The sequence below is a fragment of the Oncorhynchus nerka genome, linkage group LG9a, assembly GCF_034236695.1.
Source record: "Oncorhynchus nerka isolate Pitt River linkage group LG9a, Oner_Uvic_2.0, whole genome shotgun sequence".
NCBI lineage: Eukaryota > Metazoa > Chordata > Actinopteri > Salmoniformes > Salmonidae > Oncorhynchus > Oncorhynchus nerka.
This window is the reverse complement of record NC_088404.1, coordinates 48,331,736-48,396,001: the sequence shown is the minus strand read 5'-3', so window position 1 is coordinate 48,396,001 and position 64,266 is coordinate 48,331,736. Positions and strand designations below refer to the sequence as shown.

Below are 64,266 nucleotides of genomic sequence, written 5' to 3'. Positions count from 1 at the left end.
AATGACCTGCTTACTGCTATTGCATTGCTATAACTGAGACAACACATAGCAACGTATTTTCACAGTAAAACATGTTAGGGCTCATACAGGATATCTCTCACACACACACTCACTTAAATCATCCACAACACTGTCAAAACAGGATACATCCTAGCCACAGGTGATAGCCGTCAGTTCAGCCACAACATCCCATGACTGCAAGAACGCACACACATACACACACTCACTGCGAGGACACACAGAGTTGCCAAGACAAGAACGCACACCATACACACACTCACTGCGAGGACACACAGACTTGCCAAGACAGGAACGCACACACATACACACATTCCCTGGGGATGGGCTCCAAAGACAAAGAACTCTTCCAACTGCCAATGGGACGCCGACACCAGTCTGGAGGGAACTGCCAATCGACTACCAGCAACCTACCAGAGGCCTGATCTACCAGAATCTAACTACGTCATACCCATGCATAAAATGAACTGCACACAATGTATCGGGGCTCTTTTCTGAAGGTTCCCTATGAGCTAGACGAACGAGAGTCCGTGCAGCACGCTTTGCCAGATATCTCTACTCTATAAAATAAACTGCCTTTACTATACCTGATCCACCCTGTCCAGTGTTTCAACTTGGTCTCATGTATCGATTCATCATCAATAGCTAAATATATTTGGCTAGCAACAAGGCGGGAAAGCATAGCTAACTGATTTGCTGTATGGGTTAACTAGCTATCTAACTAGCTATCGAGAGAGGGGCATTAATAAGCAAGTGACTAAGAAGGGGAGATGAGGACAATAAGTTGGCCAAATCTAGCTAGCCTAGTTAACTACTGCTGGTGACTAGCTAGTCATTGGTGTGTGCGCATGTAGCCTAGTGGTTAGAGCATTGGACTAGTAACCGGAAGGTTGCAAGTTCAAATCCCCGAGCTGACAAGGTACAAATCTGTCGTTCTGCCCCTGAACAGGCAGTTAACCCACTGTTCCTAGGCCGTCATTGAAAATAAGAATTTGTTCTTAACTGACTTGCCTAGTTAAATAAAGGTCAAATTAAAATTAAATGAGCACAAAAAGCTAATTTCTCTCAAATTGTGTGCACAAATTTGCTTATATCCCTGTTAGTCAGCGTTTCTCCTTTGCTAAAATAATACATCCACCTGACAGGTGTGGCATATCATGAAGCTGATTAAACAGCATGATCATTACACAGGTGCACCTTGTGCTGAGGACAATAAAAGGCCACTAAAATGTGCAGTTTTGCCACACACTGATGTCTCAAGAATTTATGCCCACCCCTCCTGAAGAAGCTGGTGTAACATAGTCAGGTTTGTTGGTCTCCTTGCTCGCACACGCTCTTTCAGTCCAGAAACCAAGCTGTAACTTCCTGACTGATGTCTTGAGATGTTGCATCAATATATCCACATAATTTTCCATCCTCATGATGCCATCTATTTTGTGAAGTGCACCAGTCCCTCCTGCAGCAATGCACCCCCACAACACGATGCTGCCACCCCCGTGCTTTACAGTTGGGATGGTGTTCTTCGGCTTGCAAGCCTCCCACTTTTTCCTCCAAACATAACGATGGTTATTATGGCCAAACAGTTCTATTTTTGTTTCATCAGACCAGAGGACATTTCTCCATGTGTAGTCTGGATTTTTTATGGAGGGTTTGGAGCAGTGGCTTCTTCCTTGCTGAGTGGCCATTCAGGTTATGTCGATATAGGACTCGTTTTACTGTGGATACTTTTGTACCCGTTTCCTCCAGCATCTTCGAAAGGTCCTTTGCTGTTGTTCTGGGATTGATTTGCACTTTTCGCTCCAAAGTACGTTCATCTCTAGGAGACGGAATGCATCTCCTTCCTGAGCAGTTTGACGGCTGCGTGGTCCTGTAGGGGGTGGGTCCCAAAGAGCCCCCCCCCATTATTGATTAAGGGCACCTTAAGATTCATATGTTTTGCTGCAGGCCTTATAATAAGAAACTGTTGCTATGTGTCTAGAAACTCTGCACAATCTATCTCTATTAGTCTTTGTGGTTAAGCCCTGGCTGTTGCGAGAGTGTGCTTGCAGGCTAGGTCTGAGTCCGATCAAAACTAGATAAAGAGAAGTAACCACTGTCTGGTGTTTATACAGTGGGGAGAACAAGTATTTGATAACCTGCAAAATCGGCAGTGTTTCCTATTTACAACGCATGTAGAGGTCTGTCATTTTTATCTTAGGTACACTTCAACTGTGAGAGACGGAATCTAAAACAAAAATCCAGAAAATCAGATTGTATGATTTTTAAGTAATTAATTTGCATTTTATTGCATGACAAGTAGTTGATCACCTACCAACCAGTAAGAATTCCGGCTCTCACAGACCTGTTAGTTTTTCTTTAAGAAGCCCTCCTTGTTTTCCACTCATTACCTGTATTAACTGCACCTGTTTGAACTCGTTACCTGTATAAAAGACACCTGTCCACACACTCAATCAAACAGACTCCAACCTCTCCACAATGGCCAAGACCAGGGGGCTGGGTAAGGACATCAGGGATAAAATTGTAGACCTGCACAAGGCTGGGATGGGCTACAGGACAATAGGCAAGCAGCTTGGTGAGAAGGCAACAACTGTTGGTGCAATTATTAGAAAATGGAAGAAGTTCAAGACGGTCAATCACCCTCGTTCTGGGGCTCCATGCAAGATCTCACCTCGTGGGGCATCAATGATCATGAGGAAGGTGAGCGATCAGCCCAGAACTACACGGTAGGACCTGGTCAATGACCTGAAGAGAGCTGGGACCACAGTCCCAAAGAAAACCATTAGTAACACACTACGCCGTCATGGATTAAAATCCTGCAGCGCACGCAAGGTCCCCCTGCTCAAGCCAACGCATGTCCAGTCCCGTCTGAAGTTTGCCAATGACCATCTGGATGATCCAGAGGAGGAATGGGAGAAGGTCATGTGGTTTGATGAGACAAAAACATTGAGCTTTTTGGTCTAAACTCCACTCGCCGTGTTTGGAGGAAGAAGAAGGATGAGTACAACCCCAAGAACACCATCCCAACCGTGATGCATGGAGGTGGAAACATCATTCTTTGGGGGATGCTTTTCTGCAAAGGGGACAGGACGACTGCACCGTATTGAGGGGAGGATGGATGGGGCCATGTATCGCGAGATCTTGGCCAACAACCTCATTCCCTCAGTAAGAGCATTGAAGATGGGTCGGGGCTGGGTCTTCCAGCATGACAACGACCTGAAACACACAGCCAGGGCAACTAAGGAGTGGATCCGTAAGAAGCATCTCAAGGTCCTGGAGTGGCCTAGCCAGTCTTACAGTTAACTAGTCCAACGCAATAACGACCTGCCTCTCTCTCGTTGCACTCCACAAGGAGACTGCCTGTTATGCGAATGCAGTAAGCCAAGGTAAGTTGCTAGCTAGCATTAAACTTATTTTATAAAAAACAATCAATCATAACCACTAGTTAACTTCACATGGTTGATGATATTACTAGATATTATCTAGCGTGTCCTGCGTTTCATATAATCTGACTAAGCGGTAGTAGGCAGAAGCAGGTGTGTAAACATTCATTCAAACAGCACTTTCGTGCGTTTTGCCAGCAGCTCTTCGTTATGAGTCAAGCATTGTAACTTCCCTCTGGGCAGGTGCCTGGGAGCCTTGCACTGGGCACACACCGAGCAGGAGGAAACATAAACCCTCACGTCCTTGGCCAAGGTGGACCACCAGTACTTCCCACTAAGGCAACGCACCGTCTGACCGATGACAGGATGACCAGAGGACGGTGACGTGTGGGCCCAATAGATCAATTGGTCGGAACATACAGGCACCCAGCTGGACACTGAGGGGGAGTGTGCCCTGTGCGTAACACCTGCTCGATGTCCGCGTCCAGCTCCCACACCACCGGTGTCACGAAGCAAGAGGCCGGAAGTATGGGAGAGTGATCCATGGACCGCTCCTCTGTGTCATACATTCGGGACAGTGTGTCTGCCTTAGCGTTCTGGGAACCTGGTCTGTAGGACAGAGTGAAAACAAAACGGGTAAAGAACATGGCCCACCTTGCCTGGCGAGAGTTCAGTCTTCTCCCCGCCCGGATGTACTCCAGATTGCGGTGGTCAGTCCAGATGGGAAAAGGGTGTTTAGCCCCCTCAAGCCAATGTCTCCACGCCTTCAGAGCCTTGACAACAGCCAACAGCTCCCGGTCCCCCACATCATAGTTTCGTTCCGCCGGGCTGAGCTTCTTCAAAAAGAAAGCACAGGGGAGGAGCTTTGGTGGCGTGTCCGAGCACTGAGAGAGCTCGGCTCCTATCCCAGCCTCGGACGTGTCCACCTCCACTATGGACGCCAAAGAGGGATCCGGATGAGCCAGCATGGGAGCCCTGTTAAACAGAGCCTTCAGGTGACCAAAAGCCCTGTCCGCCTCAGCCGACCACTGCAGTTGCACCGGTCCTCCCTTCAGCAGTGAGGTAATGGGAGCTGCTACCGGACCAAAACCCCAGATACATTTCCGGTTGTAGTTTGCAAACCCCAGAAACCGCTGCACTTCCTTTACCGTGGTGGGAGTCGGCCAATTACGCACGGCTGAAATGCAGTCACTCTCCATCTCCTTTCCATCGTAGCCGCACCGATGGAAACCCCCACACACCTCCCTGAGCACTCTCGTGACCACCCCTTGAGAGCACTCTGTTGCTACGAAATACTGGGGTCATGACAGGCCAACCAGGGTAAGCCCAGCACAACTGGAAACGCAGGAGAATCAATAAGGAAGAGTGGTGCTGGGGGATGGAACTGACATGTCCCGATCCGGACGTCCGCGGGCAGTCAGCAGGTTGTCCAGCTGGATGGACATGTCCACCAGCTGTTCTAATGTGAGGGTGGTGTCTCGGCAGGCGAAATCCCGACGGACATCCTCTCGCGGACTGCACCTGTAGTGATTGATCAGGGCCCTGTCGTTCAATCCCGCGCTGGCAGCCAGGGTCCGGAAGTCCAAGGCGAAATCCTGCGCTCTCCTCTTCCCCTGCCTCAGGTGGAACTTACGTCAACCCGCACAATTTTAATGGCATCAGACCGAGGCTCTGCATCTGTCCTAGTGCTCCTAGACCATTGTGCTGCTTTTGATACCATCGATCACCATTCTTTTGGAGAGATCAGGAACCCAAAATGGTCTGCAGTTCTGGCCTGGTTTAGATCTTATCTGTCGGAAAGATATCAGTTTGTCTCTGTGGATGGTTTGTCCTCTGACAAATCAACTGTAAATTTCGGTGTTCAAGGTTCTGTTTTAGGACCACTATGTTCTCACTATATATTTGAGCTCTTGTTGATGTCATTCGGAAACATCATTTTAACTTTCACTATTATGCAGACGATATACAGCTGTACATTTCGATGAAACATGGTAAAGCCTCAAAATTACTTTTAAACTCAGACAAAACAGAGATGCTAGTTCTAGGTCCCAAGAAACAAAGAGATCTTCTGTTGGATCTGTCTCAAATTAAATTGTGAAGGACCTCGGCGTTACTCTGGACCCTGATCTCTCTTTTGATGAACATATCAAGAATGTTTAAAAGGACAGCTTTTTTCCATCTATGTAACATTGCACAAAATCGGAAACATTCTGTCCAAAAATGATGCAGAAAAGTTAATCCATTCTTTGGTCACTTCTAGATTGCTCTGCATTCCGGCTATCCAGATAAAGCACTAAATAAACTTCAGTTAGTGCTAAACACGGCTGCTAGAATCTTGACTAGAACCCCAAAATGTGATCATATTACTCCAGTGCTAGCCTCTCTACACTGGCTTCCTGTTAAGGTTAGGACTGATGTCAAGGTTTTATTGCTAACCTACAAAGTATTAAATGGGCTTGCTCCTACCTATCTTTCCGATTTGGGCCTGCCGTACATACCTACACGTACGCTACGGTCACAAGACGCAGACCTCCTTACAGTCCCTAGAATCTCTAAGCAAACAGCTGGAGGCAGGGCTTTCTCCTATAGAGCTACATTTTTATGGAACGGTCTGCCTATCCATGTGAGAGACGCAGACTCGGTCTCAACCTTTAAGTCTTTATTGAAGACTCATCTCTTCAGTAGGTCCAATGATTGAGTGTAGTCTGGCCAGGGGTGTGAAGGTGAACGGAAAGGCACTGAAGGGACGAACCGCCCTTGCTGTCTCTGCCTGGTTGAACCAGACCTGTGGAGGTCTTGGCTGATTTCTTTTGATTTTTCATTGATGTCAAGGAAAGAGGCACTGAGTTTGAAGGTAGGCCTTGAAATACATCCACAGGTACACCTCCAATTGACTCAAATGATCAGAAGCTTCTAAAGCCATGACATAATTTTCTGGAATTTTCCCATTTGTTTAAAAGGTAGTCAACTTAGTGTATGTAAACTTCTGACCCACTGGAACTGTGATACAGTGAATTATAAGTGAAATAATCTGTAAACAATTGTTGGAAAAATTACTTTTGTGATGCACAATGTAGATGTCCTAACCGACTTGACAAAACTAGTTTATTAACAAGATATTTGTGGAGTGGTTGAAAAATGAGTTTTAATGACTCCAACCTAAGTGTATGTAATCTGTCGACTTCAACTGTAGTTTACCAGTTTGCAAGCAAATCTGCTTCAGAAAGCTCACAAGTCTAGTAGATCTCCACCATCAAAGACAACAAATTAAACAAATGTTCTATCATTCTCGTCCTCCCTTTTATAATCAAGTTGAGCTGTATTCTATGGAAAACCCCTACTGCAATAACTGCACAAGTTGCTTCATTTGGAAGCTTTCAAGTGTGTTTACTTCTCAACCGCCCTCAAATCGCGTCTCCTTACCCTGAAGCGATTGGCTGTGGTTAAAGTAACACAAAAATGCAAGCTCAAAAGTTTGCAAAGCGATAAGTTTTATTTTTTTATGAACTTACCAAAGCGATCAGCAGAAGCTCAAACATGCAACAAACAAAATATGCAATGATCTGATAACTACCGGTGACTGACAAGACACCTGTTAATGTAGGTCAAAGTTCACTTTTGGTTCGGTCTCTTACCAAAGTTCAGCATCGAGTGAGTCTCACGTAGCAGTGTAGCTCGCTTCAACAGGAAGCTGTACACTAGAGCCCTGCACAGGCATTCATTTTAAGTCAGAGCTCTAGCCATGACCGAGACGTTCAGGCCCTTACCTACCTCCGGCCCAATTGCTTCTGCCAAATATAAGGCTCGGCCCTGCTCTAAATAACTTCAGTTAGTAAATCCATTAGCTGCTCCTCTCGGTCGGTCACTCGCTCCTGCACGTTGCTCACTCTGTCCATACACTTCTCATTCTCTGGGCAGCAGGCAACCATAGGCCCCACCCGACTAGGTTACTACTTTAGGTGGTGCTGTAGTTTTACAGGATCTTGACAGAGTGGAGAGATTAGGAGAAAAACTTGCGGAAAATAAATCAAAATGGAGACTGGCATCACGCAAACATTTTTATTAAAAGGACTGACATAAAATAACTTTACAGAAATTATAGACGAGTTACATGAATCTAATCTTAAATAATTGTTCACAATGGAGTTTAGAGTGCAGAAGTCAACGTTCAACAACTTTTGTTTTTATTGCTTCAAAGAGGTCACCAAATCCCTAGACACACATTTCAACTTTGCTTCTCGTGTTCACGCCCCCCACTCCCAATTAATTCCCTCCCTCAAACGCGGATAAAACTCAAGTGATACACAACATGGAGGAAAACAAAAAATAAAGTGTTCTGAAAACAATCTCCAATAAACAAACGAAAAACAGCCACAAAAAAATGGCTCCAGATCAGCTCCAGTCTGGTTCTTTATCATGACCAAAACATTAATCTGATTCTGATTCAAACCCAAATCTGCAAGTTCTGCATATGCTCCCCTCTCACTCGCCCATGGGTGTTCCCATCTTCCACCACCATCTTTTGACCTGAGTGTTCAGTATTGCAGTAATCTCCTCCCCATTCCAAACGGCGTGTTCTGATTCAGAATGAGGAATTCCGGAACCTCATCAAGAGAACTGGATCTGCTGCACTCCAGGAATCTGGAGGAACGAGAGCAGAACTTACATGTAGAGATCTGTATTTCTCACTTCTTTATGGTTAGCTGCAAGCCATGGGTTACCCAGATGTTTCTTCTATTACATATTCATTAATCGTGATTTAACATTTTCCGGGGTGCACAAATTGTGCATGGGTGTGTACTTTTGTGGTGGTGGTGAGTCAGATGGCCCCTGTGCACATGGGTGTGTCCCCAGAGAGGTGCGGGACGGGACGCCTGTGCCACTGCAACCAGCGCCCCGACTGATGGTGCAACTCATCACTCTCACGTGTTTGGTCTTTAATGAGTACTAGCAGCGTGCATGGAGACTCAGGAGAAACCTTACCTGTTGGTACGAGGTGGTGTAAACCATGACATTCTGTTGTTGTCCATCAGCAGTTATTATTCCAGCAGGCAACTGGCTCGCTGTAAGAGGAAACAGATCAATTGAAGTATGGTAGCAACTGAAAGGGAAGAGTTTGGAGATTAGGGGAAAATTATTAGACCAAAGATGAGGACGACAGTTAACCTGACAACGGAATCCAAAACATTACTGTTGATTTGATATGCATTTTACATTTACTGTACTTTGCCGCATTTATTGAAAACAAAATCAGAAAATACTCTGGATAAATTCAGTAACATGATGAGAATATTCCTGGAAAATGTGGGGTAGGTGTAACATTTGACAAAAAAATGGCAAGGGTTTGAGTGAGAGGACTAACTGGTGTCTCCAAGTGGCTACACACCTCTCCAACATATGCACAGTTCGTTCCTAAGTCATTTCAACGCACTTGTATGACTCACTTGTAGTTTATTTGTTTGGAACATAACCCTAAATCCCCGCCATCACACAATTACTGTTGTTTACACAATCCAAAAACGTCCGATTATAAATCGCCAGCTGGGCATAATTTGAAAGCTTGTTATACTGTAAACATGGCTAGCTAAGTTATAAAATCTGACCTTACAGTATTAGGCTTTCACAAGGGTATTCAGTGAAACAGATCGTAATTTTGGTGCGCATAGCAAGGAGTCATGAGTGCATAGAGGTGCGTGTTCTGCAGCGAATTGTCTTAGGCTCATTCTATTCAGAACAACCCAGGGTATGACGCCATGTCATCTTGTAACTGTACATCAAGCATCGTGATCATAAACGTTGACACTGTATATGACATGAGATTTATGATATGGAAATGTGATGGGCAAATTTGGACTCACAGGTTTTTGGCTTGGTTCTATGACATCAAAGCGGTATTTATTAGAATCCTCAATGTGTTATCTTTCAACATACATCGAGCCCTCTTCATTTACAGCATTTGTCACTCAGAAAACAACAAAACATTTGCAAACGTTGCCCAATTAGTGGGAGGGATGGGGGCAACTTCTTGTTACGTGCAGTGCTCAAGTTCAGAGCGGTTGTCAGTCAAAACCCATACAGCACAGTGCTTGAACTCTGATGTCATTTATAGCACAGATAGCTTGCTGGTCCATGTTCTTACTATCTGTATTTGGGCAGTAAAGAGAGAGTGTCGGTTTCAGAAGATTTTCAATTAATTAATTACTTTTAGCAACATTTAAGTGCTTTATAATGGTGTGTACTTTTTTTGACAGTTCTTCAGAAGATTTTCATGTGTTGCGACGAGGGCCCACGAGGAGGATATGCGCGACGGGGGCGATTTACAATTAAACATTAACACATGAACCAGAGTCACCCTTCCTGCCCTTGAGTGGGTTACCAGAGTCACCGGAATGTGCTTCATTATATGACGGGCCATAAAGGACATCAGGGACCATTCCTTAAGTGCTAAACCTCAGCTGAATCTGTTAATGAATGGTGTGGCGGTTGAACAAGTTGAGGAGACTAAATTACTTGGCGTTACCTTAGATTGTAAACTGTCATGGTCAAAACATAGATTAAACGGTTGCAAAGATGGGGAGAGGTCTAGCCGTAATAAAGAGATGCTCTGCTTTTTTGACACCACACTCCAAAAAGCAAGGTCTGCAGGCTCTAGTTTTGCCTAATCTTAATTATTGTCCAGTCATGTGGTCCTATGCTGCAAAGAACGACCTAGTTAAGCTGCAGCTGGCCTAGAATGGAGCGGCACGTTTTGCTCTTAATTGTAATCAGAGGGCTGATATAAATACTTTGCATGCCAGTCTCTCTTAGCTAAGAATTGAGGGGAGACTGTTTCTTATAAAAAATAAGTGATGCAGTCAATGTGTTGAAAATCCCAAATTGTTTGCATTGTCAACTTTCACACAGCTCTGACACACACTTATCCCACCAGACATGCCACCAAGGGTCTTTTCATAGTCCCCAAATCCAGAACAAATTCAAGAAAACATACAGTATTATATAGAGCCCTTATTGCATGGAACTTCCTTCCATCTCATATTGCTCAAATAAACTGTAAACCTGGTTTCAAAAATCAGATAAAGCAACACCTCGTGGCACAACGCCTCTCCCCTATTGGACCTAGATAGTTTGTGTGTATGCATTGATATGTAGGTAACGTGTGCCTTTTTAAAAATGTATGTAGTTCTTTTCTTGTCTAATGATGTTCTGTATTATGTTTCATGTATTGTGTGGACCCCAGGAAGAGTAGCTGCTGCTTTTACAACAGCTAACAGGGATCCTAATAAAATACCAAATCTCATCTGTTTCCCCCCCCATTTCTTTCCGACCCCGAGTGCCACCTGCAGTCAAAAATATATCTCTGTGAACAAAGAGCAAAAAAGGGTGCTAACGCCAGAACATAAGAGTTCCTTATCAATGTATTAAACAGAAAAACTCACGTTTTGGTATGAACCATTTGGTTTTTCCCATGTTATTAAAAGTATAATATGCATTTTTACTATAAACATATAATGTATGCAACTTATTCAAGTCATGTTTAGAATTATGAATAGCCTATTTCCTTTTAAGATAGAAATTGTCCTCTGAACAGAAGGAAAAAAAACCTGAACTCTTATGAGGAAATCTCAGCTTTATCTCATATGAACATTAAACACGTTGAGTTCTCTGAATCAACGGGTCGTTCCTAATGTCACACTGTCCGGCCATTAGAGCCCGCCTTCTGTCAGTCTCCCTATAAATGAGAGGACTTACTAAACATATAATAGAATAAAGGAGAATCAAGTTGTGTCATTGGCCTACACACAATACCGCATAATGTCAAAGTGGAATTCTGTTGTTTTTTTAATGTTTACAAAATTGAAAAGCTGAAATGTCTTGAGTCAATAAGTATTCTTCCCCTTTGTTATGGCAAGCCTAAAAAAGTTCAGGAGTAGACATTTCCTTAACAAGTCTCATAATAAGTTGCATGGACTACCTCGTCTCTGTACCCCGCACATACAAGTATCCGTCCCTCAGTCGAGCAGTGAATTTCAAACACAGATTCAACCACATAGACCAGGGAGGTTTTCCAATGCCTCGCAAAGGGCACCTATTGGTAGATGGGTACAAATAAAAAAGCAGACATCGCATATCACTTTGAGCATGGTGAAGTTATTCATTGAAATTTGGAGGGTGTATCAATACACCCAGTCACTACAAAGACACAGGCGTCCTTCCTAACTTAGTTGCTGAAGAGGATGGAAACCTCTCAGGGATTTCACCATGAGGCCAATGATGACTTTAAAACAGTTAATTCTCTCTTATTACAGTCATTAAACTAAGGATGGATCAACAACATTGTAGTTACTCCACAATACTAACCTAAATGACAGATGGAAAAGGAAGCCTGTACAGAACACAAATATTCCAAAACATACATCCTGCTTGCAATAAAGCACTAAAGTAAAACTGAAAATAACCTGTCAAAGAAATTAACTTCATGTGTTGAATACAAAGCACTGTTAGGGGCAAATCCAACAAAACATCACTGAGTACCACTCTTCATATTTTCAACATGATGCAGCCACCACCATGCTTATGTTTTATCATTCTTTCATAAAAAGAAACGTAGAGCTACACACAGGCAAAATCCAAGAGGAAAACCTGGTTTAATCTGCTTTCCAACAGACACTAGGAGACAAATTCACCTTTCAGCAGGACCATAACCTAAAACACAATAGGTTTCTGGTTTAGGCCCCGGGCCACTAATCTCTAGGTTACTGCCTAATAATCTATTGTCCTAGGGAGACCAGGATGAAAGGCCTATCTCTTATCTGTTGATCTTCAGGGGAGGATTATGACTGGGTCCAGGGGGGAAGAACTGCAGTAAATAAGGCCATGAAAGTCAACTGGACCATAAACTAGCTGATGACCCTGTCACATAAATAACAAAGGAGTACATTTATACATACAGCACTTCTCATCCTTTCATCTAGGCCTAATCATTGCGCTTTTAACAGAGTGCTGGAGGAAGATAACGACAGTTGATACTTTCTATGAGGATTGAGGCCCCACTTACCGAAGCTGTCATCCGTGAGTTCTTCTCCGAGTCCCTCCGTTACAGATACGCCTCCGATTCCCTTCTCCCCTTTCATCGCCTATAGATACACATTAAGAACGTGTTAGTATTTAACATTGAGCTGTATTTCCACAGCATCAACCGTGTGATATGTTAAAGGGGAATGGAAACACTGATTTACAACGCCAGCTGTAAACCGTCATATTGGCATTGTTGCGTAAATGGCAGGAGAGCATTTTGGAACTCCCCAAAATGGCTGAATTTACAGAGTAGCTCCAAGTCTGCGAATTAGTTTATTACAGAGAATTAAATAATTGTTAGTTAGGGAGCCAATAAACCTACTGAAACCGTTCATGTTTGAGCAAATCGTTGCCCCAGATCAAAGAGTCTATTCTCGTAGCAATAACAACACAGATATGCCGCCTGAAACACCTCAGCTAGAGGGTTGGAGTAGGCAAACACAAACTGGTGTGAGTGCGGATGCTGCCAGGTAATGGCTAGAGTATGAGTGTGTGTGTTGTAGAGATGGTGGTGATACAGCACAAAATCCCAGCGGATGGTGCCTGGCTCCTGTCAGTCTGTCTGGATGACGATGTAGTTGTTGAACGCGTCACTAATCCTTACGAAGGACTTCCTGGCTGAAGAGGTTACTCGTCCAGTCAGCAGTCGATATGCCAGTTAAATAATTTGTGAAATTTTGCTTGATTATCAATTGTTTAAGGTTATTATCAGTAGTGGGTAGGTGTCCAATATATGTAGTATTCGTTATAGTATTCTATAACGCTGTTTATCATCAGCGCTGTTTGGCGAGTAGGTAACACATTTACCTTTAGATTAGACGACCAGAGTTCGAATCGTAGACATCATGATTCATGAAATCTCATTCTAACCAATAATGGGGCGTGCTCATTATAAATACATTGTGATTTAGTTTAAGGTATCAGACTAACTTTTCTTATGATTTTGTTTGCAGAGCATACAGGCTGGCAGCTTATCGCCAGTTCACCCTATGGAGGGACACAAGGGAGAATAGCCAGAAGCAAAGGCATTGATTAAAATTAATTTAGTAAATCTAGCCTAAGACATATACCTAATGCCTGGGTCTTATGTAAAAAAATAGTATGAGTTAGCTTGTCCACTGTAACAACAGGTTCAAGTGTAACCAGATAAACTTGCTTTGAAGATAAAACTACTTTCAATGCGCACTAACCCGGTGTCCCTGTCGCTAGAGTAGTGACTTCAACTAGTTTTGGCTGCCTTCTATTGGAAAGGAATGGTACCTACACTGGAAACTAGTAGGCAGAGTCAAAGTAGACTTCAATAATATATGCCATTTAGCAGACACCTTTATCCAAAGCAAACTGGGTACATGGTAGTGGAAACAGATCACAATTTTGATATCATGGATGGTCAGTCCTTGCATCTATAACTCTGTCTATGAATTTGAGAGGGCTTACATTTCTCCGGCCCTATCCCTCAGCTTTTTACCAAAAGAAGAGCAGGGGGCCTCTGTTGTTGTTTCTACAGCTGAATGCCACATTAAGAAGTTAAAATGTAGATTAAATACACACCAAAATATGCTACAGATACTATAAAAATGTCCCATCACTCAGACAGTGAATACACAGCATCCAGCACAGCAAACAATCAATTGTATTTTTACAAAAGCTCCTTTTACATCAAAATAATAACCAGAGTGGTTAGAGGGTGCAACAGTTCAACACTTCAGAAGCAAATGTCAGTTGGCTTTTCATAGCTGAGCATTCATAGGTTGAGAGAGTCGAAACAGCAGAACTGGGACAAGGTAGGTAGCACATCCATTGAAAAGAGTTTAAAAAAAAACATAAGCGGGAAAACTATTCCACTCGGATTCCCTTTATGGATGGGTGTATCTTTGAATTGGCTGTTGAATGGCCTGCTCCTTCTCCATTTTCGGAACACCATCCCGCTTCCCCAAAGTGATTGATAGTATATCTTGGCTCACACTGAGATGATTGTGATTCTGAGCTCTCAGGTCCATACAGCGAGTTATGGTCTTCACTGATCTCACTCTCCGTCAGCTCCATCTGTGGCATATAGGGGCAGGACTCGATTGTATACTGATGGTTCTGAGCGCAATCTAGCTGGGCCCAGAGCTCTTTAGTGATGGTCCCGCTGGACTTCTTCTCCACCGCAGCACAGGAACACTCTGGCACCAGGTGGTCAGTTTGGCATGCTGCACTAACTGTACCTTCCTGTTGGAAGAAAACAATTAAGGCATCTATTAGGCTAGTTAAATAGAATTACTGCATATACTTGAAATAAACAATAGCCTTAGAAATAACACAGATTTGCAAGTACCACCTCTGCCTCCTGCACAGGCTCCTCTAGGATGAAAACATTTCAGGGATGAAGATGTCATCCTGAAAACAAACAAAATGTTTTGTTAAGACAACTGAACCCAAATATATCAGTTGGCATTAACAAGCTACCTGTCCTGTGTGCCTTGTCAACACACACACACAATAGAGGGACATTTATTTTTCAGCAAACATTAGCTATGTCAACTTCAGTCTCGCTAAATGAGGTGGAGCTAACAAAAGATTACAAAAATAAATCTGTCAACAAAATGTATTACAGTACTTGACTATCTGAGATGGAAGCTTGCTACAGTAACTAACGTTACCTAATATCAGGGGTACACAGATAAACTGTGTTGCAATTTTAGTTGCAGTTGAGTTGCTTGCTAACGTTATTTGTTGGGGGGGTGTTACACAAAACACTTCAGATGCAATTAGCTTGTTACCTTCATCTCGTGTCAAACGCTAGCCTGGCCCTTCATCGTGAAGTCTCCCTCCGAAGTGCTGTCTGCAGATCCTGCAAGCTCGAGCTGGCACGTCCTTCCTCTTCAGGACATGGAGCCACTTCTTCAAAAGTTGTAGGTCCTTGGGCAGCCGATGGAAGTTTAGAGGGATTTTTTGGAGCCAATTCATACAGCCGGGGGCTGTTTGAATTGCCACTTGTTGTCGCCATCTTCATTGTCAACGCCTATCCTCACTCACTCTCTTCGATTCACTCCGTGCGCAAATTCAATACCACAGACAATTTGCTGATTCCTGCCAGTGACGCACTGGCGTCAGTCGTTTCTATGGCAATTTAAAATGGTGCTGATCATTGCTCAAATAAACCTGGTCGACCATCAAAACACTAAATATAGAGATGTTTTCATGTTAAATGCACGTTTAGTATTAGTGGATTGAATATATATATATATATATATCTCTTTGCTTAGATCTACTCCTGAAGTGTTTGCATTCCCCTTTAATGGCCAGGTAAGGGAAGAACACAGCAACATCAAGCCCTTTGTGTTTGAGTCAAGGCCATACATAGAGACTTCCTGAGAACTCGAGAACGCACCAGTCCACAGGCAAATGTCTTAGGTCGAGAAATTGCACGCACGCACACCCAGGCTCTCTCTCCCATCTCACTCTCACCTCTCTGAACTTCTGAAGGTAGAGTTTCAGGGGCTCCACGTACATGTCGAAGCCCAGGGTGGACATGGCAAACAGGATGTCCTCGCCGTTGATGGTCTTCCTCTTCTCCTGGTGGCAGCGCTCACTGGCCTCCGACGTGATGAAGCTGATGAACTCGCTGACACACTCCTGCACACACTCCTTGGCATCTTTTGCTATCTGGACAGAATGAATAGGAAAAGGTGGATGTGTCAAAATGCTGCCTAAAAAGGTTGATTTTGTGGCAATTACATTCAGGGCCGGTTTCCTGGACACAGATTAACAAGCAGTGATGGGGGGGGGGGGGGGGTGATATGATATTTTGGGATGATATTTCAATATTTGAATATATATTTCTTATTTTCCAGCATTAGCTTGAGCTAGTCAGCACAAACATTATGATATTTGTCATCCTATAGCTTCTCTTTTTAAGTGATCCAACATGTTTTCAGCACTTGTATTATCAAAACTCGTTTTCTCAATCTCTCTCGTCTCTCTGCAGCTGACATATAATGACCAATATGTGTGGAACATCAAATTGCAATAAATATCAACTCAGCAAAAAAAGAAACATCCTCACTGTCAAGTGAGTATATTAGGAGGGGGTCCAAATCAAAAGTACTGCATTGCATCTCCTCCTCCTTCTTGCTGTGAGATGTTACCCCACTCTTCCACCAAAGCACCTGCAAGTTCCCGGACATTTCTGGGGGGAATAGCCCTAGCCCTCTCCCTCTGATTCAACAGGTCCCAAACGTGCTCAATGGGATTGATACGGGCTTTTCGCTGGCCATGGTAGAACACTGACATTCCTGTCTTGCAGGAAATCACGCACAGAACGAGCAGCATGGCTGGTGGCATTGTCATGCTGGAGGGGCATGTCAGGATGAGCCTGCAGGAAGGGCGAGGGAGGATGTTACGGATACAGTTATCCTGTGTGTGTGTGTATCCTGTGTGTGTTTCTTTTCTCTCCTTCTCCCCTCACAGGTGAAAACCATCACTCCCCAATCAGTCAACAATCAAAAGACACACCTCCTCCTATTTCCTACCCTATCACAGTTCCTTCCCCATGGTTTAAAAACCCCATCATTTGTTTGCTCTATAGCTCAATCTCTAGCGCAATCTCTCTGTAAATGCCATGTCTGTAGGTCTCTGTGTTTCACTCTCGCTTTGTGTCGTAACCTCTCTTTTGTTTAAGCACCTCATAGCACTTTGTCATCACCTGTGAGTATTGTTTTTGGTTATGGTGTTTGTTTGCTGGTGGGAAAAGGGGGAAACCAAGACAAGTCGCCCATGGGCATACACTACCCGTAGGTGAACTTTGTTAAATACACTAGTTAGAACTGGGCGGACCACCCACTGTATTTTTGGTTAGTTAGTTAGCTGTTGTTAAAGTAGGCTAGTCTCGCTTAGGAGTGTTTTTGAATACTTATTGTTTCTTTTCTTGGGTCCAGCTCAGCCCCTTTTCCTGCTCTCCCCATTACCGTGTGTTTATAAATAAACCTAGAGTTTGACGGTAGATTTCTGTTGTCGTGGTTATTTCGTTCACACTTTTACTTTGTCACAATAATAATTTGCATGAGTTATGTTACGGGTCTCATTACCATCCCCCCTAGACTGTCGGGCCAAAAGGGATTCGTAACAGAGGAGGATCTCAATCCCATTGCGCACGTCTGGGGAGGATGTCTTCCCTGTAACACACAGCGTTGAGATTGCCTCCAATGACCACAAGCTCAGTCCGATGATGCTGTGACACACCGCCCAAGACCACGACGGACCCTCCATCACCAAATCAATCCCACTCCAGAGTACAGGCCTCGGTGTAACGTGAATCCGACCATCACCCCTGGTGAGACAAACCATGACTCGTCAGTGAAGAGCACTTTTTGCCGATCCTGGCTGGTCCAGCGATGGTGGGTTTGTGCCCATAGGCAACATTGTTGCCGGTGATGTCTGGTGAGGACCTGCCGTACAACAGGCCTACAAGCCCTCAGTCCAGCCTCTCTCAGCCTATTGCAGACAGTCTGAGCACTGATGGAGGGATTGTGCTTTCCTGGTGTAACTCGGGCAGTTGTTGTTGCCATCCTGTACCTGTCCCACAGGTGTGATGTTCGGATGTACAGATCCTGTTACCGTGGTATGCCACTGCGAGGACGATCAGCTGTCCATCCTGTCTCCCTGTAGCGCTGTCTTAGGCATCTCACAGGTCAGACATTGCAATTTATTGCCCTGGCCACATCTGCAGTCCTCATGCCTCCTTGCAGCATGCCTAAGGCATTGTTCACGCAGATGAGCAGGGACCCTGGGCATCTTTCTTTTGGTGTCTTTCAGAGTCAGTAGAAAGGCCTCTTTAGTGTCCTAAGTTTTCAGAACTGTGACCTTAATTGCCTACCGCCTGTAAGCTGTTGGTTTCTTAACGACCGTTCCACAGGTGCGTGTTCATTAATTTTTCATGGTTCATTGAACAAGCATGGGAAACAGTGTTTAAACCCTTTACAGTGAAGATATTTTGATTTTTACAAATTATCTTGAAGGGGACGTTTCTTTTTTTTCTGAGTTTAGAATCTAGAAAATCGCAAAATATATTGTATCGGCACCCAAGTATTGTGATATCGTATTGTGAGGTACGTGAGGCAATTCCCAGCCTTAATAAAAATGCATGGTTATTGGAGAATCTCTGGAAAGTGTGTCCGGGAAACCACCCATCAGTGTTCAAATTTGATGTGTTGTTATCCTCTCTAGGCTCTCTAGACATGATCGTCCCACCTGGCTAACATCCGGTGTAATTGCAGAGCGCAAAAATTCTAAATACACCATTCGTAATATTAAACATTCTTGTAAATACATGTATCTTACATCATTTAAAACATACATTTCTTGTTAATCCAACCGAAGTGTCAGATTTCAAAAAGGCTTTACGGCGAAAGCATACCATGCGATAATCTGAGGACAGCGCCCGGCACACACAAGTATTACTAGCATTTTTCAACCAAATATTAGCATCACGAAAGTCAGAAAAGGCAATCAAATAATCATTTACATTTGAAGATCTTATTTTGGCAATACAAAAGGTCAAATCTTCACAATAAATGGTTGTTTTGTTCGATAAATCCATTTTTATAGCATACATTTTGTAAACGGCTTGTGTCATGAATTCTGTCTCCAACTTTCAACAAACCATTGCAAGTATTACTCACACTAAATTTACGTTTATCTAGTCATGTTTGGTTTCATTGCGATCCTCTTTTTGTTAGTAACACAACCATACATGATGGTTCTTTTTGCGGGACGTATTGACCGAAAGGAACTGATTTCAACACACCAAACAATGACCTCATTGCGCGCCAATGATATGGCCAGTGCTTCGTTGATTGACTGTATTTCGTCCCAATGACCACTGATCGTCTTGAAATCTAGCTTGGTAGATAGCCAATGAGCTGAGGTAAATGGCAATATCTAATGGTTATGTCTGGGAAGACCAGCTCTTGAACTGAAAGTTGAGCTTAACACAGCCATTCGCCATTGAAATTTCTACCTGAAGGAGCCACGTTGTTTGCGCTTAGCAGTATTTGAGTCGAGATCATTTTCCGCTATTTTATCAAAATAATTATGGCGAGTAAATCTGGAAAATCAAAGGCAAAGTCCAGGTATACAGATCTACACGATATTATTGACGAAATTGATAGAGAAAGTGACACGAAGTTACTTGATGAGTCAGATTGTGAGACAAGTTTGGACTCACAATGAGGAAATGTTTTTGCACGGAGAGGATGCAATTTTGGACTGCTAAGTATCTCATGCCGTTGTTTGAAATGAATAATATCAAATATTATTCATTTGAGTTGTTTGAGATATTTTTTATTTTATTTGACATATATAAATCTATAATCACTAATGAAATGTGTGAAATACACATGGCTCTACATTGTGGGTAGGGGGTATGCATGTCTGTATATATTAGATATTTTTTTACATGTATTTTTATCTAAACATGGAATGGAACAGCACCTCACCATAGTGATTGGGTTCCCTACTCTATAAAGAACCTGTGTGTCGGTGTCTTTATTTCACAGTCCCTCCGATTCTGATTGGGAGCCCCCACTGCCAAGTTGCCCATCCCCCATAGGAGCTGGTTCATCCAACCGGACCCCTGCTGTATCCGGCTCCACACCTACCCCCGCCCGGCCAGGTGTGAAGTCAGTGATAAAGAAGTGGAGGTGGGAAAGAGATAAACCTGCAATCAGAGAGGAGGGTCGTTGGCACTCTGTGCTGGAGGAGGATGTGGCGCCACCACCTCCAATATTCAGACCGAAAAGGCCACCAGGACCTCAGCTGGACATGACCTCAAAAGTACAGCCCCATGCAACTTTTTCAGCTGTTTTTCACCTCGTCAGTTGTTGATTCCCTTGTGTTGAACACTAATAAGTATGGTGCTAAGAAGCAGGCAGGCAAGAAAGAGGGATGGAAGCCCATTTCCATGTCATATTTTTTTTGATACCTGTCAATGGTAATTTACATGGGTCTTGTGATGCTGAAAACCCTGAAAGACTACTGGAAAACTGCTCCCCTCTATCAACTGCCTTTCCCCTCCACTGTCATGTCATGCAAAAGGTTTCTGACAATCTCACGGGCGTTTCATATCAGTGACCCAGAAGTTGATGAGGACAATGAGAAGAAGCGAGGCACAGCAAAGTTTGATAGGCTCTGCAAAATAAAACCTCTACCACTGTGTGGTTGAGGCCGGCAAGACCTATTTTCAGTCCGCCCAGAACCTTTCCATCAATGAGAGGATGGTAGCCTCAAAGGCCTGAATTGGCCTAAAACAATACATGCATAACAAACCAACTAAATGGGGTTACAGACGATTTGTTTTTGATGATTCTGCGTGTGCATATACATGCCATTTTTTTTGCTGTTTTGAGCAGTTTTGCGACCGGTAAGGGCCTCAGTTATGATTCCGTTACAGAGTTATTTGATTTCCAACTGCTGGGGAAGGGCTACAAACTTTTTGTGGACAACTTCTACACAAGCCCTATCCTGTTCGCAGACCTGAGGAAGCTGGATGTGTGAACTTGTGGCACCATTCGGACCAACAGAGCGGGCTTTCCGAAAACCAACGTGAATGACATGCCTAAGCGGGCTGAGCGGGGTACCATGAGATGGATTCGCCAAGATGGCCTGCTCTTTGTGAAGTGGACGGATACCAGAGAGGTGGTCATGTGCTCCAGTATCCACAAGTCTTTCAGTGGAGATCACATCGTCAGGCGTGTGAAAGGCGCTACTGGGGCATGGACCACCAAAAATGTCCCCATTCCTGCAGCTATCAAGGACTACAACAAGAGCATGGGAGGTGTGGAGCTGTCAGATGTGCCGATAGGCTACTAAAATGTTCTCCACAAGACAATGAAATGGTACAAGACATTTTTCTATCATTTCATCAACATTGCTGTGGTGAATTCCTTCATCCTCCAGAAGCAAATGGCTAAGAGCTGTGGACAGCCCCCCCATCTCACAGCTAGCCTTCAGAGAGCTGCTCCTCCAGGAGCTTGCTTGCTACAACAAGTCCACTGCAGCAGCTTCTGTCCCTTCTGCTCCAACCAGTGGTGTTCACCTGTCCAGATTAATCTCTGCAGGCATGAATGTGCCTCGGGGCAAAAAGGGCACAGTGGGGAGGCGTTGTGCACTTTGTCACAGGAAATGCCCCATCACCTGCACCACATGTTCAATAACCCTCTGCTTTACAGAAGAAAGAGAATGCTATTGGGCATGGCATCAGTAGCACAATATTGTGTAGAGAACTGAGGGTCTTCACAATAGTGTACATTATACATTGAATGTGTGTCTATAGTTAACCTTGTTATTAAATTTTTTCAAATGTATTTTTTTGTTGTCATTTTTTTTTGTGGGGGTGTGCTAGGATAGCATTTTAGTACTTTGTATATAGTTATTTACTTCTAAATGTATCACTGTACCAATTCGGCCACGGGTACATTTGGGCAACTTGTGTGGGACACCTGGGTGACTGCATGCTCAATGTCATGTAGCTCACTCATTCCTGAAGATATCTTTCTGAAACTTTTTTCAAATACTGTTGCCCTCTTATGTTCTTCATCGAAATTATCCCCAGCATCATATCTGAATGTTTGGCTGTTCTTGTTCAGTTGAAAGATGCAACAACAATAAATAAAAACTGAACATGTATGTTTATTTCCTTGTATTTTCTTCTACCATATCTATGGTGTTATTCTCCTACATTCAATTCACATTTCCAGAAACTTCAGAGTGTTTCCTTTCAAATGATACCAAGAATATGCATATCCTTGCATCTCGGCATGAGCTACAGTTAAATTAGGGTATGTCTTCAGGCGGAAATTGAGAGAAGGGGGGATATCCCAAAGAAGTTAATGGATCTGGTGAAAAATAAACACGGCCAGGTCAACCTGACATGTGTGACTTATTCACATCTATCACATCTGTTGTTAATCAGTCATGGAAGCCATGCTGGGTTGGAAAACAAGGAACAAAAGTCAGTCAGGCAGCAAACAAGCAGCCTTCGAGAGCTTTACCACCTGTAGCTGGAACGAGGGAGTACCAGGAGGCTCAAGGACTATGGTGGAAATTACAAGATTATGTTATAATGCTGTTATTGCATCAGATGGTTGTTTTATGCAACATAATAAAAGGTTGTTAGAATTCTCATCTGTGTGTGTTCTACTGAGGATGGGCCTCTGAAAGATTTACGATGTCTTTGTGGATTCTGCATTCCAGGGCAAGAGTTAATGTATCTGTTCTATATGGTACCAAGGAGAGATGGCTCTAGTATGGAGTTGGGGGGCCAGACACTGGTATCCACACAATGGGTTCTCATGTTTTTACAGCAGATACTGTGTGCTGTGAATTATAAGTATCTTTTATACAAATCTTAACCTTGTGACCCACACATACATCTATTGTGTGTCGTGTAGACTGAAGGAGGATGGACTTGGCTATAAAATGCTGTGGCTCAAACCAGCTGGTTGAGTTCTCAGTGATTACTGTTGGATCCTGTGTTTTACATTATAGCCATTACTATATATATGATTAAATATTATCTGATGTTGGTTGTGTGAGGTGTCTGCATTTGTGCACTGGAGCATCATTATGAGATTAAACAACTGCTTGCTACTTGCCTGTTTGTGTGTGACAAGAACTGAGTAACATGGTGTGACCTGCATGTTGCAAAACTGTAGATAACAGCCCAGCAGATGCTTTGTCCTTGTGTTTGTATGTAACAATATTGAGCACATGGTGTGACTTGATGTATCTTACAAAGTTGTGATAGGGAGGGGTGGTCATCACGAGGTTTAACTGAGATGGAAAATACAGAAGACGCAATGAGTTGGGGGGGCACATTCATAGCGTGGGGTTGCAGAACAAGCGGTCTTTTGTTAGATAACAGGAGCCAGGTGCGAGATAACGGTATGGAGCATGAGCGCATGGATGTTCTTCACAGCAACATCTATCAACAGAAGCGCCAAGAGGCGGGGACCCGCCTGAGCGCCTGCAATAGGCTGAGCAAGTTTAAACCACGCCCAGTCTCTACTGTGATAGGCCAACAGACGGGTTGGAACTGTCTATCACAGTATAAAGAATACTGTTCACATACATCTTGTCAGTTCTCTGTTCTGCCCTGCGTGGTATTACAATGAGCCCGTATATACGAAAGTTGCATTTGCCATTTATTACTTAGCTAATAAAAAATACATAGTATAAAATCGGTGACTCATTGTTATATTTATCCTGATACCAGATTCGAATTTACGCAACTCTGACATTACCTCCAGTGGTGATTACCGACCAGCTCCATTACTGCAGTAATTAAACCAGTCCCTGCATCAATACCGGTATGTCATAAAATACAGTATACCGCCCAGCACTACATAGACCACATAATCATCATATAGGGCTTCCAACAACCCCTAAATTATTGTCATAACCAATTTGAGGCCATGTATTTTAAAGAAAGCTGGACTCATGCAGTGGTAGAGGAAACACTGAGACTGAGTACCCAGGAGCGCCTTTCAGGTCACCCAAGGACACACTACATTTATTTATTTTTTTATCATTTGGCAAGACTAAATATTCATATTGTTGGTGTGTTTCTCTGCCATGGCCCAAACATACAGCAGGCTACATGTCCTGTGGGGAAATTATTGTAATCAAAACGGACCTCCCGGTCGCGGCCGGCTGCGACAGAGCCTGGGAGCGAACCCAGAGTCTCTGGTGGCACAGCTAGCGCTGCTATGCAGTGCCCTAGCACCACCCGGGAGGCCCTCACTGTGGTTGGATTAACGAGAAGTGCAAAATAAAATACTTGTATAGTTGAGGAATTTAAATGAGATTACTGTTGTTTGGAATTTGGCGCCCTGCACTTTCACTGGCTGTTGGCGTGGTGGGACGCTAGCGTCCTGAACGATCCCAGAGAGGTTAAGTACATTATCAATTACATCTACTTTTGATACTTAAGTATATTTCCATCCCCCGTAATAACGATGTAACGGAGGGACAGTTTTTTCAACTTTTCTCCAATACTATAGAGCCATTACCATGTCGATCAACGCTTGAATAGAAACCTAGTTCACACCCTGATTTTGAAGTCAACACAGTCGCTACAATCTCATTAGTTTTCTTTGTAGCCTCGTTTGAGTGTTGCAGTTGCGCACATTTGTACGGAATGGGGTGAGTTTATGTTAACCAGCTACATAACCCAGTTGCCCAAAGCTAACGTTATAAGCAGCAAGCTAGCTTCATCTGGCTAGTGAGGCTCGACCGGACTGGGTTATGTGTTGTAAAGCTAGCCACAATAAGGATTAGGCACAATAGTGGAATTTGCGGGTTGCCTTCAAAATAAAAGTACGTCATTGACAGTGATGCAAATTAATACAAATAGTAGAATTATGCCATACTTTTATTTTGAAGGCTAACCGCAAAGTCCACTATTGTGGCTAATCCTTATTGTGGCTAGCTTCACATAGATGGATCTGACCACCATTAATCAAATAAGAACTGTCTTATAAATTAGGGTTATTTTAGATGACACCTAGCTATATAGTTAGTTAGCTAACTATAGCTACTGAAACAGATTGTGTTATTTGACATGTCAAATAGTGGTATTTGATGTGCATCTTCTTTGACACGCAAACACCGCTCCACAGAAATCCTGGTTGAGAATGAAACGACTGAACAAATGAACAACGAAACAGCAAGTAAGTGAAAGAAATAGGTTTTGATTGTGTTTGACTGGTAATGGGGACATACGTAAATGCCAACAAAATAACTTTTTGGTCAGTATGGTGTGTGACCTATATTTAACTAGGCAAGTAAGTTAAGAACAAATTCTTATCTACAATGACGGCCCAGACGACCCTGGGCCAATTGTGTGCTGCCCTATTGGACTCCCAATCACGGCCGGATGTGATACAGTCTGGATTCGAACCAGTGACTGTAGTGACGCCTCTTGCACTGAGATGCAATGCCTTAGACCGCTGCGTCCATGTGTGTGTTAACTGTACTATGATGCTTAAATGGCAGCTAAAATGTAAAAAAATAATAATAATAATTAAAAATCGGTATTGGTAACGTTTTTTGGAAGCAAGAAAAATATTGGATATCGGTATCGGCCAAAAATGTAAAATCAGTGCATCGCAATTTTTTTTTATTACTTTAAGCATACACCATCATGAAGTCTGCTGACAACACGACGGTGGTAGGCCTGATCATCGACGGCGACGAGTCAGCCTACAGGAAAGGAAGTCAGAGACTTAGTAGTGTGGTGCCAAGACAACTACCTCAACGTCAGTAAGCCCAAGGAGCTGATTGTGGACTATAGGAGAAAGAGGGGAGAGCACGCCCCATCCACATCAATGGGGCTGTATTGAAACGGGTCGAGTTTCCAGTTCCTTGGAGTCTACATCACTAAGGACTTAACATGGTCCACACACACCCGCACAGTCGTGAAGAGGGCACGGTAGTGCCTCGTCCCCAAGAGAGAATCTTGACTGGCAGCATGACCGCAAGCGCCACAAAGAGTGGTGTGGACAGCCCAGTACATCACTGGGGCTGAGCTCTCTGCCATCAGAATCTCTATATCAGGCGGTGTCAGAGGAAGGCCTGAACAATTGCCAAAGACTCCAGTCACCCAAGCCATAGACTGTTCACTTTGCTACCGTCCAGCAAACGGTAACGGAGCATTGGCTCTCCGACCAACAAGCTCCGAGACACCTTCTACCCCCAAGCCATGCGACTGCTAAATAGCCAGACTGCAGTCAATTAATGGTACCAAAACTATCTTACACTACTGTCACTTCCACACAAATACCTCACACATTCAAACACTACTTCCACACACACACATTCAAACACTACTTCCACACACACACACACACACACATTCAAACACTACTTCCACACACACACACATTCAAACACTACTTACTTACTTACACTTACACACACACACACACACACACACACACACACAGACAGACACAGAAAGTATTCAGACCCCTGGACTTTTTCTGCATTTTGTTACGTTAAAGCCTTATTCTAAAACCTCATTAAATAGTTTTCCCCCCTCGTCAATCAACACACAATACCCCATAATGAAAAACAGTTTTTTAGAAATTGTACATATCTATTCAGACGCTTTACTCAGTACTTTGTTGAAGAACTTTGGCAGCTATTACAGCCTCGAGTCTTCTTGGGTATGATGCTACAAGCTTCACACACCTATATTTTGAGGAGATTCTCCCATTCTTCTCTGCAGATCTTCTCAAGCTCTGTCAGCTCTGTGTTCTTAGGGACATCTGTGATAGAAAAAGTACATATGTACCTGGTTTATTTGATATTAAATGGTTAACAATTAATATTTCACTAATAATAAGACATTTCTGTCCCATTAGTGTCTGTGTTTTCATGGGCTCCACTCTAGTTCCCTGCAGCTAATCTGGGGGTATGGTCACTGGAGATGGCTTGGGCTAACAAATGGGTTAAAGACTGCATTACATAGACAAAAATGTGTTTTACTAAGGGATAGCTTAGGAGTAGAACAATCACTCATCGTCTCAAAACCATCACTGCATCTGGGAAACTAAGCCAGGGTGGGGTTAAGACAACAACCCACTTGCAGATAACGACAAGACGAAGCCAGAGTGGTTTATGATGCTCCTTGGTCTGCATAAGGAGGGTTGAGGTTAGGTTACTTGGTTAGGTTACTTACTTAACACTCAAGGGGGGGGGGGGGGGTCAACCAGCCTCATTATTGCAACAATTAATCGACATTAAATCAATACATTTTTTGAAGAAAAGACCAAATCTCTCTCAGTACTGAATTTCCACAACACTTTCAATGCTGCAGAAATGTTTAGGTACCCTTCCCCAGATCTGTGCTTCAACACAATCCTGTCTCGGAGCTCTACAGACAATTTATTCGACCTCATGGCTTGGTTTTTGCTCTGACATGCACTGTCAACTGTGAGACCTTATATAAACAGGTGTGTTCTTTTACAAATCATGTCCAATCAATTGAATTTACCACAGGTGGACTCCAATCAAGTTGTAGAAACATCAATGATGATCAATGGAAACAGGATGCACCTGATCTCAATTTCGAGTCTCATAGCAAAGGGTCTGAATACTTATGTAAATAAGATATTTCAAATAACAAAACAAAAATTAACACAAAAAAAAAATGTTTTCACTTTGTCATTATGGGGTATTGTGTGTAGATTGATGAGGAAAAACATTATTTTAATACATTTTAGAATAAAAGCTGTAACGTAACAAAATGTGGAAAAAGTCAAAGGGTCTGAATACTTTCCCGAAGGCACTGTAACACACACACACACACACACACACACACAATAGGGCTGGGCGATATGGGCAAAATATCATTTCACAAAAGAAAAAAAAACCTTGGCTGGTATGATGGTATTTTATGTTTTTGAATAATAAAGGTTTCTAGCTTGAAATATATACTTATTCATGTTACTTTAACTACTTTACATCTATTATGTAATTGTTAAATCTCATGGATCCTATGGAGAGGGCCAAAGGGTAACAGTCTGGTTTCAGTCACTGATAAGGTTGGATAGCCATGGATTAGGGAGGAAGGAGGAATGTGGGCGGAGGTCAGGTTCTATTGCACACATTCTATTACACACATACACTATTGTTCCTTCAAATACGTTATCGGCATTTACAGACACAACTTGTAGACATTATCTACAACTTGTTCTGGGACTTTCCCACAAACAGGACCAAGCCTGGCCTGATGAGGAGTGACGGACTCCATCCTACCTGGAGGGGTGCTCTCATCTTATCTATTAACATAGACAGGGCTCTAACTCCTCTAGCTCCACAATGAGATAGGGTGCAGGCCAGGCAGCAGGCTGTTAGCCACCCTGCCAGCTTAGTGGAGTCTGCCACTAGCATAGTCAGTGTAGTCAGCTCAGCTATCCCCATTGAGACCGTGTCTGTGCCTCGATCTAGGCTGGGCAAAACATGGCGGTGTTCGCCTTAGCAATCTCACTGGAAAAAATACCTCCTCCATTCCATTATTGAAAGCGATTGTGATCTCACATCTCAAAATAGGGATACTTAATGTTAGATCCCTCACTTCCATGGCAGTTAGTCAATTAACTAATTGCTGATCATAATCTTAAATCCTGATGAATTTACTGTATTAAATGAGGCCTTTCCTCCTGTTTACACTAGTGACCATATCCCCTGCGCGTCCCGCATAGGCGGAGGTGTTGCTAACATTTACAATGGCAAATTTCAATTTAAAACAAAAAAAATGACTGCGTTTTCTTCTTTTGAGCTTTTAGTCATAAAATCTATGCAGCCTCCTACTAAATCACTTTTTATAGCTACTGTTTACAGGCCTCCTGGGCCATATACAGTGTTCCTCACTGAGTTCCCTGAATTCCTATCGGATCTTGTAGTCATGGCAGATAATATTCACATTTTTGGTGACTTTAATATTCACATGGAAAATTCCACAGGCCCACTCCATAAGGCTTTCGGAGCCATCATCGACTTAGTGGGTTTTGTCCAACATGTCTCCGGACCTTGTCACTGCCACAATCATACTCTGGACCAAGTTTTCTCCTGTGGAATAAATGTTGTGGATCTTAATGTTTTTCCTCATAATCCTGAACTATCAGACCACCATTTTATTACGTTTGCAATCGAAACAAATAATCAGACCCCAACCAAGGATCATCAAAAGCCGCGCTATAAATTCTCGGACAACCCAAAGATTCCTAGATGCCCTTCCAAACTCCCTCCACCTACCCAAGGACGTCAGAGTACAAAAAACAGAGGAACTCAATTTAACCTTGCATAATACACTAGACGCAGTCACACCCCTAAAAACAAAAAACATTTGTCATAAGAAACAAGCTCCCTGGTATACAGAAAATACCCGAGCCCTGAAGCAAGCAAGCTTCCAGAAAATTGGAACGGAAATTGTGCTCCACCAAACTGGAAGTCTTCCAACTAGCTTGGAAAGACATGTGCAGTATCAAAGAGCCCTCACTGCTTTTCGATCATCCTATTTTTTTTCTCCAACTTAATTGAGAGGAATAAGAACAAACGAAAATGTATTTTTGATACTGTCGCAAAGCTAACTATTAAGCACCATTTCCCAAGAGAGGATGGCTTTCACTTCAGCAGTGATAAATTCATAAACTTCTTTGACGAAAAGATTATGATCATAAGAAAGCAAATTACGGACTCTTCTTTAAATCTGCGTATTTCTCCAAAGTTCAGTTGTCCTGAGTCTGCACAACACTGCCAGGACCGAGGATCAAGGGAGACACTCAAGTTCTTTAATACTATTATCTCTTAACACATTGATGAAAATAGTCATGGCCTCTAAACCTTCAAGCTGCATACCGCACCCTATTCCAACTAAAATACTGAAAAAGCTGCTTCCTGTGCTTAGCCCGCCTATGTTGAATATAAATAACGCCTCCCTATTGTTAGTTTCTAATTTTTCAGAGTAAATAACTCACGGACACTAGAGAAGCTTAACTTCTTTGGGAACGGGGGGCAGTATTGAGTAGCTTGGATGAATAAGGTGCCCAGAGTAAAGTGCCTGCTATTCAGTCCCATAAACTAGAATATGTATATAATTAGTAGATTTGGATAGAAAACACTCTAAAAGTTTCCAAAACTGTTAAAATAATGTCTGAGTAAACAGAACTCATATGGCAGGCAAAAACCTGAGAAAAATGCAACCAGGAAGTGGGAAATCTGAGTTTTGTGGTTTAAGTGATTGCCTATCCAATATACTATGTCTATGGGGTCAGATTGCAATTCCTAAGGCTTCCACTAGATGTCAACAGAACGTTTTTTCAGGCTTCTACTGTGAAAGGCGAGCGAATAAGAGCTGTTTCAACCAGTGGTCTAGCTGAAAGTCTCGAGTTTTTTATCGCGCGCGGCCGTGAGTGCGAGCTCCATTCCCTTTCCTTTCTAAAGACAAAGGAATTGTCCGGTTGGAATATTATTGAAGATTTATGATAAAAACATCCTAAAGGTAGATTATATACATCGTTTGACATGTTTCTACGAACTATAATGGAACTTTGACTTTTCGTCTGGACTTTGTGCATTTGGATTACCGAACTAAACGCGCAAACAAAAAGGACGTATTTTGACATAGAGATGAACTTTATCGAACAAAACAAACATTTGCCTAACATGGAGACCTGGGAGTGCCACCAGATGAAGATCATCAAAAAGGTAAGTGATTAATTTTAACGCTATTTCTGTCTTTTGTGACACTTCCTCTTTGGAAAATGGCTGTATGGTTTTCTGTGGCTATGCGCTGACCTAACATAATCACATGGTGTGCTTTTGCCGTAAATCCTTTTTGAAATCTGACACAGCGGTTGCATTAAGGAGAAGTTTATCTTTAATCGTAACACTTCTTTCTTTCATCAATGTTTATGATGAGTATTTCTGTAATTTGATGTGGCTCTCTGCACTTTCACCGGATATTTGTTTGAGACAATGCATTGCTGAACATAACACGTAAATTTCAAATTAGGTATTTGGACATAAAGATGAACTTTATCGAACAAAACACACATTTATTGTCTAACATGGTGTCCTGGGAGTGCCATCCGGTGAAGATCATCAAAGGTTAGTGATTCATTTTAACGCTATTTCTGTCTTTTGTGACACTTCCTCTTTGGAAAATGGCTGTATGGTTTTCTGTGGCTAGGCGCTGACCTAACATAATCACATGGTGTGCTTTTGCCGTAAATCCTTTTTGAAATCTGACACAGCGGTTGCATTAAGGAGAAGTTTATCTTTAATCGTAACACTTCTTTCTTTCATCAATGTTTATGATGAGTATTTCTGTAATTTGATGTGGCTCTCTGCACTTTCACCGGATATTTGTTTGAGACAATGCATTGCTGAACATAACACGTAAATTTCAAATTAGGTATTTGGACATAAAGATGAACTTTATCGAACAAAACACACATTTATTGTCTAACATGGTGTCCTGGGAGTGCCATCCGGTGAAGATCATCAAAGGTTAGTGATTCATTTTAACGCTATTTCTGTCTTTTGTGACACTTCCTCTTTGGAAAATGGCTGTATGGTTTTCTGTGGCTAGGCGCTGACCTAACATAATTGCATGGTGTGCTTTTGTCGTAAAGCCTTTTTGAAAATCAGACACTGTGGCTGGATTAACAAGAAGTGTATCTTTAAAATGGTGTATAATACGTGTATGTTTGAGGAATTTTAATTATGAGATTTCTGTTTGAATTCGTCACCCTGCAATTTCACTGGCTGTTGGTGAGGTGGGACGCTAGTGTCCCACATATCCCAGAGAGGTTAACCAAGTTTAATAATTCCCAAAATGGTTGACACAGCTGTATTCAGAAAAAAGCATGTTTCCACCATTACAAATATATATATACTCCCATTTAGGAACCCCTCCCTCTCTCCAATCCTTACAATTTATGGTTCGACAGAAAGAGGGTAATAGGGTAATGAATCATAATTTCTCCCTTCAGGGGATCTGACCTCAACCTAATCCACAGATGTTCATCCACTTGCCCTATTGCAATTCTGACTTCCTCCCGTCCACCCAAGACATTCCAAAGCCATCGGTCTTTCTACAGAGAACCATTAACTTCTTATGTAAAAACCAGTCTTACACTCCTTAATATACTATGCTTCTGATCTATCATGTCTCCAGTATGTCAATGTTCAAAGTTTACCCCGAATCCAACACTATCCACCGGATGTGTACCAAATTTACTAAAAGTGGCAGTAATAAAGCCTCTCATGAAAAGCAAAACCTTGACCCGGAAAATATAAAAACTATCGGCCTATATCGAGTCTCCCATTCCTCTCAAATTGTTTAGAAACAGCTGTTGTGCAGCAACTCACTACCTTACCGAAGACAAACAATGGAAACGAAATGCTTCAGTCTGGTTTTAGACCCCATCATAGCACTGTGACTGCACTCGTGAAGGTGGTAAATGACCTTGTAATGGCGTCAGACCAAGGCTCAGCATTTGTCCTAGTGCTCCCAGACTGCTGCTTTTGATGCCATCGATCAGCACATTCTCTTGGAGGGATTGGAAACACATATTGATCCACACGGACAAGTTCTGGCATTGTTTAGATCTTATCTGTCGGAAAGATATCAGTTTGTCTCTGTAGATGGTTTGTCCTCTGATAAATCAACTGTAAATGTTGGTTTTCCTCAAGGCTCCGTTTTAGGACCACTATTGTTTTCACTATATATTTTACCTCTTGGGGATGTCATTCGGAAACATAATGTTAACATTCACTGTTATGCGCACGATACACAGCTTTACATTTCAATGAAACATGGTGAAGCCCCAAAATTGCCCTCCCTGGAAGACTGTGTTTCAGACATAAGGGAGTGGATGGCGGCAAATGTTTTACTTTTAAACTCTGACAAAACAGAGATGCTAGTTCTAGGTCCCAAGAAACAAAGAGATCTTCTGTTGGATCTGACAATTAATTGATGGTTGTACAGTCATCTCAAATAGAACTGTGAAGGACCTCAGCGTTACTCTGGACCCTGATCTCTCTTTTGACGAACATATCAAGAATGTTTCAAGGACAGCGTTTACATCTTCGTAACATTGCAAAAATCAGAAACTTTCTGTCCAAAAATGATGCAGAAAAACTTAACCATGCTTTTGTCACTTCTAGATTAGAATACTGCAATTCTCTACTTTCCTGCTACCCGGATAAAGCACTAAATAAACTTCAGTTAGTGCTAAACACGGCAGCTAGAATCTTGATTATAACCCAAAAATGTGATCATATTACTCCAGTGCTAGCCGCTCTACTCTCCTGTTAAGGCTAGGGCTGATTTCAAGGTTTTACTGCTAACCTACAAAGCATTACATGGGCTTGCTCCTACCCATCTTCTGATTTGGTCCTGCCGTACATACCTACACGTACGCTACGGTCACAAGACGCAGGCCTCCTAATTGTCCCTAGAATTTCTAAGCAAACAGCTGGAGGCAGGGTCTTTCTCCTATAGAGCTAAATTTTTATGGAATGGTCTGCCTATCCATGTGAGAGATGCAGACTCGGTCTCAACCTTTAAGTCTTTATTGAAGACTCATCTCTTCAGTAGGTCTGATGATTGAGTAGTCTGGCCAGGGGTGTGAAAGCTTGCCGTCTCTGCCTGGCCGGTTCCCCTCTCCACTGGGATGCTCTGCCTCTAACCCTATTATGGGGGCTGGGTCACTGGCTTACTGGTGCTCTTCCATGCCGTCCCTAGGAGGGGTGCATGACTCGAGTGGGTTGAGTCACTGACATGATTTTCCTGTCCGGGTTGGCGCCCCCCTCGGGTTCGTGCCACCCTCGGATTCGTGCCATGGGGGAGATCTTTGTGGGCTACACTTGTCTCAGGGTAGTAGGTTTAAAATATCCCTCTCATGGTGTGGGGGCTGTTCTTGGCAAAGTGGATGGGGTTAAATCCTGCCTGTTTGGCCCTGTCCGGGGGTATCGTCGGACAGGGCCACAGTGTCTCCCGACCCCTCCTGTCTCAGCCTCCAGTATTTATGCTGCAATAATTTAATGTGTCTGTGAGCTAGGGTCAGTCTGTGATATCTGGAGTATTTCTTTCTTATCCAGTGACCTGTGTAAAATTAAGTATGCTTCCCTCTACCGCACCTGCAGTCTCTAATTCTGAATGATCGAATACGAAAAGCCAATTTACTCCTGAGGTGCTGACCTGTTGCACCCTCTACAACCACTGTGATTATTATTTTCTGGCCCTGCTGGTCATCTATGAACATGTTCTGTTCTAATCTCTACCCGGCACAGCCAGAAGAGGACTGGCCACCCCTCATAGCCTGGTTCCTCTTGAGATTTCTTCCTAGGCTACGGCCTTTCTAGGGAGTTTTTCCTTTGCCACTGTGCTTCTACAGCTGCATTGCTTGCTGTTTGGGGTTTTAGGCTGGGTTTCTGTACAGCACTTTGTGACATCGGCTGATGTAAAAGGGCTTTATAAATCAATTTGATTGATTGACACACACTACCTGAGTTCCTGCCTAGCAACAGCGATGTATTGGATGTCTCGATGTGCAAGGACGAAACTGCCTAACAGGAGGGTATAAATCTTCTCAGCTGTTTGACCTCGATTTTCCTAGTCATCCGTTCGAGTTTACAGAATTATCATTCTATTTCCATGATTCAGAGTTCACCCAAGTTTTTGCTCTAAATCAGAAGTCGAATCCCAACTGCAACATTATATTAAAAATAAGCCCTAGATTGTTTGCCCATATGGTGCGTAGTGTGGAAATGGACTCAAATGAGTGCAGAAATTGATGAAAATGAAAATATTGTTTTGTTCTTTAGTATGAAACAATCAGAATGGAGAAAGACCCATTGAAATCACTTAGAATGTACGCGTTGCAACAGTGGCAACACATATTTCAATGGGTCTTTCTCCATTCTGATTGTTTCATACTAAAGAACAAAACAATATTTTCATTTTCATCAATTTGGAGCAAAGAACTTGGGTGAACTGTTGGAATCATGGAAATATAATGATTATTCTAATTCTATAGTTATAATATAATAGTAGGCACTTTGAATACAGTGTTGTTTGACATGAGAATGAATGAAAATGCCAGGGAAGAGTTATTGTGACAGGGTAGGAACCAAATTGTTGATAAGTGTTTCCAAGGGGACCCTATAATCTTCTGCTACATTGAATGTTTTCTCATAGCTAATATATTCATGCTTCATGTATTCCGATTTGATTTAGAAGATACTGTTGCACAAACAACATGCTAATTTAGGTCTACACCACCACTGGCATTTTCAGGCTGTATTATCAAGCTACGTTTGCTCTCAGTACATTTATTAGCTAGCTAGCTATTAGCATTAGCGGCTAACAATTAGAGTCTCAAAATATTTAGGGCAATTTGCTAAGACAGACTAGCTGTTTGCTGATGTAAGAAACACAAACTAAGTGTCATTATAGAACACTAGTGGATTTATATTAAGAAGCAAAATAAAAACAGCATTGTTCTAATGGGTTCTGACTTCTAAACTTAAAATATGAAATATCCTTGTTCATGGTACTGAGGGAGAGAGGGGAACGTTTACATTTTGTCAGAACATATTTTTCTTAGACATCAGGTATCCTATGGAAAGGAGAAGGGTACGGTCTGACACAAGTCAACATGACAGCTGTGAGTTGGGGAGAAGTGAGGAATTTGGGCTGAGGTCAGGTCAGCGATAGAGCTATTGTTCTGTTTGGAGCCTGTTTCTGGGCGAAAGATTCATGTTTTGTGTGTGTGTGACCAGTACGACCATACATCATCTGGGCCGACAGTCAAAGGTGCTTGCTTGCCCAACTTGGGGGAACCGTTGAGCTACCGTTAGAGGAACTATGTCTGGAGTGACTTCCTGTCATTTTGGCCCCCATTAGCCTCACTCAGTTGCGACAGACTGAGGTAACCTTTTCACCCAGTTGACTGAGCCTGAGGTCTGACTGAGCCTAGGGTCTGCCTGAGCCTGGGGTCTGCCTGAGCCTAGGGTCTGACCTGAGCCTGGGGTCTGACTGAGCCTGGGGTCTGACTGAGCCTGGGGTCTGACTGAGCCTGGGGTCTGACTGAGCCTGGGGTCTGACTGAGCCTGAGGGAGTAGAACATAATCCTTCTTTGTCTCAAAATCATCCTGGCATCTGGAAAACTAAGCCAAGGTGGGGTTGAGACAATAGCCCCCAGTGCAGATAAAGATAGGATGAACCCGGAGTGTCTTATGATGCCCCTTGGTCTGCATGGGAGGTGTGGAACCATCCTTGACTAAGCATTTTTAGGTCTACTATATAAAGAACAAAGGCATTTCTGTAAAGGTTAAGCCTCGGCAACACATTTTAGAGTGTGGGGTCGACAGCTTCATTATTGCAATAATTAATCGATATTTAACCTTTTGTGACTAGGGGGCAGTATTTTCATTTTTGGAAAAAATAACGTTCCCGTGGTAAACGGGATATTTTGTGAGGACAAGATGCTAGAATATGCATATAACTGACAGTTTAGGATAGAAAACACTCTAAAGTTTCCAAAACTGTAAAAATATTGTCTGTGAGTATAACAGAACTGATGTTGCAGGCGAAAGCCTGATAAAAATCCAATCCGGAGGTGACTCATCTTTTGAAAGTGCTGCGTTCCAATGCGTCCCTATTGAGCAGTGAATGGGCTATCAACCAGATTTCTTTTTCTCCGTATTCCCCAAGGTGTCTACAGCATTATGACGTAGTTTTACGCATTTATGTTGAAGAATACCCGTTAGCGGCTACATTGCGCAACTGGTCACCTAATGGCTCCCAGAGTGATTCTCGCGTAAAATACAGAGGCAGCCATTATTCCAATCGGTCCTACTGAAAAACCAATGGATATATTATTGAATAGATATTTGAAAAACACCTTGAGGATTGATTATAAACAACGTTTGCCATGTTTCTGTCGATATTATGAAGTTAATTTGGAATATTTTTCTGAGTTTTCGTGACTGCAATTTCCAGGCGATTTCTCAGCCAAACGTGAAGAACAAACGGAGCTAATTTCGCCAACAAAAATAATATTTTTGGAAAAAAGGAACATTGGCTATCTAACTGGGAGTCTCGTGAGTGAAAACATCCGCAGCTCATCAAAGGTAAACAATTTAATTTGATTGCTTTTCTGATTTCCGTGACCAAGTTACCTGCTGCTAGCTGGACAAAATGCTATGCTAGGCTATCGATAAACTTACACAAATGCTTGTCTAGCTTTGGCTGTAAAGCATATTTTGAAAATCTGAGATGGCAGGGTGATTAACAAAAGGCTAAGCTGTGTCTCAATATATTTCACTTGTGATTTTCATGAATATTTATGTCCGTCGCGTTATGCTAATTAGTGTCAGTCGATGATTACGCTCCCGGACCCGGGATGGGGAGTCACTAGAGGTTGACAAAGATGATTGTTTGAAGAAATGACAAAGTCTCTCACACTTGATTAGAATATTCCACCACACCGGGCCGTGCATCAATACCATTATATCGTAAAATACGGTATACCGCCCAACCCTAAGACACAACACAAACATACATACACACACACACTTTTACACTCATAATTTGCTGCTGCTACTGTTTCCATTTTACTCTTATTATCTGAATGCCTAGTCACTACCTTGCCTTCATGTGCATATCTACCTCAAGTACCTCTGCACATTGATCTGGTACTGGTACTTCCTCCATTCCTCTGTATTTTATTCCTCGTGTTAGTTACTATTTTATTTTGTAACCTCTGCATCGTTGGGAAAGGTTCGTAAGCAAGCATTTCACTGTAAAGTCTACACCAGCTGTATTCGCCACGTGATAAATAACATTTGATTTGAATTCATACCTTTCCTGTCTGTGGGACGGCGTTCTTCATGATGCGAGCCACGTTAGCGATGGGGAGGTAGATGTCCTGCTCACGGAAGTTTTCCTTGCTGCCGTTGCCTTCCTCATGGTCATGCAGGCTCTCATCCCCATCATCTGTCAGGGAGAGGGGCATGTTAGATCCCTGTTCAACACCACATTGTGCCTATACAAATCTTCTCTACTTGCATCTCGATAAAATCTACATGTGACTTGGTTCATGTCAATCCTGATCATTTATGATTACTACAGTATGTAAGCCTGGTTATTTGTAAAGCATCTTTGGGCTTGTGAAAGGTGATAGTGCCATGTCAGTATCTTTATGTTTATATAGGGGTGCTCTGATTGTGTCCAGCATCATTGGGCACCCAAGTTATTATGACCAAGGGATTGTGGATGTCAGAAAAGAGGATGTTGCTGATTAGGGGTGCTTAGTCTGTGAGGTGAGTTCCACCACCTACCGTCCTGTGATTGAAGAACGTAGTGGCTTCCTGCCATGTACTCCCCTGACATTCCCAACTGAGAGGCGTCGGTGGTTGAACTGTCGCCGTCCATCTGTAAACAGACAGAAGTTATAACTGTTATTTGTAGTGTGCACTATATATATATATGTCACTAACTACAAGTATTGGGAACTTTTCAGTACATGTGTGACATCTTAGAGTAGTAAGAATAAGTGTGTGTCTAGGTCATTAGGCACCATTAGACATGCACCTGTCTTGGGAGTCTGCATATTTTAAAACCATTGCTATGGCCTAATGTTTACGGTCGCTGTGGTTACGCCACCAATGGAATCTATGACCTAATGTGAAACCAAGCTAAAATTAGTGCAAGGCAAGAAGATAATGGTGGCTAAATGCCAGAGGGGATGAATCATTAACATGAAGAGGAGTTACTATGTGTGTGACGTAAGGATGAAAACTGTATAAAACGTGTGTCCCAAGGCTGGAAAGGCAGTTGCTTCATGAACCAGCTCGGCTTGTGTTACTTTGTAATAAAGTCTATTTGAACTCACTGGCTCTGGTATTTGAGAAATATTATTGACTGAATATTTCCACGACACATGCCGTGTCCACTGCCATTGAGGCTGCTAGCTGTCTCTGCGCCACACTCCAGCACAGTAGCTTGCAGTAATGCACCAATGCCAACCACCAAAAAAAAAACACCAAAGGAAGCTTCTAGCTAGCGAGGCTAGGGGACACCGGTAGTGTCTTTCGCCCCCACCTGCTAAGCACTGCTTTCCCGCAGTTCTGTTAACGTTACGATGAGGGAAGTAACTAGCTAATGTCGACAACTCAACTCCCGCGTGGCACTACCGGGTTGTGATTACCCTCGTCGTAATGTTAAAATAACTGTGGCAAAGGACAGTGTGTGCAAGTGTCCTAGCTAGATAACAGCCTCAATAGCAGTGGGCGTGACATGTAGTAAGTGACACGTAGTGGGCGCAGCATGTAGAAAACGCGGTCTGCAGATAGACCCTAATCCATTCATGGGAAATACAACAATATGGGTTGACTGTGTATTCTAACCTGTTTCTGTTTTAGCTACATTAACCAATCACTGGCTGGATGAACTATCCAAATAGCCAATCAAAAACTGAAAGCACATGTTAGTCGCCTGGGAAGCATTTTTTTTCAGACGAAGAGGACATCTTGCGGTTGTTAGCTGGCATGAAACAAGTGGTCTTGAGCAGAATGGTGCTACATGGGAATCATGGAACAAGATCAGGAATATTGGGACATGGACACAGAAACATGAATTTCTGAGGAGGAATGGAGGCATAAAAAGAGGAAGAGAATGAAGAAAGCAGAGGTTGGATTTGAATCTGAGGAAGACGGCGATAACAATGAATGGGCTGTCGAAGAAGAGTAGTGTTGTGAAGTGCAAACAGAATGAGCCGTGTGCCAGAGACCGAGTTCTGTAGGGGCAATAGAAGTGCATGAGGTTAAGTTAAGTGAGGTGGAAGGTGTTCTGAAGAGCTTGGAACCCGAGCTTAGCATCGTTGGACATGATAAAGAAGAATCTGGTCCAGCAGGAGTGAGGTTTTTGGAGAAAGTGGACCTTTCGCTTGGGCTGATCCATGTGGCTTCAGGGTGGGTGAGAAACTAGTTTTGTGCAGTTGAATCAGTGAACGTAAACTGTAGTGGACTTGTGATATTTGTTTGTTTCTTCTAATCAGAGGGAGCAGGCGCTCCGTGTCACACAACTTGGGTCAAGATCTGTATCTTACTTTGATCTTAGGAACAGGGTATTGAAAGCAGGGATTACTGGGGTAGTGTTAAGCGTGAAGGTGGAGCAATTGAAGTACAAGATCCTTGGAATTTTCCCACTGTTTGGTGCGATGCCCGCGCTGTTTGGTGCGACGCAAGGGTGGTGAAACAGAGGAGCCACCGGCAGTCCTTATGAGGTGTCAGAGTCGCTACCTGACAAAGTCATGTTAGGATATCTGTTATCCTGTTAGAGCTTTTGTGCCGAATCTACTGAGCTGTTTCAGGTGCAACTTTTATGGTCATGTAGCAGCAGTTTGTAAGAGGGAGTTTCCAAAATGTGGGAAGTGTGCAGGAAGGCATGGGATAGAGGATTGTGTAGTTTCAATCGATGAAGTTGTGCGTGTCAACTGTAGGGGGTGCCCATGTTGCTGGGGATCTGAAGTGTCCGGTGCGAGACAGACAGGTTGAGGTGGCTAGAGTCAGAGTAGTGTAGAAGGTGTCATATGCTGAGGCAGTGAAGAAATTAAAGGATGGGTCAAGGGTGCAAGTAGATTTGTGCCAGCACAAAGGGATAGGCCAACGAGTGATTTATTCTTCAGTAAGTTTGGCTTCTTATCGTTCATAGCAATGGCTTATGAATTGTACCACAGCAATGGAACTTAAATCACAGAAAATAGAGGTGGTGGCAGCTGCAGATAAGTATTAGGTACAGTACCAGTCAAAAGTTAGGAAACACCAACTAAACACCACATCATGGGTTGTTCTTTACTTTTACTATTTTCTACATTGTAGAATAATAGTGAAGACATCCAAACTATGAAATAACACATATAGTAGTACATCATGTAGTAACCAAAAAAGTGTTAAATAAAAATGTATTTTATATTTGAGATTCTTCAAAGTAGCCACCCTTTGCCTTGAAAGCTTTGCACACTTGTGGCATTCTCTCAACCAGCTTCATGAGGTAGTCACCTGGAATGCATTTCAATTACCAGGTGTGCCTTGTTAAAAGTTAGTGGAATTTCTTTCCTTCTTAATGCGTTTGAGTCAATCAGTTCTGTTGTAACAAGATAGGGGTGGTATACAGAACATAGCCCTATTTGGTAAAAGACCAAGTCCATATTATGGCAAGAACAGCTCAAATAAGAAAAGCAAAATGACAGTCCATCAGTACATTAAAACGAAGTTCAGTCAATACGGAAAATGTCAAGAACGTTTCTTCAAGTGCAGTTGCAAAAAACATCAAGTGCTATGATGAAACTGGCTCATGAGTACTGCCACAGGAAAGGAAGACCCAGAGTTACCTCTGCTGCAGAGGATAAGTTCATTTGAGTTACCAGCCTCAGAAATCACAGCCCAAATAAATGCTTCAGTGTTCAAGTAACAGTCACATCTCAACATCAACTGTTCAGAAGAGACTGCGTGAATCAGGCCTTCATGGTCAAATTGGTGCAAAGAAACCACTATTAAAAAGGACACCACTTGCTTGGGCCAAGGAACACGATCAATGGACCTTAGACCGGTGGAAATCTGTCCTTTGGTCTGATGAGTCCAGATTTGAGATTATTGGTTCCAACTGCCATCTCTTTGTGAGATGTAGAGTAGATGAACAGATGATCTCTGCATGTGTGGTTCCCACCGTGAAGCATGGAGGAGGTGGTGTGATGGTGCTTTGCTGGTGACACGGTCAGTCATTTATTTAGAATTCAAGGCACACTTAACCAGCATGAATATCACAGTGATACACAGCATTCTCCAGTGATACACCATCCCAGCTGGTTTGCGCTTACTGGGAATATAATTTGTTTTTCAACAGGACAATGACCCAACAAACCTTCCGGCTGTGTAAAGGCTATTTGACCAAGGAATGATGGAGCGCTGCATCAGATGACTTGGCCTCCATAATCCCCCAACCTCAACCCAATTGAGATGGTGTGGGATGTGTTAGACCACAAAGTGAAGGAAAAGCAGTCAACAAGTGCTCAGCATATGTCGGAACTCCTTCAAGACTGTTGGAAAAGCATTCCTCATGAAGCTGGTTGAGAGAATGCCAAGAGTTTGCAAAGCTGCCATCAAGGCAAATGGTGGCTACTCTGAAAAATCTCAAATATATTTTGATTTGTTTAACACTTTTTTGGTTACTACATGATTCCATGTGTTATTTCATAGCTTTGATGTCTTCACTATTATTCTACAATGTATAAAATAGTTTTTTTTTTTTTAGAAAAACCCTGAGAATGAGTAGGTGTGTCCAAACTTTTGACTGGTACTGTTTATGAGATTTGACTTCAGAAGAGTTACAGGGTGCGTTGAGTGGTGGTGTCTCCTCCTCCCAGGCTGTTTGCATAGTGCTGGAATGGGGTATTGGATTTTTAATCCCCCTTCCTTTTTATATCACAAATGTAACGTGATTGAACACACACTACAGCACAGTAGGTGGCTGCATGCACAAACAAAATGTGCGAACGCAATGATACCAAAGAAGAAAGCATAGGTTGTTGTAGCCAAAGATTTGTCTAATTATACCAAGATAGACCACAGCCTGTCGTTTGAAATGGACAGTCAGTGGATAGAACAAGCAAGGTGGGCAGAGTCAAGCACGAGCTAGCGAGATCCTATTGGCGCATTCTAGCGAATATTTGCATATTTCCCTTAGGGAATGCATGTGAAATAACTCAATTTGCCATTGCATTCCAAACAACGCAACTTTTTAAATCTTTGAAAAGGGGTAAAGTCTACAAAACGTAGTTCACTCTGTAAGTAACATATTTCAGTTTTGCGTTAAGAAAACTGTATTGAGATCGAATGTTTAATCGATTAGAACATTAGCAGAATCTCCCAAATCCCCCCCCCCCCTTCACGTTCTTCAATGCTGCGACTTGATTGCTAGTTGAAATTTCTGCTCTTCACTACGTTGTCAGTTTATCCCACATTTCACTGATCTTAGTAGCAGAAAGCATTTTTTTGCCTGCAGTTTTTAGTTTGGCTATTTGTTTCCCCCTCCTTCAGCGCGCACCCACACCCGGGGGCGCCCATGTGCGGGTGGGGCCCGGTAAATTGCCACCCTGGGCAGCTGCCCATGTCGCTCCAACCTAAATCTGCCACTGATTTGTATTAGTCTATAATTAAATATATTTTGTATTAGTCTATAATTAAATCTCTTTGCCAAAATGTGTCATCTCTCCCATGTCTTACTCGACTAGTATTTTTGAAAGTAAGGATAATTATTCAGCCATTTATTGCTTGCCAACATTTCACTCCCTCCTCTGTTATATTAAACACACGTACATGTATTATTCATTTCGGTTGCCTTTCCTGACGTGAAGTTTGTTCTATATATAAAGTATTTGACTCTAGCCACAAAATTAAGAAAATTAGAAGGGGGGGGGGTTCTGGTAGGGTGGTGATTTTCGGCACAACACCGGCCATCCCCCCGCTACTGGAGTGGAAACGCCAAGCGGATGCTTCACATTTATACATCCGGTGAAATATCTATCTCATTCTAGCACCGCTGTCTAGTCGCGGCTAAAACAGAGTACATTAGCATGGAATGAAGAATCTAACATACAGTTGCATAAAACTACGATTTGTTACTAGTTCAGGCATGGATGGTCATGAATCTATAAGCCGCTTTTACTACCCAGCTAGAGTCTAGCTAACACTAGTTTTTCCAGAGCCCTGCAACATTCTCTTTGTTCCCGCGTTGACTGACAACTAGCCAGAGGGGAATACAATGGCTAACTGGTTGGCTAGTAGTAGCGAATATAACGTTAACTAGCTTATGTCGACGAAGCGAACTTGCCAAAAACCCAGAGACGGCATTAAGGTCGAGGTAAATACGCGGAGACAGAACAGTTATCATGTATACTTAAGATAACATTAGATACCTAGCTAACGTTAGCTAGCAATGATAACAAGATGCGCTAGCTAGATGGGAAGGAGAGCTAACGTTAATGTTAGCTCGTACTAGCCAACTCACATTCATATTAAATCAAAATGCGCACCATTTAATGGCCATTGTTAAATCGATTAGTAACTCACGATTGGAAAAATTCTTCATGTTTAAACAATATTCAAGATGTCCCGTCGACTTCACCTGTTCGACCATGCCTAACATAGCCAATTACCATAGCTACATTTGACAGATGATTTTAGGAATTGTCTGAGCTAGTCTTTGTTTGGAGGGCCTGTGCGTGAGAAACCATTTACTAGCGAGTCCTGTAATTTAACAACTCGCAGTCTTAATTTCTACTTTCCCGCTGCTAATTCCCATTCACACTACCATCAAATAAAAAGAAACAGTCAAATGCGGAGATTTCGATTCGAGGTAAAGCGAAATCGGATAGCAATCATTGGCCGGAGCCAGCCACAAACCTCCGATACAGCCCTGGTTGGTTAGCTTCTCTAAACGGCCGTGTGGTTGGACAGAAAATGGCTGCGAGAGAACCAGTCCCAGCGCGAAGCTCTGCGTCCCAAAATCTCTATCTCACTCTGCCGCTAGGGGAGCAATGTTTTCACTGTCCAATAGACCTGTCTTCTACTACTGGTACCTGGAAATTAGGCTACTCGTCATATAGATGCAGAACAAGTTTTTGAATATTTTATTTTTATTCACTAGACGGTTTGTTGGACTCAATCTCAACTCACAAAACAAGTCACACATATAACCCTTAACAAAAAAAGATTGACTAATATTTTGGACAATCTTTTTTCATAAGGGAAGGAAGTAACTGCAATATTATTGTCTCACATTGTCAGAACTAGGGTATGGTAATTGAGGTAATTTAGACTTTATTCACTTTAAAAAAATGTATACATATATGGTATTTATATATATATATATATATATCTGTGTCAATGAGGGGGATAGAACATATGGTTCAAGAGAAAATAGCTAAGTTTTTTTCACAACTGCCACCAGTTTGGTGCCAAAACATTTACAACAAAGACATTTAGACATAGTAAAATAAATAAGTGTGTAAATGGATATTTCATGCTGAAACTTGAGGCCTCATATTAAACACCAATGTTTTTATTTTTTATTTAACTAGGCAAGTCAGTTAAGAACAATTTCTTATTTTTAATGACGGCCTAGGAACAGTGGGTTAACTGCCTGTTCAGGGGCAGAACGACAGATTTTTACATTGTCTGCTCTGGGATATGAACTTGCAACCTTTCAGTTACTAGTCCAATGCTCTAACCACTAGGCTAAGTTGATGGTTTTTATTTAGGATCATGTTTTACAGCTTGGTCAGTAAATGTTTTATTTTAAAATCATCTTCTTTCATTATTTTATATATTTTACATGTGAGAAGGCCGCAGGGCCAGAAATAATTACAGACCTTTGATCATCTGCAGTACCCAAAAAGACCACTAGATGCCATTTTATAAAATAATACAAATATACATGTGTACAAAACATTAGGAATGCCTGTTTTTCCATGACGTAGACTGACCAGGTGAAAGCAATGATTCCTTAAGATAACAATAGCGAGGCTATATACAGGGGTTACTGGTTAATTGATGTATTTGATGTAATATGTACATGTAGGCAGAGTTATTAAAGTGACTATGTATAGATAATAACAGAGAGTAGCAGCAGCAGCGTAGAACGGGGGGCAATGCAAATAGTCTGGGTAGCCATTTGATTAGATGTTCAGGAGTCTTATGGCTTGGGGGTAGAAGCTGTTTAGAAGCCTCTTGGATCTAGACTTGGTGCTCCAGTACTGCTTGCCGTGCGGTAGCAGAGAGAGCAGTCTATGACTAGGGTAGCTGGAGTCTTAGACAATTTTTAGGGCCTTCCTCTGACACCGCCTGGTATAGAGGCCCTGGATGGCAAGAAGCCACCCAGGAGCCAATCAACAGCCTGATCAACTCTATACAAAGGAGATGTCACACTGCATGAGGCAAATGGTGATCACTCCAGATACAGATACCTGTGACCAGAAGCACATCTGTATTCCCAGTCGTGAAATCCATAGATTAGGACCTAATGAATTTATTTAAATTGACTTATTTCCTTATATGAACTAACTCAGTCAAATCTTTTAAATTTGCATTGTATGTTGCGTTTATATTTTTGTTCAGTATTTGAACTTTACCAGTTGTCTGTGCAGTTGGTCCTTCAGCCAGTCGAAACAAAGAGACAAAATCTCCACAAAAAAGTATTGTTTATCTGACTTTTTAGAGCGCCTGTACTGCCGTTCAAATTTATATAACCTGGCACATGCGAAAAACCATGTAAACACCTGCAGACTTCGGTTACTTTCGTCATGTGCACGAGCAAACAAATCTTGATTGTTAATGGCAGAGAACTGCATTATGAAGTCGGATTAATAACACTCTCCTGTGGATATTGTCTCAAATTTCAACCAACTGATGGACCAACACCACAAAGCAATCGTCTGAATAAATTCAAATAAATGTATTAAACATTTGACTTGTAAAGGGAATGTTTAGAATTTCTCAACTGTGTGTGGAGTTGCCTACATAATTTGAAGGCATTGCTACGTTTCGTGCCTACTTTTACCCAGGCAGAATCAAAGGAGAATAGTATAAGATGAAGCACCCAGGGTGTCAGTCTCCAGTGGGAACCTGCTCCCCTATGAGCCAGAGCAGGAAGAAGGCCAGAGCGAGGAGGGCCGTGCCCAATAGATCCCCAGAGCGGTGAGGTAGGGGATGGAGTAACTGTCTGGGTCCTTGCCCGTCCACCACAGGCAATGGACCATCCGGTCAGCAAGACAGCAGAGTGAAGACCTGAGAGAAGAGAACACAGAGGAAGATATACTGAAGGGAGAAAAATAGTGAGTCAGCCCTTTATTATAGTATACACTGACTATACCAAACATTAAGATCACCCCCCTTTTGCCCTCAGAACAGCCTCAGTTCGTCGGGGTATGGACTCTACAAGGTGTCAAAAGCGTTTCACAGGGATGCTGGTCCATGTTAACTCCAATGCTTCCCACAGTTGTGTCAAGTTGGCTAGATGTCCATTGGCTGGTGGACCATTCTTGACACACACGGGAAACCGTTGACCGTGAAAAACCCAGCATCATTGCAGTTCTTGACACACTCAAACCGGTGTGCCTGGCACCTACTACCATACCCTGTTCAAAGGCACTTCAATCTTTTGTCTTCGCCATTCACCCTCTGAATGGCACACATACACATTCCATGTCTCAAAAGGCTTAAAAATAATTTGTCCCTTCAACTACACTGATTTGGAGTGGATTTAACAAGTGACATCCATAAGGGCTCATACAGTAGCTTTCACCTGGTCAGTCTATGTCATGGAAAGAGCAGGTGTTCTTAATGTTTGGTATATTCCGTATCAGTGTTAATAAAGGAGCAGAGGAGAAATAACCCACTTATGACTACTGAGACACATGAATTGGCCTAACTGATCTCTCTTGCTTCATGGTTTACCTGTAGAAAAGCTGCAGCTAAGAAGGTGATAGACAGGAGCAGCACCTGGGCAGAGCGATGATTGGCTCTTGTCAGAGAGGTATAGATAGTTAAACTGACAGGTAAAAGACACTGACAACAGAAGATTTAATTAATGTTGTGTTCACATGCATGTTACATTTACATTACATTTAAGTCATTTAGCAGACGCTCTTATCCAGAGCGACTTACAAATTGGTGCGTTCACCTTATGACATCCAGTGGAACTGCCACTTTACAATAGTGCATCTAAATCTTTTAAGGGGGGTGAGAAGGATTACTTTATCCTATCCTAGGTATTCCTTAAAGAGGTGGGGTTTCAGGTGTCTCCGGAAGGTGGTGATTGACTCCGCTGTCCTGGCGTCGTGAGGGAGTTTGTTCCACCATTGGGGGGCCAGAGCAGCGAACAGTTTTGACTGGGCTGAGCGGGAACTGTACTTCCTCAGTGGTAGGGAGGCGAGCAGGCCAGAGGTGGATGAACGCAGTGCCCTTGTTTGGGTGTAGGGCCTGATCAGAGCCTGGAGGTACTGAGGTGCCGTTCCCCTCACAGCTCCGTAGGCAAGCACCATGGTCTTGTAGCGGATGCGAGCTTCAACTGGAAGCCAGTGGAGAGAGCGGAGGAGCGGGGTGACGTGAGAGAACTTGGGAAGGTAGAACACCAGACGGGCTGCGGCGTTCTGGATGAGCTGTAGGGGTTTAATGGCACAGGCAGGGAGCCCAGCCAACAGCGAGTTGCAGTAATCCAGACGGGAGATGACAAGTGCCTGGATTAGGACCTGCGCCGCTTCCTGTGTGAGGCAGGGTCGTACTCTGCGGATGTTGTAGAGCATGAACCTACAGGAACGGGCCACCGCCTTGATGTTATTTGAGAACGACAGGGTGTTGTCCAGGATCACGCCAAGGTTCTTAGCGCTCTGGGAGGAGGACACAATGGAGTTGTCAACCGTGATGGCGAGATCATGGAACGGGCAGTCCTTCCCGGGAGGAAGAGCAGCCCGTCTTGCCGAGGTTCAGCTTGAGGTGATGATCCGTCATCCACACTGATATGTCTGCCAGACATGCAGAGATGCGATTCGCCACCTGGTCGTCAGAAGGGGGAAAGGAGAAGATTAATTGTGTGTCGTCTGCATAGCAATGATAGGAGAGACCATGTGAGGTTATGACAGAGCCAAGTGACTTGGTGTATAGCGAGAATAGGAGAGGGCCTAGAACAGAGCCCTGGGGGACACCAGTGGTGAGAGCACGTGGTGAGGAGACAGATTCTCGCCACGCCACCTGGTAGGAGCGACCTGTCAGGTAGGACGCAATCCAAGCGTGGGCCGCGCCGGAGATGCCCAACTCGGAGAGGTGGGAGAGGAGGATCTGATGGTTCACAGTATCGAAGGCAGCCGATAGGTCTAGAAGGATGAGAGCAGAGGAGAGAGAGTTAGCTTTAGCAGTGCGGAGCGCCTCCGTGATACAGAGAAGAGCAGTCTCAGTTGAATGACTAGTCTTGAAACCTGACTGATTTGGATCAAGAAGGTCATTCTGAGAGAGATAGCGGGAGAGCTGGCCAAGGACGGCACGTTCAAGAGTTTTGGAGAGAAAAGAAAGAAGGGATACTGGTCTGTAGTTGTTGACATTGGAGGGATCGAGTGTAGGTTTTTTCAGAAGGGGTGCAACTCTCGCTCTCTTGAAGACGGAAGGGACGTAGCCAGCGGTCAGGGATGAGTTGATGAGCGAGGTGAGGTAAGGGAGAAGGTCTCCGGAAATGGTCTGGAGAAGAGAGGAGGGATAGGGTCAAGCGGGCAGGTTGTTGGGCGGCCGGCCGTCACAAGACGCGAGATTTCATCTGGAGAGAGAGGGGAGAAAGAGGTCAGAGCACAGGGTAGGGCAGTGTGAGCAGAGCCAGCGGTGTCGTTTGACTTAGCAAACGAGGATCGGATGTCGTCGACCTTCTTTTCAAAATGGTTGACGAAGTCATCTGCAGAGAGGGGGGAGGGGGAGGAGGATTCAGGAGGGAGGAGAAGGTGGCAAAGAGCTTCCTAGGGTTAGAGGCAGATGCTTGGAATTTAGAGTGGTAGAAAGTGGCTTTAGCAGCAGAGACAGAAGAGGAAAATGTAGAGAGGAGGGAGTGAAAGGATGCCAGGTCCGCAGGGAGGCGAGTTCTCCTCCATTTCCGCTCGGCTGCCCGGAGCCCTGTTCTGTGAGCTCGCAATGAGTCGTCGAGCCACGGAGCGGGAGGGGAGGACCGAGCCGGCCTGGAGGATAGGGGACATAGAGAGTCAAAGGATGCAGAAAGGGAGGAGAGGAGGGTTGAGGAGGCAGAATCAGGAGATAGGTTGGAGAAGGTTTGAGCAGAGGGAAGAGATGATAGGATGGAAGAGGAGAGAGTAGCGGGGAGAGAGAGCGAAGGTTGGGACGGCGCGATACCATCCGAGTAGGGGCAGTGTGGGAAGTGTTGGATGAGAGCGAGAGGGAAAAGGATACAAGGTAGTGGGTGGAGACTTGGAGGGAGTTGCAATGAGGTTAGTGGAAGAACAGCATCTAGTAAAGATGAGGTCGAGCGTATTGCCTGCCTTGTGAGTAGGGGGAAGGTGAGAGGGTGAGGTCAAAAGAGAGAGGAGTGGAAAGAAGGAGGCAGAGAGGAATGAGTCAAAGGTAGACGTGGGGAGGTTAAAGTCGCCCAGAACTGTGAGAGGTGAGCCGTCCTCAGGAAAGGAGCTTATCAAGGCATCAAGCTCATTGATGAACTCTCCGAGGGAACCTGGAGGGCGATAAATGATAAGGATGTTAAGCTTGAAAGGGCTGGTAACTGTGACAGCATGGAATTCAAAGGAGGCGATAGACAGATGGGTAAGGGGAGAAAGAGAGAATGACCACTTGGGAGAGATGAGGATCCCGGTGCCACCACCCCGCTGACCAGAAGCTCTCGGGGTGTGCGAGAACACGTGGGCGGACGAAGAGAGAGCAGTAGGAGTAGCAGTGTTATCTGTGGTGATCCATGTTTCCGTCAGTGCCAAGAAGTCGAGGGACTGGAGGGAGGCATAGGCTGAGATGAACTCTGCCTTGTTGGCCGCAGATCGGCAGTTCCAGAGGCTACCGGAGACCTGGAACTCCACGTGGGTCGTGCGCGCTGGGACCACCAGATTAGGGTGGCCGCGGCCACGCGGTGTGGAGCGTTTGTATGGTCTGTGCAGAGAGGAGAGAACAGGGATAGACAGACACATAGTTGACAGGCTACAGAAGAGGCTACGCTAATGCAAAGGAGATTGGAATGACAAGTGGACTACACGTCTCGAATGTTCAGAAAGTTAAGCTTACGTAGCAAGAATCTTATTGACTAAAATGATTAAAATGATACAGTACTGCTGAAGTAGGCTAGCTGGCAGTGGCTGCGTTGTTGACTTTGTAGGCTAGCTGGCAGTGGCTGCGTTGTTGACACTACACTAATCAAGTCGTTCCGTTGGGTGTGATAGTTTCGACAGTGCTGCTATTCGGGGCTAGCTGGCTAGCTAGCAGTGTTGATTACGTTACGTTGCGTTAAAAGAACGACAATAGCTGGCTAGCTAACCTAGAAAATCGCTCTAGACTACACAATTATCTTTGATACAAAGACGGCTATGTAGCTAGCTATGTAGCTAGCTACGATCAAACAAATCAAACCGTTGTACTGTAATGAAATGAAATGAAAATGTGATACTACCTGTGGAGCGAAGCGGAATGCGACCGGGTTGTTGAGTGAGGAAGTTCAATTCGGTGGACGTTGGCTAGCTGTTGGCTAGCTAGCAGTGTCTCCTACGTTAAGGACGACAAATAGCTGGCTAGCTAACCTCGGTAAATTAAGATAATCACTCTAAGACTACACACTCTAAACTACACAATTATCTTGGATACGAAGACAGCAAAGACAACTATGTAGCTAGCTAACACTACACTAATCAGGTCATTCAGTTGAGTGTAATGTTAAAGGGATTGGTCATGTGTGTGTCATTACCTGAGCTACAAAAGGTCCTGCAGGGGTTGTAGCAGCTCCTTCGATCCTCAGGCACCTGCCTGCAGATCAGTGGTGATGCGACTGGACTAGTTGGCAACCAAGTTCCCCCCAACAACCTAGATTGAGATGAGGAGGAGAGACACAATGATCATATGCATTATGACTTACCATTTTCTTGAAGGATCCTGAATGTGTGCTCCTAAAAACCCAGCTCCCCGTCTTACTACTCATAACTGGCGTGTAGACTAACATTCCCGCCATGTTCGGGTCTTATACAGTTGTGTTCAGGATGCTCCGATGTTCCGATCTAGTATCATCCGATACTAGAGAAGAAAAAAAATTGAAGCATGGTATTTCCATGAAGTTCACAAAATTTGAATGCTGTGACTGGTCTTCAGGGGCACGGAACAGGGTAGCAGACCTGCTGATGACCATGGCAGTGATGATTGGTTCCCAGCCTGTGTAGAGTAGGATGCAACTGTCTGTGTTTCTGAAGGAGACGACCACCCATAGATGGGTCAGGCAGAGGCAGATCAGACACACCAGGTACGCCATATAGGGATAATACTCTGTGGAGACAGAGAGGAGCAGACATACTTGCTAAACAAACACAGTTGATAGCCAGACAGACTAGTGTCAGAGCCATAAATGTAGCTATGACTCTCCAGTAAATGGGCCAGACTGCCCCCTAGTTACCTAAAACTCTCTCTCTTTCTCACTGCCCCTCTCAACTACCCCCCCACCCCTTCCTTCCTCTTCTCTATGCCTGCTGCTCTCTCCCCTCACCTATGCATTCATAGAGCCCCTGGCTGAGGCAGGCCAGGGTGATGAGGTCACCGAAGCTGGCAGCGGTGGGAGTGGCCACATTGTCTGGGTTGATGCCTATCCTCTTGGAGCCGATGATCACTCCCACCACGATCATCCCTGGGAGGACACAGTCGAGTGTGGTTCAGTCAACTATTCAGAGTTGCATGGCTCTCCAACCAAGGTGCATGAATTGAGGAGCAAAGAGGTGCACAAATGAAAGCAATGTGGTTACAGCTGGGCGAAGCAGCAGACTGGGGGAAGGCACAGGGGATGAAATAGCCTTGAGTGGCATTATTCACTTCCCCTTATATCCAGTGGTAAATTAAAAACCCGTAAACACAGATGGTGACATTGAAATTGTTGAAATAGAGTTTATATGTGCCTGGTATCTGGACCAATCAAGAAGTAACCTAGGGGCGGCAGGTAGCCTAGTGGTTAGAGAATTTGGCAAGTAACTGAAAGGTTGCTGGATCGAATCCCTGAGCTGACAAGGTAAAAATCTGTTGTTCTGCTGCTGAGCAAGGCAGTTAACCCACCCCTCTGATTCAGATGGGTTGGGTTAAATGTGGAAAACACATCTCGGTTGAAGGCAATCAGTTATACAACTTTCCCTAACCAGCATTCAAAATATAAAACCACATGAATAATGTATTTGACTGTCCTTGATCACAAGCTCTACAGAGTCTGGTCGGTCTCTCAGATTTTAAGCATTGGTTTTATTTGAGTCATCAAATTATTTAGCAACCAAAAGGTCTCTAATATGGAAGACACCTACAGTTTTAGTTGTATCCTGTGGTCTCTTTGCTGAATATTCTGTGTCCCATAGACAGAAAGAGCATGCAAGCTTTTGACTATGGTAAATGGTCATTAGTAATAATGATTCATGGATACACACGTGCCCCCGTGATAGAGAGGACGTGGTATGTAGAAAGACGCACCTTCCCTATAGCAACTGCAGTCTCACACTAAGATGCTAGTGAAGAGGGCCTTATTGCAGGGAGGAATTGGCATGCATGAACCTATGTCGGACAATGAGGTGATGTGAGGATAGGGATAAATGGTGTTTTTAAACTAGTGTTGGTGTTCGTCTGTTGCTGTAAATACCTAGCTAGCTGTTAGAGCTGTAATTTACAACCTGGGCCTCCCAAGGTCAGAATGGTACACTACATATGCACAAAAGTATATGGACACCCCTTCAAATGAGTGGATTTGGCTATTTCAGCCACACCCATTGCTGACAGGTGTATAAAACCGAGCACACAGCCATGCAATCTCCATAGACGAACATTGGCATTAGAATGGCCTAACTGAAGAGCTTAGTGACTTTCAATGTCGCACCGTCATAGGATTCCAACAAGTCAGTTCGTAAAATTTCTGCCCTGCTAGAGTTGCCCCGGTCAACTGTAAGTGCTGTCACTGTAAAGTGGAAACCTCTAGGAGCAACAATGGGTCAGCCGTTTAAGTGGTAGGCCACACAAGTTCATAGAACGGGACCACGCGTGAAGCGCGTAGTGCATAAAAAACGTCTATCCTCGGTTGCAACACTTACTACCGAGTTCCAGACTGCCACTGGAAGCAATGTCAGTACAAGAACTGTTCGTCTGGTGCTTCATGAAATGCGTGTCCATGGCCGAGCAGCCGCACACAAGCATAAGATCACCATGCGCAATGCCAACGCGTTCTCTGGAGTGATGAAAAACGCTTCACCATCTGACAGTCCGACGGATGAATCTGGGTTTGGCAGATAACAGGAGAACGCTGCCTGCTCCAATGCATAGTGCCAGCTGTAAAGTTTGGTGGAGGAGGAATAATGGTCTGGGGCTGTTTGTCATGGTTCAGGCCCCTTAGTTCCTGTGAAGGGAAATCTTAATGCTACAGCATACAATTACATTATAGATGATTCTGAGCTTCCAACTTGGTGGCAACAGTTTGGGGAAGGCCCTTTCCTGTTTCAGCATGACAATGCCCCTGTGCACAAAGCGAGGTCCATACAGAAATGGTTTGTCGAGATCGGTGTGGAAGAACTTGACTGGCCAGCACAGAGCCCCAGCCTCAACCCAAACAAACACCTTTGGGATGAATTGGAATGCTGACTGCGAGCCAGGCCTAATCACCCAACATCAGTGCCCGACATCACTAATGCTTTTGTGGCTGAATGGAAGCAAGTCCCTTCAGCAATGTTCCAATGTCTAGTGGAAAGCCTTCCCAGAAGAGTGGAGGCTGTTATTCCACAGCAACTGGCACCAGGATGAAGATCTCTGTGACTCTGGAACAACTCCCAATGCTGCCACAACAACACACCCACAGTTGAACACACCAACATAACATGCATTAGACCAGGGTTCTTCAATCCTGTTCCTGGAGAGCTACCCTCCTGTCACTCCAACTCCAGATGTAACTAACCTGATTCATATTTTAAACCAACTAATTATTAGAAATAAGTGCACTAGATTAGGGTTAGGGATTAGGGTTGGAATGAAAACCTACAGGATGGTAGCTCTCCAGCAAATGCGGGACTTCCATCGCCCAAAGCGCGGGATTTCTGCTATAAACAAAGAACAATGTCTTCTCTCTGTTTGTTAGCTTAGCTTCTAATGCAAAGCTAGCCATTCTTGTACAAGCATGTTCACTTCAAGCACAAAAAGGTCCCCTTCAATTTGGGACAGGGGGTTTACAAACAAAATGAAATGAATAATTCACCATACACACTCTGACCTTTTGTCAGATATACACAGGAGAAACTTTGTACATGTAGTGTGTATACTTTCCAAGTTACAGTATTTTCTTCATAACATTTTTAATGACAAATCACAAAATAACAAACAAAATTAAATTTGTGTTCTATAGATCGTCTCTGACCATTCCCCCTGTTCTATGTTAGAAATATTGTTCCAGTATTTGCTTTGAACTTATTAGTCTCTTGAAACAAAGGTCATAGGAAAAAGACGTTTCGATACCTCTTGGTGCAGTATCTGATTCAAGCGGATATTGACATGCACAACTGGACATTTAATGGCAATTTATATTAGGATCACTTTAGGGTCTAAGCAAAATACCAGTCTTGGTAAAGTTGTAAATAGACCCTGAAGCCCCTTTGACTCTACAGCTACATGAATCACCAGTTTCTCACCAGAGCAACACACCACTAAGTAGTATGACATTAGACTAAATGTCATGATAGAGTAATTTAGCCAAGACCATGGACGTATGTAGAATAGAGTCCAATTAGATTATTAAGGTGTTGTAACTATATCATGTATATTGTTTATTTTATTTAAATTGGGTAATTTAGAAAGTAATATGGCTCTTCACAAGTTCCCCGTTCAACCACCAGTTGATGCCACAACGCTGCTCATTTGGGGAAGAAATGTAAGGATGTATTGCGTGAGTGTGGTGCGTTATTAACATCTGCCTAAGTTACTGCCTAGATCAACCGGGCGACGGGTCCGGAACGATGATCCACAACCAGGACATCCCATGGTCATTCTTGTGGTGGTCTGCAGCTTGCAGAAATCCTACCAGGTTAAACCACCAGAGGGGAACTGTCACGACAATCCACAACCAAGACATCCCGTGGTCATTCTTGTTGGGGGTTGAAACTTGCAGAATCCTTCCAAAATGTAACGCACCAGAGGGGAACTGTCATGACTGTCCACGAGAATCCAAATAAGTCAGATCAGGTTTACTATGAATAACTTCTATCAGACCCCTCAAACCCGTAGAGGGGGAAGGAAATAACTAGTAGGGTTTAACAACTCACATCCTGTTGTAAATCAAGGGAGAAGATCCAGGCCTGTGCTCTCAAGATTCACCAAAGGAATGTGCTTAGTCTCAACAGACTTTTTCCCACTGAAACTCTAATACATTTAAAAGCAAATACTGGAGCAATATTTCCAACGTAGAATGTGGGGAATGGTCAGAGTGTCACGGCCGTTAAAGGAAGAGGACCAAGGTACAGCGTGGTGAGTGTACATTTTCTTTTATTAATAAAAATGACGCCGAACAAAACAATAAACACTACAAAAACAAACCGTGAAGCTAAAGGCTATGTGCCCAAAACAAACTCAACTTCACACAAAGACAGGTGGGAAAGGGCTATCTAAGTATGGTTCTCAATCAGAGACAACGATAGACAGCTGTCCCTGATTGAGAACCATACCCGGCCAAAACATAGAATGCCCACCCCAAATCACACCCTGACCAAACCAAATAGAGACATTAAAAGGCTCTCTAAGGTCAGGGCGTGACACAGAGGTGATCTATAGGACACTAATGTCATTTTATTTGTTCTTTTGTGATGTCATTCAAAATGTTATAAAGGAAATACAGTAACTTGGAAAGTATACCCACTACATATACTGTATGAAGTTTCCATACTATGCGTTGTCCATACTATATGTAATATATATTACATATATGAAAAATTATAAAGTGTTTTTGTTAAGAGACGGATGTGATTTGAGAAGTTATAAGAGATAATTGTATTCCAGAACTTTTCACAGTGAGTAGTCACCACTCCGGAGTGAGGTCAGGGAGCGTGCCAGCCTGCCAGAACCGCCCCTTTCGAGCCAAAGATATAAAGGATGAGTGAAGAAGTTAACACATTAGACCAGAAAAGCGTGAAGCTGCAGCTGCACGTTGAAAATGGTTTGAACTTTGAATCTTAACACGAGGTGGAGGCGATAAATTCACCTCCCGGTCAATCACTGGTATGGCTGATTAGCTGTAAAGTATCTTCGAAAGCGAATTTAATTAAGACCATCCTGTTACTCTGCTCAAATCCTTCATATTACGCTACTCTCATCACACCACTGGGAAACCATCGATGCGTCCGACGATGCCCCGGCATTTCACGTAAATACATTCATGATTTCTTTCTCAAAGCGGGCAGCGGTTCATGTGCAAAGTATATAGTTACTGTAGGTGAGAGTAGTTTCTGAATGTGGAAATGTTAAATGCCTCCATCCCTCTCTCTCCCTCTCTTCTTTAACCTCTTAAGTCGACCCTCTACTTTTTTGAACATTCTGTTAAAAATCGCGCAACATTTCAGCGCCCTGCTACTCATGCCAGGAATATAGTATATGCATTTGCTTAGTCTGTGTGGATAGAAAACACTCAGACGTTTAAAAAACTGGTTAAATCAATGCTGTGGCTTTACCAGAACGGCATTTACATCGAAAAGCACAGGAAAAACTGATCACTGAAAATGGGAAAATATATCCATGCGCTACTTGAACCCATTGATAAACGTGAACCACAATTAATTGACTGAGGTTGCAGTACCTACAGCTTCCACACGGTGTCTAGAGTCTTGTCATTTCCCTTCGAGTTTTTTCTTGGTCAAACACATACAGGACACCGTATCTCCTCCGGTCTAGGACCGGATATTTTCGTTGAGTTTCTAGCCGGACATTTTTCCAGACGGACAGCTAATGATCTTTACATCGCCTCCTGATGAATTTTATCGCTTATTAACGTTTACTAATACCTAAAGTTGCATTACAAACGTATTTCGAAGTGTTTTGTGAAAGTTTATCGTCGACTTTTTGAATTTTAAAAAATGACGTTACGTTTTGAAACGATGTTTTTTTCGTTTATCACACAGTCTACATATAACGATATCTAGGCTTTATATGGACCGATTTAATCGAAATAAAGACCCAAATAGTGTTTATGGGACATCTAGGAGTGCCAACAAAGAAGATGGTGAAAGGTAATGAATGTTTTCTATTTTATTGTGCGGTTTGTGTAACGCCGAAATGCTAATTATTTTGTTTACGTCCCCTGTGGGTCTTTTTGGGTGTTACATGCTATCAGATAATAGCTTCTCATGCTTTCGCCGAAAAGCATTTTAAAAATCTGACTTGTTGCCTGGATTCACAACGAGTGTAGCTTTAATTCGATACCCTGCATGTGTATTTTAATGAACTTTTGAGTTTTAACTAATACTATTAGCATTTAGCGTAGCGCATTTGCATTTCCAGAGCTCTAGTTGGGACGCAAGCGTCCCGAGTAGAAGCAACAGGTTAACAAGCATCCATGTTGTTGTCATTCCGCGAGGGACCTGTTTTCAGCGTATTAAGTCTCCAGTCAATAACCGGTTCAGTGTGTATGTTTATCCTGTGTTCCCATTTAATTAGCTAGTAAATAAATAATTAAATCAATTTGTGTAGTCTTGAATCACAAGTAAGGCTCGGGTGTTTGCAGATTCAAGGAAGTTACGACTGTTCAGAGTGATGATATGATACGAGGTTATGATTAATAAGTTAACTGTTTATATGTAAGTAATGGCAAAATGTCTAGAATTGCAGGGAATTAGAGGAGCTGATCTTTTTTTCCATTTTCACCTAAAATGACATACCCAAATCTAACTGTCTGTAACTCAGGACCTGAAGCAAGGATATGCATATTCTTGGTACCATTTGAAAGGAAACACTTTGAAGTTTGTGGAAATGTGAAATTAATGTCGGAGAATATAACACATGAGATCTGGTAAAAGATAATACAAACAAAAACATGTATTTATTTTTTCCATTATCTTTGAAATGGAGAGAAAGGCCATAAAATGACATAGGAGTGTAGGTGTCATTTCGATTTTGGCCACCAGATGGTAACAGTGTGTGCAAAGTTTCAGACTGACCCAGTGAAGCATTTCATTACTGCACAACATTTTGAATTAAGTCTGCACAAATGTGCCAAATTTGTCAATTGATACATTTAAGTACATAACTGTAGAGAACATACCAAATAATATGGTAATAAAAAAAAATGTTTACACACTCCCAGGATGGTCATACAAGATGGATAATTAGCTTTCGGACAGAAAAGACATCTAGATGTCCGGGCAGCATGGGTGTGGGGCCAGAAACATCAGGGGTTCAAACTGTAGAACCCAGTTCCTACATTTGAATATAAAGATGGATTTTATCAAACAAAACCATGCTACATTTTATCTCTGGGACCCTCATGATGACAAATCAGAGCAAGATTACTGAATGTAAGTAAATGATTTACCTTCAGAGGTGAATGTATCAAACCAGTTGCCGTGATAATTTTTTGTTGTTGTTGTGCACTCAAACAATACCATGGCATTTTTTCACTGTAATAGCAACTGTAAATTGGACAGTGCAGTTACAGCAGATTAACAAGAATTTTCGCTTTCTGCACATATAAAACATATGTCCTGGAAAGTTGGCTGTTACTTACAACGTCATTCTAGTCACATTAGCGCACGTTAGCAACAACCGTCCCGGTATAGGGACACCGATCCCGTAGAGGTTTTAAGATTATTTTGAGAAACCGGGCCCAGGTTGGTTCATTTCAGTCATCAGCTTGTCACATCCTAATTCGGATGTCTTTTTTGTTTTATTAACCTTTTGTAAATCCAAGGCATTTGTGTATATTAACCATATACTTACAGATACAACGTCATAGTAATAAAATTGATTTCTAAAGAAATGTATTGTATAATTCCTCATTAGGCACAGGCTTTCACACCCTGATCCACCCCCCTCCAGGTGTCGCCCATTTGCCCCATTATCCTGTGTATTTATACCTGTGTTCTCTGTTTGTCTGTTGCCAGTTCGTCTTGTCTCGTCAAGCCTACCAGCGTATTTCCCGTACTCCTGTTATCGCTCTAGTCCCTGCTTTCTTGTTTTCCCGGTTTTGACCGTTCTGCCTGCCCTGACACTGAGCCTGCCTGCTGTTCTGTACCTTTCGGACTCTGCTCTGCCTGCCCTTGACCTGTCGTTTGCCTGCCCCGTTTTTGTAATACATTTTTGTTACTTCGAACTGTCTGCATCTTGGTCTTACCCTGACTGACCCAGTAGACTCAGACAATCTCCTCCCAGGTAGCCACCATTGGGAGACACGAGGAGTTACTTCGAGGTCTTCTGGACAGACTCCAGACCTTGGCAGTATGCCATGACTGTGCCTTGAATACATTGCTGGAGCAATTCCGTGGATTATCTGTGAAGCAGCCGGTCACAACAGTAGCCTTCCAGCCTCCCAGTAACACAGCTGTCAGCAGTGTGTCTCTCCAGGCCACACAGGCTTCCCAAGATCCCTGCTTACCTTCTCCGGAATGCTTCGCTGGAGGGTCAGGAACCTGTCGGATGTTTCTCTCTCAGTGTTCCCTCATCTTCGAGTTCCAGCCCGCGTCCTTCCTCTCGGACCGCTCGAAGATAGCGTATCTCATAACGCTAATGTCCGGGAGGGCTCTCGCCTGGGCTACGGCGGTGTGGGAACAACAATCTGCCGTATGTTTTAGCCTGGAGGAGCTCGAGGCTGAGGTGAAAAAGGTTTTTGATTCTCCGTTGTCCAGGAGAAAGGCTGCCCGGAAGTTAATCCAGCTTCGCCAAGACTCCCACAGTGTGGCGGTCTATGCGGTTGATTTCCGTACGTTGGCTGCCGAGAGTGCCTGGAACCCGGAATCCCTGTTCGACACATTCCTTCATGGATTATCGGAGAAGGTTAAGTACGAGCTCGCAGCCCAGGAGCTGCCTACGGATCTCGATTCACTCATCACCTTGACCATCCGGTTCAATGGGCGGCTATGGGAATGTAGGAGGGAGAGGAGGTCTGCTGACTCGCCTTTTTTCGAAGCCAATGCGACTTGGCAGAGTTAGGCTACGCTTATGCAGACTTAACACCCAGAGTTGACAGTATTGCGGAACTGCCGGTCATTATGTGTCTACCTGTCCTTTAAAGAGACCAGGCTCATCAGTAGGTACAAGTACTCTGGTGGGCCATACAGAGAAATGTTCTTATTCCCTTACTCGCACCCTCTCCATGCCATCCTGCTGTGGGGCGACCAGTCTAAATCTCTCCGGGTTCTCATTGACTCTGGGGCCAACAAGTATCTGAGCTGGGCATCCCCACTCAGCCCCTCCCCAGTCCCCTAGACGTTAGAGCACTGGATGGGCGCTCTATTGGCAGGGTCACCCACAACACTACTCCTATCCACCTGCGTGTGCCCAGAAACAACATTGAGTTTATATAGTTTATGCTCATAAAGTCTCCTCAGGTTCCTGTGGTATTGGGGTTCTTGGCTCCAGCACCACAATCCCCTTATCAACTGGACTGCTGTTACTATCGTGGGCTAGAGCCCGTTCTGCCACGACTATTGCCTGAAGTTGTCACAGCCTTCCCCGGGACGTCCTCCTGTGGGCTCGGAAGAAGCCTCGGACCTCTCTGCCGTTCCAGAGTACCAGGATATCCAGGAGGTTTTCAGCAAGGCCCGAGCCACTTCGCTTCCTCCACATCAACCCTATGACTACGGGATCAACCTTCTCCCGGGCACTACACCACCCCAGGGACGGCTGTATTCACTGTCAGGTCCAGAGACCAAGACTATGGAGACGTACATGGAGGACTCCCTGGCTGCAGGGGGTATCCATCCTTCTTCCTCCCCCACCGATGCATTGTTCTTCTTTGTGGAGAAGAAGGACAAAACCCTGCGACCGTGTATCGACTACCGGGATTAGGAACCGCTACCCGCTACCAATCATCGCCTCGGCTTTCGAGCCACTCCAGGGGGCCACTATCTTCTCTAAGTTAGACCTGCGGAATGCCTACCACCTGGTACGGATAAGGGACGTCGCCCATTCGCCCCATTATCCTGTGTATTTATACCTGTGTTCTCTGTTTGTCTGTTGCCAGTTCGTCTTGTCTCGTCAAGCCTACCAGCGTATTTCCCGTACTCCTGTTATCGCTCTAGTCCCTGCTTTCTTGTTTTCCCGGTTTTGACCATTCTGCCTGTCCTGACCCTGAGCCTGCCTGCTGTTCTGTACCTTTCGGACTCTGCTCTGGATTACTGACCGCTGCCTGCCCTTGACCTGTCGTTTGCCTGCCCCGTTTTTGTAATAAACTTTTGTTACTTCGAACTGTCTGCATCTGAGTCTTATCCTGAGGTCTGATACAGGCACTAATCACAAAACAATGAAAACCTATTTTTTGTGATAATCACATCTCCATTACAAGGATGATAAATTATCAGCCAAGGGATGGGAAACGCCAGTCTTCGGGCAGCCTGATTGGTGTCACACTTTCCCCCAAGCCCTATAGCTCAATAGGGTGTAATTGCAGACCGTAATTCGGGGCGTTTCTTAATGTGGTTGTTCCTTTATGTCAGGAAACGCCCATTGGTGCCTGGCATTGGTCAGTTCCGGTGTTTTGAGACGGATGGTTTCTCAACACAGATTATTTGTTTAAATAACAGGTTGAGAGAATAAGGTTAAGGTTAGGAAAGGGGTTAGGGTTCGGCTTAGCTACAATGCTAGAGTTGTCCCTGACACGAAATAAACAGACACAGACCAATAGCGAGCATCGTATACCGATATCAGAAAATGCCCTTTTCATATAGCTAACACACCTGATTAAACAAATTGCATTCTAAACTGGAGACCATAATATGAGGTTGATTATTGGAGGTGTGTTAGGTGGGGCTTGGGCCAAAAGTGTATCACCAATCAGGCCCCAGATGACTGGAGTTGCCCATCGCTGGCCTAGCCCTTATATACTGAATGAAAATATAAGTGCAACATGCAACAATTTCAAAGATTTTAATGAGTTACAGTTCATAGAAGGAAATCAATTAATTCGGCCCTAATCTATGGATTTCACATAACTTGGCAGGGTTGCAGCCATGGGTGGGCCTTTTTCTCCCATGAAAGGGCTTTATTACAGACAGAAATACTCCTCAGCCCCCAGATGATCCTGCAGGTGAAACAAACAGATGTGGAGGTCTGGGGCTGGCATGGTTACTTACACGTGGTCTGCGGCTGTGAGGCTGGTTGGATGTACTGTCAAATTCTCTAAAACAACATTGGAGGAGGCTTATGGTAGAGAAATGAACATTGAATTCTCTGGCAACAGCTCTGTCGGACATTCTTGCAGTCAGCATGCCAATGTTGCATTGTGTTGTGTAACATAACTGCACATTTTAGAGTGGTCGTTTAGTGTTCCCAGCACAGTATAATGATTGTGTGGTTTAATCAGCTTCTTGATAGGCCACACCTGTTAGGTAGATGGATTATCTTGGCAAAGGAGAAATGCTCACTAACAGGGATATAACCAAATTTGTGCACAGAATTTGAGAGAAATACATTTTTGCTAGTTTATATATATATATAAAAAGAAATATCACATTTACATAAGTATTCATACTCAGTACTTTGTTGAAGCACCTTTGGCAGCGATTACAGAAGAGTCTTGTTGGGTATGACACTACAAGCTTGGCACACCTGTATTTGGGGAGTTTCTCCCATTCTTCTCTGCATATCCTCTCAAGCTCTGTCAGGTTGGATGGGGAGCGTTGCTGCACAGATATTTTAAGGTCTCTCCAGAGATCGGTTTCAAGTACGGGCTCTGGCTGGACTACTCAAGGAAATTCCGAGACTTGTCCCGAAGCCACTCCTGCGTTGTCTTGCCTGTGTCGTTCTCCTGTTGATAGATTAATCAATTAATTGATAGATTCCTTAATTAATTGATAGATAATTAAGGTTTTCATCAAGGATCTCTCTGTACTTTACTCCGTTCATCTTTGCCTCCTGACTAGTCTCCCAGTCCCTGCTACTGAAAAACATCCCCACAGCCTGATGCTGCCACCACCATGCATCACCTTAGGAATGGTGCCAGGTTTCCTCCAGATGTGACATTCAGGCCAAATTACAATCTTGGTTTCATCAGATCAGAGAATCTTGTTTCTCATGGTCTGAGTCTTTTGGCTAACTCCAAGCGGGCTGTCATGTTCCTTTTAATGAGGAGTGGCTTCCATCTGGCCACTCTACCAAAAAGGCCTGATTGGTGGATTACTGCAGAGATGGTTGTTCTTCTGGAAGGTCCTCCATCTCCACAGAGGAACTCTAGAGCTGTCTAGAGTGACCATCGGATTCTTGGTCACCTCCCTGACCAAGT

The 64,266-nt window shown here is 43.5% G+C and overlaps 1 protein-coding gene, 1 long non-coding RNA gene, 1 other non-coding gene and 1 pseudogene across 6 annotated transcripts; all 4 read right to left on the bottom strand.

The window, feature by feature from the left end:
- Positions 1 to 7,443: 7,443 nt before the first annotated feature.
- Positions 7,444 to 44,608, bottom strand: LOC115134441 (nuclear transcription factor Y subunit beta). 3 transcript variants are annotated; one of them, XM_029668408.2, is made up of 7 exons: positions 44,499 to 44,607; positions 38,376 to 38,469; positions 37,898 to 38,031; positions 15,927 to 16,124; positions 12,454 to 12,532; positions 8,382 to 8,461; positions 7,444 to 8,039 (listed from the first exon to the last, which is right to left on the bottom strand). In XM_029668408.2, the coding sequence occupies exons 2-7, from the start codon at positions 38,467 to 38,469 to the stop codon at positions 8,007 to 8,009; spliced, it is 618 nt and encodes a 205-aa protein (XP_029524268.1). In that variant the 5' UTR covers positions 44,499 to 44,607; the 3' UTR covers positions 7,444 to 8,006. The 3 variants fall into 3 exon arrangements, 2 of the variants coding, with proteins under 2 accessions (XP_029524268.1, XP_029524269.1); XM_029668409.2 differs by lacking the exon at positions 44,499 to 44,607 and adding an exon at positions 44,166 to 44,438; XR_010464732.1 differs by lacking the exon at positions 7,444 to 8,039 and adding an exon at positions 11,371 to 11,484 and having other exon boundaries at positions 44,499 to 44,608.
- On the bottom strand, positions 8,212 to 8,325 carry LOC115134899 (small nucleolar RNA SNORD67). Its single transcript, XR_003864405.1, has one exon. It is a non-coding gene; the product is annotated as a small nucleolar RNA SNORD67 (small nucleolar RNA).
- On the bottom strand, positions 13,782 to 15,920 carry LOC135573410 (uncharacterized). 2 transcript variants are annotated; one of them, XR_010464734.1, is made up of 3 exons: positions 15,239 to 15,920; positions 14,797 to 14,855; positions 13,782 to 14,687 (listed from the first exon to the last, which is right to left on the bottom strand). It is a non-coding gene; the product is annotated as an uncharacterized LOC135573410 (long non-coding RNA). The 2 variants fall into 2 exon arrangements; XR_010464733.1 differs by having other exon boundaries at positions 13,782 to 14,855.
- Positions 44,609 to 46,700: 2,092 nt separating the features above from the next.
- Positions 46,701 to 52,489, bottom strand: LOC135573300 (solute carrier family 41 member 2-like; annotated as a pseudogene).
- Between the last annotated feature and the right edge of the window lie 11,777 nt (positions 52,490 to 64,266).

What these genes read in the sequence shown, in the direction of transcription:
- LOC115134441 (XM_029668408.2), bottom strand. Translation starts at nt 38,469, where the DNA reads ATGGACGGCGACAGTTCAACCACCGACGCCTCTCAGTTGGGAATGTCA. An exon ending in CGTTCTTCAATCACAGGACG is followed by an intron (nt 38,032 to 38,375) that starts GTAGGTGGTGGA and finishes TCTCCCTGACAG; the next exon opens with ATGATGGGGATGAGAGCCTG. An exon ending in ACACCACCTCGTACCAACAG is followed by an intron (nt 8,040 to 8,381) that starts GTAAGGTTTCTC and finishes TCGTTCCTCCAG; the next exon opens with ATTCCTGGAGTGCAGCAGAT.